This window comes from Oryctolagus cuniculus, chromosome 11 (genome assembly GCF_051225735.1).
Source record: "Oryctolagus cuniculus isolate XC-2025 breed Fujian yellow rabbit chromosome 11, ASM5122573v1, whole genome shotgun sequence".
Taxonomy (NCBI): domain Eukaryota; kingdom Metazoa; phylum Chordata; class Mammalia; order Lagomorpha; family Leporidae; genus Oryctolagus; species Oryctolagus cuniculus.
The window spans coordinates 114,306,624-114,367,571 of NC_142877.1; the positions used below are offsets into that span (position 1 = coordinate 114,306,624).

Genomic DNA, 60,948 nt, shown 5'->3' on the forward strand with positions numbered 1-60,948 from the left:
GGCTCCACACCGGGCCTCCCACCTCCTCCACCCCTCCAGGCCCAGCACACAGGGCCCAGGGAAGCCTTCACCCCAGAGTGGGACGGGGAGGCTGGGAAGAGGGTGCCTGGCCCTGGGGCCAGCTTGTTCTCCAACCAGGAGCTCCTGCACAGGGCTGCCCCACCTTCAGGGGAGTTTCAGACAAGGCTGAAACAAGGGGGGGTGATCCAGGGCCAAGCAGAAACTGCTGGGAGAGTGGGGCCAGAGCCCAGCATCCTCCCCAAGACCCCCCCACCCCGAGCCCCGTGGGGTCAGAGCCCAGCATCCTCCCCAAGACCCCCCCACCCCGAGCCCCGTGGGGTCAGAGCCCAGCATCCTCCCCAAGACCTCCCCCATCCCGAGCCCCTTGACAGGTGGGCAGGGGCCAGGAGGGGGCAGGAGGGGGCATCACCTGGCTGAGACATGGGGCTGCGGCACGCTCCCTCCAGTGCTCTCGGCAGTGGGGGCTGGCGCCATCTCCGGCTCCGGCCCAGGTAGCTGACGACGGCTGGGCCAGCGCAGACTGAAACCCTGGGGCCAGCCCACTTCCTGTGCAGAGGCTGGAGGGGCCAGGCCTGGCTGGGGAGGCGGGGAGACCGGGCGGGTGAGCAAGTCTGAAACTCCTGAAGCACCTATGGGTGATAAAGATCTGCCTCCCATGCTGGGGGCGGCTGCTGTGGGCGTAGTGGCGGCACAGCCCAGCCACTCACAGGTGGGGGCCTACGCACAGGAGCAGGGGCCGCAGCCTCCCCTACCGCCACCCCCATCTCACATAGGCCCCCCTCATCCGGTCAGCCCCGCCGACACCCAGGCCCGCACACACGTCCCCCTCAGCCTCATGCCAGCCTGCGGCACGCCCATCTCTGAGACCCCTTTTCACCCAGCCTTCCGGGAAGCTCCTTAGTTTAACATTCAGAGGCGACTAGTGATGGGGGCTTTGGGAGCAATCCGATGGCCACTCACAGAACATTCTAGAGGCTCCCGCTTTCTCCCCAGCCGTGGTTCCTAGTCTGCCCCAACCCGCTTTGTTTGGGGTCGTGGGGGATAACTCAGGGCTTCTCTCTCTTTCATTGGGGACTTAGAAGGACCTCTCTTTAGAAAAATGCACATCTATTTAGGAGCGGTGTCACAGGTCCAGGGACGCTGGGCGCGTCCAACCCAGGGCCAGGAGGGCAGCAGTGCTGGTCCCCTCTCCCCGCCTCGACAGCTCTGCCTCCTCCCAGAGGGCGAGGAGGAAGGGCAGGCAGGAGCCGGAAGGGCACAGGGATGTGAGGACGCAGGATTAGGCCCCAGGGAATTCTCAACTGCCTTGTGCAAACCCAGGAGGCCAGCAGGGGGGAAGAAGCAGGGGGCATCGTGGCCGCTCAGCAGCTGGGTGACCTTGGGTGACCTTGGCCACCCTGTGCTTTAACTTCCAGACCTGTCAAGCAAGGGGACAGCAGCAGCTGCTTTGATACGTCCGGAGGTGTGTGTACAGGACCCAGTGTGGCCACACATAGTAGGCTCGCAACACAGGACGGTTCCTCTGGACAAGCTCCTGTGTCGGAAACCACACACGCACAGTATTCGGAGGTTCGGACCAGATGAGGTGTGGCATGGGGCGCCCGCACGGCGCTAGTGGCTTCGTGAGAAGAGCAGGGGAGACTGGAGCCGGTGTACCTGCTCTGGCCGTCCACGTGACGCCCTCCGCCAGGTGACGGCGTAGCGAGAGGCCTCCCCAAGGCCGGTGCCGTGTCGTGGACTTCCCAGCCACAGAGCCTCTGATGTCGCTCAGTGGGCCTGCCTGTGGGCCCGGCGCAGCCGCAGCGCAGGGCCCGAGCCCCCGCCTCAGCCCACGCCCCTGCTCCAGGAACGAGGGGGTGCCGAGCACGGCTGTGACAGTGGCGATGACAACAGCCAAGATTCATGCAGCTTGAATATTCCTGGAAGTCTTATGAAACCAGGAATGCTGCCTCCAGGGCCATGGGCAGGGCGGGGCAGGGGGGAGAGAGTGGGAAGGCTGTGTCAGAATCTATTTCCTTCTCCCAAACAAATGAGTTCAATTTAAACTCTTAAAATCATAGGAGAAAAGAGCGCACTCCCAGGCATAGACAGAAGGCAGGGGCCCGGCCAGCAGCAAGTGGCTGCCGTGCGCCGGCCCCATAGTGCTGCCCAGGACCCCTGCTCCTCCATCCTGCTTGCCCTCTCACAGGCCTGCCGCCTGGCACCGGGGAGGGAGCGGCCTCTCCCCTGCAGCCTGTAGAGGCTGCTGGAACCAGGGTGGGGCAGCGGGGTGCGGGGGTGGGGGAGAGAGGTCAAGAGAGGTTATGGCCAAGGGTCCACGTGGGCGCATGCCAACCCGGGGTGGGGGGTAAACCTGTGCACGGTCTCTGCTCCCTCTGCAAGAAACCTCCCCCTGGAGGGGCACATCCACACACACACAGCCCTGAGTGAGGCCAGTGGACGTGGGAGGACGTGACGCTCTATCTCTCGGACTACAAATCCCAAGATTGGGACAGGTATCTGGCCTACCGGTTAAGCGGCCGGCTGGGACACCTCCACCCATTAGAGCGCCTGGGTTTGAGTGCTGACTCCGTTCCTGAGTCCAGCTGCCTGCTACTGCACACCCTGGGAGGCAGCAGGCGACGGCCCCAGTGGTCGGGTCCCTGCCACCCACAGGGGAGACCTGGATCGAGATCCGGGCTCCTGGCCCAGCCCCAGCTGTTGTGGCCATTTGGGGAGTGAGCCGGTGGATGGAAGACCTCTCTCTGTCTCTCAAAGTAAAAGCACCACCTTTGACCCTCCTCTGTCTCTCTCCTCCCCCTACCCTGCCCCCCTGAGCCCCCGTCTGCCCCTTCTTTGGCTGCATCTCTTTCTTTCCACTCCCCTCCCCACTCTCCTGCAAGAATCCAGAACAGGACTTTGAAGCCTGGCGCGAGGGCTGGGGTGGAGGCAATGGAGCAGCTCCCTCCAGCTCGGCCTCCCTGCGCTTGGTCAGACTGCCCTGCCCAGGCGGGGCCTGCTCCTGCCCTCCCATTTCACAGGCAAGGAAACTGAGGCTCCAGGTCACCCTGCCAGGCTGTGGCAGAGCCAGCCTTGGAGTCTGGGTCTGACCCACAGGAAACCCGAGGCCAGGAGGCTGACAGGGCCACGCAGACCTGCCCAGCCCCGCATCTCAGGAGTGCCAGGGGCCAGACGAGCTGCTCCAGCCAGCCCCTCCCCTCCCAGCACCCAAGCCTGAGCCCCTGCACCCTTCACACCGTAGCCTGCCCTCCCACTGCGTCCCCACGCAACCCTGCGGGGAACCAGCCAGCCCTGCACCTCTGGAGATCACAGACATGGTCCCCCAGCTCAGCGGCCACTGACCCTGGCCCCTACCCAACCACCCGCCTTCCACAGTGGCCAAGGGACGAGTGCACCATGAAGTCCCCTGACCCTGATGGCCCTTCCCGGCTGTGACCGGTCCATCCCATGGCTGCCTCTTAGGGGGCCGAGCCAGGCTCAGCCCTGGGAGTCCCAGACTCCACCTGCCTGGCCCCTGCCCGGCCACTTTTCCCCATGTTGTTTCACAATCCCCTCTCCGCTCCTGGGAGATGCCCCGAGCCACACGCAGCCTGTAGATTCCTGTGCTGTCTCCTCCACAGCGAGCCTCTGTCCCCCCTGCACCTGTGCCCACGCTCGGCCCACGCGTGGACCTCGTTGTCACCCTGAGGCGAGTCCTGGGCCCCGGCCACGAGGGCAGTGCCAGATGTCTGACTCCCTGCCGGTGCCCACTTCACAAGGAACGGAGACACAAGGGACAGGCACAGTGGAGGGAGCAGAGCCCGACCAGAGGGAGAACGAGGCCTGGCACCTGCGGCCCTGCAGGACTCCCTCGCCCCCTCTCACCCCCGGCGCCTCTCCGCCCTTCCTTGGGGGCCCCCGCCCGTCCCCCAGCCAGAGGCCCCTTCCTGTCCCTCACTCCTCACCTTGGCGCCCTCCTCATTCTCACCTCTGCTTTGTAGGTCAGTCACCTCCTCGCCAACCGCCCACACCTGAATCCTCCCATGCTCTCCCGTGAGCCTCTGCGAGCCGCCTGCATCTTCGGCCACAGCAAGCACCCGGGCGCTTCCCGTTCGTGCAGACCACGCTGCTCGACGCAGTCATTCCCTGTCCTGCTTCCTCGTCAGGACCACTCCAGGGTCACCAGCTGTGCCACTCTGCCCGGGACCCAGTGGGTTCCCGGGACATGGGATCATCAGGGCTAGGACCAGGACAAAGCGGGTCACCTGCTCCCTACCCGCTCGTCCCCAGACGAACTCAGCCCCCCTCCCCCCGATTGCTCACTAAAGCCAAGGCAGAGTCCAGACACACACTGGCACCTGCATCTCGCGTGCTCACCTTGCTCCTGGGTCTGCAGCAAAGGTTCCTTGAGCAGTTCCCCGACACGGTTCCAGAAATTTAACCTGGCAGAGAAGGAAGTGGAAGGAGAAAGAGGAAGAGCCAAAGCTTCCGAATGTCTAACGCCCCAGCAATTCCCGATAGTGCAACCAACCAACCGCCCTGGGCGCAGCTCACCGGCACCTTCCAAGGCAGTTTGCAGAGGGTGAGTCACCTTGCCGGAGCGGCTTAAACCGGAACCTGCCCTCTGCAAGGCCACCTGATGACACCACCAAGTCTCCGGCCCCGGGGGCAGGTGCAGCCACGCTTAAAGCACATCCGATAGGGAGAGCCACGTAGGGGCTGTGTGTCCAAAGCGACTCGGGAAGCCGTGTCCTGACCCGGGCCAAGTCCCAGGATGTGTGAGTGCGGTGACGGAAGCACAGCTCCGCGCAAGGCGTGTGTCCCCTCCTGTGTGGTAGCGGGAGGTGTGAGCGTGCACTGGGCACATGGGGCAGGAGCCACGAGACACAGCACATGGCCCAGGCCTCCAGGGAGAGGAGCTGGGAGACCCAGGCGGCAGCGGCAGGCATGATCTTTCCTGTCGTCTGAACAGTGCTTCCTGGGAACGTAATCCTACTCGGGAAAGGAAATGCAATTAGAACTGAAGCTGAAATAAAAAATGCGGCGCTTTTGCAAGGAACGGGGCTCCCCTCCACGGTTCCCGAACCTCAGCCCTCCTGCCGCCCCATCACTTTCTTTTTTAAAAGATTTATTTTTGAAAGAGTTACAGACACAGAGAGGGAGAGGCAGAGAGAGTGAGGTCTTCCATCTGCTGGTTCACTCCCCAGATGGCCACAACCACCTGCGCTGGGCCAGGCTGAAGCCAGGAGCTTCCTGCAGGTCTCGCACGTGGGTGCAGGGACCCAAGCACTTGGGCGCATCAGCCGGGAGCTGGATCAGAAGTGGAGCGGCCAGGACACCAACCGGCGCTCATACAGGATGCCCTTGCTGCAGGTGGAGGCTTAACCTGCCAATGCCAAGTACTGGCCCTGCCTCTCCCCGCCCCCTCCAGTCTCGCCTCTCTCCCAAGGAGCATGCCCAGTTCCCAAGGTGTCAGGTCTGCAAGACTCCCGGCCACCCTCCTCACTGCGATGACGGAGCCCAGGGAGGGACACATTTCGTCCACAGTCTCAACCCTGGTCAGCAGCCTGGCCGGCCGCTGCTGCGGGTCTCCTCCCTGCCGGGCAGGGGCCCATGGTGGGGGGGGGGCGCAGTCAGGGGATGCACCAGAGACCGCTGGACAGCGCCCGCCGCGGCCTTCCTCTCCCGTGGGAAACAGCGCGATAAGATCCTGTCCGCCTCTGTCTTTCTCTCACGTACTTCCCACCGAGACGGGTGCTCTTTCTCAGAAGACGCCCTAGGTGTTGCCTCGAGGGAAGAGGGCGTGTGGCGTTTGCAAGGTGACACCGAGCAGTGAGCAGTTCCTCTCCAGAATTCACGCCCGCTGGCCCTGTTTTCTAAGTGTTTTTATTAAAGGAGTCGGAAACAAATTAGAATGTCCCTCTAAGAAGTCGAGCCTGGCTGCCACCGCCGCCGACAGCGTCTGCTTGCTTAGGAGAAGGCAGATAATGGGGTCAGGGACGCCCGCCTCGTCTGCGGGGCACGGGAGCCAGCAACCCGGACGCGCAGAGAACAGGGGGCCCTCGACTCCCGGGAGCAGGCAGGGGCCCACGGCACGCAGGGGCACGGCAGGCCACCCCTGGGTGCCACCCTGCACATCTGCGCATCTGTCAAAAAGGGTTGTGGATCCGCCTCCATGGGCGGAGGTCCGGAGTCGGAGGGGAGCCCGTCTTCGTGCATCGTGTGCCCCCGTCAACAGGCGCAAAGGATACTTTCCCAGCGTCCCTTGCGGCCAGGAGAATGGGCACATGGCTCTCCCAATCGGGAGCCTGCCGGGAAGGGTGCACATGTGACCGGGCTCCCCCAATCCGGAGCCCGCCAGGAGGACATGCACGTGACCGGGCTGCCCAATCGCGGAGCCTCCCGGGAGGGTGCGCACATGGCCGGGCTCCGCCAGTCCAGCGGCTCCGAGCCTAACTCCGCGGGGTCGCTACAGAGACCGCCGGGCGTCCCAGTACCCGCAGTGCCCGTTGCTTTTCGAATGCGGCTAGCCAGGGCGGGTTCTGCAGTTTGGCAACAGAAATTCCCGGCTGACAGGGCCAGGCTCAGGGTTTACGGTGTGTGGGGGCCGCCGAGGTGGGAGGCCCGCGGGGGTGCCCCGGGGCCCCGTGGGAGCCCCGCAGGCGCAGAGCGCGGCGGGGCCGCCGGGGCCACACTGCAGGCGCCCGGCTGCCAGGTGTGCCAGCCCGCGGGGGCCCGAGCCTTCCGGGCAGGCCCGCGGCCCGAGGCCCCTGAGCGCCTTGCGGGCTGCGTCCCACTTCGGGCAGCTGGTTCATAAGGAGACAGGCGGCGAGCGGGGCCCCGTGTTTGGTGGGTGGCTGGTTTCGCTTTCACAGTGACTTGGAGACGCCCGATTGTGAACCCTCCACCTCCCGACTCACAGGCTCCCCCGGCCCGGCTGAGGCAGCTCGGCCATGGGCTGTTTTGCCAGAGCCTCCTTCCCGGGGTGTGTGCTGTGGGGGGGGAGCGCCCCTCACGGCACCCCACCACCTACCGCCCCCAGGCAGGGGGCCGAGGGCAGCCTGGCGGGCGGCCCCCGCGCGCCCCCGCCGGCCCAGCTTCTAGGCACCTCCCCACGCTCTGCCCAGCAGGCAAACCGCGAACACCCCACCCCAACACCAGGCCCAGGACGCTAACACTCATTTCTTCTCTTCCGCTGCACCTCCTTTCAGTCCCGGGGCTGTCCTCATACCGGAAGCACCTCCCAAGGGTCCTAAGCCCCCAACTGGGAGGCTGTGGGGCCGGGATTGCGGTCCCAGCCGTGCGACTCCCGCCCTGGGCGGGCCCACGTGCCTGCCTGCCTGCCTGCGGCCATAGCTGTTCTGGGGCCCCAGACCACAGGAACAGGCTGTGGCTAACTGGAGCCTCACGCAGACAGCTGGAAGGACCTGGGTGGGGGCAGGGAGGGGGTCCCCAGGCCCTGGAGGGTGCTGGCGAGCCAGCCTCAGGAAGGGGACCTCCGGGCCAGCTGCTCAGCACCCGAGATCGCGTCCAGAAGCAAGGGTGGGGGCCGGCGCCGCGACTCACTAGGCTAATCCTCCGCCTTGCGGCGCCGGCACACCGGGTTCTAGTCCCGGTCGGGGCGCCGGATTCTGTCCCGGTTGCCCCTCTTCCAGGCCAGCTCTCTGCTGTGGCCAGGGAGTGCAGTGGAGGATGGCCCAAAGTGCTTGGGCCCTGCACCCCATGGGAGACCAGGAGAAGCACCTGGCTCCTGCCATCGGATCAGCAAGGTGCGCAGGCCGCAGCGCGCCGGCCGTGGCGGCCATTGGAGGGTGAACCAACGGCAAAGGAAGACCTTTCTCTCTGTCTCTCTCACTGTCCACTCTGCCTGTCAAAAAAAAAAAAAAAAAGAAAGAAAAAGAAAGAAAGAAAGAAAGAAAGAAAGAAAGAAAGAAAGAAGCAAGGGCGGAGGGGCCCCTACAGGCGTGCACCGCCCTGGTCCCGAGGCTGTTCCAGGAAGGCCTCTGGTCACACGGATCCTCCGAGGGCAGAAGGCTGTCTCAGCCCTGGGCTGTGGCTGCTGGCGTGAGGATGCCGTCTGAGCGGGAAGGCGGGAAGCTCTTCCCCACCCCACACTTGGGGCTTGAACTCATGACCTTGATCTCCCGGGGCCTCCCGGAACGCATGAGCTAACCTGAAAGCAACAGAAGGCAAGTGCCCCAGGCCTTGTCACCCTCCTGCGGGAGCCCTGCGACCAGCCTCCTCCTGGGGCTGCACCTGTGCCCTGACGCGCAGAGGGGGCCCTGCTGCTCTCAGGACTCTCGTGGGCACCACGTGGGCCCCGTGGAGGCTGGCCTGTCACCTGTGTCACAGAGAAAGGTGCGAGGATGGAGCTGAAACGGACCCTCAGCAACTCAGCCCCCTTAGCTCCAGCTTCTCCTCCACACCCCCGCGCCTCGGCACTTCCACTCCACCCACCCAGCTGCCCACCACCTCCCCCTCCCCCAGCCAGGGCCTGGACCCAAGTCGGGTGCGGCCAGCACAGCGCACTGAGGGCCGGGGGAGGCGGGGGTGCAGGGTGAGGAAGGGGCCGTGAGGCACTTTGATCGGGAGGATGTGGCCAGCGGCTTAGACCCGTGGGTCCGTCCCGGGTGCTGTGGGCGCCCGGCTGAAGTCACCCGTGCCTTTCCTGCGAGGTGTGCGGTTTGGGCTGTGCAGAGGCGTGAGTGTGGACACTGCAGCAGGGGGACTGGCCGGAGCGCCTCTTCCCACCCGGCCCTCTTCCTGTGTCTCAGCTCGTTCCTGAAATGGCCTCCTGCCTGTCCCCAGCACCTGTCCCTCCCCGGGGCCCAGACAGCCGACTCCAGAGGAAGCCTGGAGCAGCTGTTAGCTGTGACAGCATCGAGAAGCTGGGCAGGGCTCAGAGGGCAGAATGCTTCCAGGACAGAATGTTCTAGAAGCCACGATGGTCTCCCCCGGGGAGGTGCCCGCAGCTCACGCTTCCCCAGCTCTTCCTGGGCGCCGGGCTCTGTTCTGAGCGCTTTCATGTCAGCGCCAAGGTGGGTCGAGGTCTGACGGGCGTGGGGCTCTGCCGGGAGCGTGTCACATTCACAGCCACGCGGGCTCCTCTGGCCCTGCAGGGTCGGAACCTGCACCAGAAGCTGAGCCACTGTGGGCCACGTGCGCACAGACGTCTGGGAGCCTGGCCTTGACTCCTGCCCTCCCGACTACAACCCTTTCGGGTTGGGATTTTAATGCTCTTTTGCAGGTGAGGGTGGAGGCACGTGTGGGATGTGTCAGGGCTGGGACTTGAGCCGGGGCCCCCGGGCTCCAGCGCTGACCCTCCTGGCCTGAGAGCCTGCGGGAGCCCCGGGTTCCACTTGCCATGTCTCTGTCCGTCCTGGTCGTGCAGCTCTGGCCTCCCAGAAGTGACCCCGGTCTTCCCAGCACTGCCTGACCCCAACTTCTCCAGGGAGAGTCCATCACGCCTTTCCTTGGTGTAGAGGGTAAACCCCCCACCCCCTGACATCTGCAGGACCCTGAGTCCAATGCACGACTCCCCTCTTATCCCTGGGTGAGGGAAGCAGATTCCCGCGGATCCCTCCGACTCCTCAATAAGGAAATCACGCCCCACCCCCACCAGCCAGGGGAGCAAATGTGAGGCTGTGCACCCAGGTGTGTTCTTTCCAGCACACCTGTGTGCAGGTGCGCTCCGCTGCGAGCTGGGGGGTGAGGCTGACCCACAAGCCCAAGTCCTGTGATGGCCTGGCTCCTTGCGAATGTCACCCCCACCCCACACCACGGGGACCACCATGGAAAGGGACCGCCCCGGCACCTGGGCTCGGCCCTGCACTTCCTGGGTCAGGCGTGAGGCTCATGCGTGCCCCAAGCGTCCTGCCCTTGACCTCCTTGCAGCCAGAGCTGCGCTGTCCGTGTTCCCGCTGCGGAGGCGAGGACCCAGCTCTGAGCACCGTGTGCGGGTTGCCTGCCTTCCCGGGACCTTGCACACGCAGGGTGCTGCCTCCTTGCTGTAGAGTAATTGAGTCGAGGCCCAGAAGTCGCCACCAGAGGGCGATGTGTGCTCCGCCCGGAGCCTGTTCTGCAGGAGCCAGGAGGGGTGAGGCCAGGGCCCGCTGCAGGGCCTGCATCCGCTGCCTCTCTGGTGCCAACCCAGGTGTTTCCTCGACTTCCCCATAGCTGGCACAAATCCGAGACAAGCTCACCTCCCTCTCCTGGGCCTGACTGCCAGGGTCCCCGAGACAGCCCCACCCTCAGCTACACCTGCCCCTCTCCGTGGCCCTGGGTGATGGCACCCATGCCTGCCGCCACCCCCAGCCATAACCTGCCCGGGCGCCAACACTCGAAGCCTCTGACCAGCAGCCTCCGTCCCGCTGCCTCCCAAGGACCTTGGCCATGCCCTTGGTCCCAGCCACTGTCCTCAGATCGTGCCCGAGCCTGCTTCCCACTGCTCCTACACTGCACACGAAAGGCCCAGCCCTGCTCCTCACCGCGGCTTCCTGGGCTGCCCGCCGGTTCCTGGAGGGCTCCCAGCTCTCCCCTTCTCACCCATGCTGGCCCCACCCCGGGGATCACCCTCTCAGGAGAGTGTGGCCCCGCCACACCCCCACCACCTGTCGCTGCCGGCCTGCTGTGTCCCAGCACTGCCCTTTAGCCCAGAGCACCTGCTCCCGCGTCCGATTGGCTGGGCGTTGGTGGGAGGATTTGCCCAGGGTCTGTCTGCCTGGCCGGGCGGTGGCATCTGAAGGTCATGGGTGAAGTTCATGGCACCTACAGCCAGATGTGCCTCAGGGTAGGTGTGAAAGCTGTGTTTGTTGAACGAATGGGCGGGTAGACGGGCGATGGGCTGGACGGGAGGGAGAGAAGGAAAAATAGAAAGGAAAAGAATGATGGTGTCCGGCAAACACGTGGGTTTGAGGTCTGCCGAACCGGAGGCTGAGGACATGGAGAATCGGGAACTAGGACGCTCAGTCGCAGCATGACCGCTTGAATTTTCTGGACAATTCTGAGAGCAAACAGTCAGAGCAAGTGATTTGAGTCTGAATCTTTTAAGACTTTCGCTGAATAAGTTAACACGATGCACAAACATTTTCAGCCTATCTTAGGGTCCTTCGAAAAGTTCACAGAGAAACAGAATTTAAAAATGAGCTTATTTTGGTGCAAACTCGGAGATGCACCCTGTGGCGGCCACGTCTCTCAGATAAGGCCCCTGGGCCTGACAAGGGTGTGGCCAAGGGGAGCCACGCCCCCCGTGAGCAGGGCTGCCGGGGGCAGAGGGATGGGTGCCTGCAGCAGGTGACGTCGGCGTCTGAAAATGAGGTGTGGCTTTTACGGGGTGGACGGTCCGGCACCCAGGCCTCTGTCCTCTGCAGAGGTGCCTGCTGACCACCGCTCGGGCCCAAGAGGGCCACAACTGACCGCCATCGTCGCCTTCTCCCAGCCGTCATCGCTTGATGGGACGCACGGTCTCATCCCCACAGCCTGGCTGTGGACGAGACCCCGCTGCCCCCAGACCCCTGCCCTGCTACCACCCCAGACACAAACGCAGGTTCCTGCACCCGAGGACTTCCCTGCAGGTCCCCAAAGAGAGGAAGCACGACAGAGACAAGCCCACAGCACGGGGGCCACCTTTGGCCACTCTGGGGCTGCTTTGCGAATGACGGCCTTGACTGGCAAGAACCTAACAAGAGCCGTTTTAACCAGAGATCGGCAGACTGTGTGGCCTGCCCATTAAGACGCTGTGAACACCGACACCATGGCCAATTTCACGCTGACGTGGTGACGTCTCTGAAGCCGAAGCTGGGCAGGGACGAACAGACGGACCAACAGACGGGCTCAGGAGCTGCGCAAGCCGCAGCCTCCACGTAGACCCCAATGGGGAGGCCTTTCCCGGGCCAGGCCCCGCCCACAGACCTTGAGCCTGGGTCGCACCCCCAGCCATCCTGACAAACACTGACTCGGCGCGTGCTTCCGGTGGCCTGGAACCCCGCAGGGCGCCCGCTAGGTAGGATGCCCAAGCCCGGGTCTGCTCCGGGTCCTCCTATCACTTCCTCCTTCCCAGTGCTGGGCATCGTCCTGTGGCCTTGACCCGCGCTGACCCTTGCACCTGTGCCTCTGCTAAGACTTGGCTTCAGGTCTCAGCCTCTCCTCCCGCTGGCCCTGCACGGCCCCTACCCCAGGCCTGTGATGCTGCTGGGAGTTTCTGTACGAAGCCCACCTCCCCCCAGCTGCAGCCACGTGTGGGGCTTCGCTCACCCTTTGCCCCGGCCCTAGCACAGTGCTCAGCCCGTACGAGGTACCCACCACCATGACTGGCAGTGGACAGGTGGCTCGTGCGTGAAGGCGATGATCACGCCGCCCGGTACCCCTTGGTCTGCATCGTGAATGTCCCAGCCCTGAGCCTGCCGTGTGCCAGGATTGTCCAGGTCTCACCCCTTTAATCCTTGCCATGTCCCGTGGAATCCGTGCTCACACCCATTTTACAGGTGGGGAGACCGAGGCATGGAGCAGTTAGGGGGCCCGCTCCCATCTCCTCAGTGCCAGCTGAGCCGGGGCCTCCCCCGTAACCACGCACCTCCAGCTCTGCTGCTCGAGAGAGTGGGGGTGGGGTGCGTTAGGGGGTGACATTGGTGCCACCACAGTCCCCGTCCCCATGAGCTTCCTGCAGCTGTGCAGAGCTGATGGCTGATAAGCGCTGACACGGGGGGACACTCCAATCTGGGAAGGCTTCTTAGAACCAGGGCGCCCGGGTGAGTCAGACACCCACAGGTGACAGTGTGGCCAGAGGGTTTCCAGGACATGCGAACCAGATGGACTCTTGATTTTATTTGAGAGAGAGAGAGCGCACCAGTGAGAGCCAGTGCCCTCATTCTCCAGGTGTCTGCACTGGCTAGAGTAATCCCAGGCCAGAGCCCCAGTCCCGCTCACTGTTGTGGGAACTCAATCACTCCAGCCCCCGCCGCCTCCTCCAGGGTCTGCGGTAGCAGGAAGCTGGAGCCAGGAGCCGGAGCCGGGAACAGAACCCAGGCCCTCTAACGTGGGACACAGGGGCCTCCGTCACCGGGCTCAGTGCCCACCCCCAGCTCCTCACTGGCCACCCACCTCTCCGGGGGACTCTAATTTCACTTGAGGCTTGGGGGCAAAACTTACGTCCCATAATCCTATTCTTCCCAGAGGTTGGGTACAGGCGGGTCATGTGACCTATTCTGGCCAATGAGAAGTGAGGAAGGACTGCTGGACCAAAGAATCCCTGATCCTTGACTGGCCCTGCAAATGCCCGGATGGGATGCCCAGACCCAGACCCGCACTCTGTGGCCCCAAGGCGAGCTGGCCTGAGAGCAAAGCATTGTGTTCAGTGTGCACAGCGGAAATACAGGACAAGACAACGCGCAGCCCGGGTGCCCAGCCCAGAGCTCTGGGAGCAGGTGCACCGAGCAGCCCCCACCCGGCCCCTCCCCACACTCTTCCGATGCCCCCCACCCCGGGGCAGCCGCGCGGAGACAAGGAATGTGTCGGCATTGGGGTCCTGTCCCCTCCTCCCCAGGCTGAGCTGGGTGAGGGGACACAGGAAGACCTCCCGCAGGCTTGGGCGTCTGGGATTCACACGGCCACTCCCCTCTCACTGGGCGGACCCCAAGGAGGTGGCTGGGACCCCAGGGAAGAGGTGGCCGCGTGGTGTATCCGGGGGGGGCCGGACTTGGCGGGCCGAGAGCACACGCGTCCCAGGATGGGTGAGCAGGACTGAGCAAGCCTGGAACCCGGACTGGCCATGGGCAAACAGCGCAGATGACACGTGGCCACGTGGCCGCTCCCGGGCCTCAGGGAAGCATGGGGACGGGAAGCCCTGCTGGCCAGAAGCACATTCCTGACTTCAGCTCTGGACATGTCCCTGCCAGTGACGTCTGCACAGAGAAGCGAGTTCTGCTCCATGCACGTCCGTGTTGGGGGCGTCGATTCTTTGCTCCCAGTGGCAATGCGTGGTCAGTGGGACAGAGGCCAGCCCCGGGCGGGAGCTTGGGGTGTGCATCTGCCTCCCCTGCCCCAGCTGCTTGGCCCTGCACTGCTTCCTCCACGCGCCGGCCCCTCTGATGGCCACCACCTCCTCCCCCACGGCTGGCCCTGCTCCCACTGCTGCGACTTCACTGCCCGTCCTGACCCCGCCCGCACCGTAGCCCTGGCCTGGGGCCCGGGCACCCCAGCCTCCCGGCTTCCCCGGCTCGCAGGCCAGCTGCTCCAAAGCCACGCCGGCTTAGCCAGCGCACTCCTAACTCGTGTCCTGGAAATCCCTGCTTCCTCTCTGGCTGCCGCGGCTGCCTGCTGGCCCCACTCCGCACCCCGCCGCCCCGCCGCCCCGTGTCCCTCACAGCTGTTTCTGGTCGTGCTGGGTTTCTGCCCACGCGCTCCTTTTCTGCAGACACACGTGGCAGCCTGTGGCTACCGTGACAGTGCAGGAGGGGGGAGGGGAGGGGGAGCCACCTCCCCCCCAGCCCGAGGTCTCCTGCCCCTTGCTTCCCACCCGCAGCTCTGCAGCCCCAGTGCTCACAAAAGTCACACTTTGAGCACCACTGTTTACACTGCTAACGCCCAGAGACCCCATCATGGTCACACCTTCGTTGGAACAAAACCAAGACTCACAGAGAGGAAGTGACAGGCCCAGGTCGCCCTGTAGGGACAGTGCGGCTCTGTGCTCGGAGCCGGGAGCTGTGCCAGGAAGTGCCCCAGCCGGCTCCAGGGCCCGCCATTCTGGCATCTGAGCACCCGTGGGTTCTCTGAAGCTTACCCCACCCCCGAGGTGTCCCTGGATCTGGGGGGACAGCTGGCTCGAACCTCAGGCTTTCTTCCCACTGCCCCTCCTCCACTGGGTCTCACTGGTGTCCTGAAAACAGTTACCCCGTATAGCCTTGCATCGGAAGCCGATGTCACAGGTAAGGAGCGCAAACGGGTACGTCTCCCCCACCCCGGCAGAACTGGGCTGCAAGACCACCCTGGCCCCCAGGCCTGCCCACTTTCTGCTGGCAGGGAGACTCCATGGGAGACCAGCACCTATAGATCCACTGCCACTAACGCTCTCACCTCCTTCGTGGTCCTGGGGGACACCCGGCCGCCACCCCCAAAACGACACCCACAATGCCCCTGGTGCTGGGTGCACCCTGGGGTGTCCGGACTCCTGGGACCAGAGCCCGGCTGTCCCCTGCCTCCAGCCTCGCCCACTCGTGTCCGCGTCCTCGCCAAGGTGATGGATCTGCTCCTGAAGACGCCCCGGCTCTGAGGAGAGCAGTCAGCCTGCTCCGCCTCCCTCACTGCTTTCCAAACACGACTGTACGATTCTGCTCTCTCCACGGCCTTCCCGCACCGCCCGCCCCGCCACAAGTCTCCGCTCCCTTCCCCGCACACCCACGTGACCGCCAAGCCCGTGCTGACCTTCTGCGAGGTGGGCTGAGGACATCCGACAGGTTCCCCAGGCCCATGCCATGGCTCCCGCCCACCCGACCAGGAGCAGGTCCACGGCCACCCGCACTGGCTCCGCCCCCAGCTTGGGTCACCATCTGATCCCCCGTCTTCTGGCTGTGCCCTGTGTGTGGCCCCAGCCACCTGACGGCAGGACGAGCAGAGGCGAGGCCCCAACTCATGGGCTGCTGTTCTCCTGGTCTTCCCTTCCCCAGTGCCTAGCAACTCAGGGAAGGAAATGTCATTTTCAAAGTCTCCCCTGGATGGGGAGGTGGCCACATGGGCATCAGCCAGCTCACTGGAGTCACCAGGACGAGGCACTGTGGATCCCCTGGGGGGCGCTGTGCCCCGCACACCTGGCAGCGGGCTTGGGGGCTCCAGTTCCCCATGGCCCTTGCTGGGGAGAAAGTCCGTTGTTGAAGGCCAGTGTGTCACGTGCCACCCAGTCTGGGACAGGGGTCCGGCATGTCCCCTGCCACATCTGAGTGACAGCTGCCCAGCCCCGTGCCCTGAGCCAACACGGCCTGGACATGCATGGGGCTTTACCTTCCGTTTGCAGAGCCCGGGCAGGTGCGTGGCTGCCCCAGCCAGCACTCAGCGGCCACCCCGCGATGTGCGGCACCCAGAGCTCCTCTGACGCGGGCCGTGCTCAGTGTGGCCAGGCAGATGACTCTGGAGTGCTGGGACTCCCACAGTGGGCGAGGGGCGGAGCAGGAAGGAGGAGGCGGAGCCGCCGGGGGATGGAGCAGCCTTTAATCACACTGGACAAGCGGGCACATGGGGTCGGGCTGGGCAGCTTACATAGCACCGGGCTTCGTGGCTCGTGGCAGGCCCTGCTGCCGGCCCCGGCCACGTGGCGTGGCTCCCTTGGCTGTGAGCACCAGAGACCCCCCCACTGGGGCCGCCTCTGCCCCAGAGTCTGCGTAAGCACCAAGGGCAGCGGCCACCTTGCTCTGGGGAGGTCAGGACACCTGGGGTGAGGGAGGGGCTGGGGGCCGCCGTTCCCCCAACCCTGGGAGAGGGGGAAGGACGGAAGGTGTGGGGTCCCTGCCTCCCCTCAGCCTCTCCTGGGGCCTCTCTGGGTGGGGAGCCTTGGAGGATGGGGGACACTGCCTGCTGCCGTCCCCCAGACCTGCTGAGGGCCCCACAGGCGGGGCTCCCGCCCGAGCTGGCCCACCACCCACTGGCTTGTGCGAGGGCAGCGCCAGGCCAGGGAGGGCTCTGCGGGCAGAAGCCGCCCGCCCAGGCCTCAGCACCTTGAGGGGAGCCTGGCCAGCGACAGGGCGGGGGCGGGTCGGAGAGCACCTGGAAACAGCACCCATGTGTGACTGTGAGAGGAGGCCCTGGGGAAACTGAGGCTCAGATGCCTTTGGCAGGAGGGGCTGAGCAAGGCCCCGGCAGAGCACCTGGTGGGGGGGAGGAGGAGCAAGGAGGGGGATACGGTGAGGAGGGCAGGAGCCCTTGCAGCCACCAGCGGTGTGAGGAGCAAGGAGTCTGGGCTCTGTAACTTTAGCCTGAATGCCCGAAAACTCCTGGGCCCGCTCCTTACAGACCCTTGACCTGGCCAATGCCACTGCAGGGCTTCCTTTAAAGAGGACAAGGAACATGAAGTGACACCACTCATCACGGGGACCGGCTCTGGGGGGTGGTGGTGCACAGCGACGGGCCTCTCAGGATGAGGGCGCCCCGTGCACTCTCTGGGTCTGGTTCCTAATCTTCCCATGTGTTTCCCCAGCCCAGGCTGGACTGCGCACCCCCCAAGGGCAGGGGCAGGTCTGATTCCTCCCCACCCTCCCAGGCCCTGGCACCATCGGGGACTGTTTGGTAAATGAAAGCATGGATGGGGGCTGCAGAGGGGAGGGCGGGAGAGGAGGGGGAGGAGAATCCTAGAATGTCTGGAAGATTCCAGAATGTTCAGAGACGCAGGTGTTGGGAACGTTCTAGAACCTGGTTACGGCAGCGTGAGCGTCACCCAGGCCCCGCCCCAACCTGCTGGGTCAGAGCCCGCCGCTGCACATCGGCAAGCCGGAGAGGCCCGGGCTGTAAGGTGGAGAACATTCTAGAATCCGTAGGGCAGAAAGACGGAAATAGGCAGGGAAGGGAGAGCGGGGACAGGGACAGAGGCAGGGGCGTGGCGGGGTCAGGAGGGAGGAGCCCAGCCCGGCCACCAGCACCCGCGCTGCCCCGCGGCGCTCAGTCGTCCTCGGGCTTGATGAGGTGGCCGCTGAAGGTGATGTAGGTGTCCACGTCGTCGCTGTAGACGGCGTTCTCGCGCTCGCGTTTGAAGAGCCGCACCCACACGCGGTCGCCGGGCGCCAGGGCCAGCATCACGCTCTGGCTCTGCATGATGCTGCGGTCGCTGGGCTGCGCGTACAGGATCACGGCGGCCGCCTCGTTGTGCACCACGTGCACGTAGGTCTCCTTGAAGTTCCAGCTGTGCACGTTGAGGCTGAAGAAGTAGAGGCCCCCCAGGGGCGCGGCGAAGTGGCCGGCCTCCATGTCGAAGTGCCCGTCGGGGTTCACGAAGACCGTGTCGAAGAGCAGCGGCTGGAAGCCCTCGCTGCTGTGCAGGGCCGTCTTGCGGCCCACCGAGAAGGCAGAGAAGCGCCGCTGGCACGGCGCCCCGGGGCTGCCCGCCTGCCCCTTGGCGCCCTTGGTGCCCTGCGGGCCACGGTCCCCCCGGGGACCCTCCTTGCCCAGTTTCCCCGGGGCGCCCAGCGGGCCTCGGTCCCCTTTGTCACCTGCGGGGACAAGAAGGGGAGATGTCAGGGAGACAGCCGGCCGCACCTGTCTGTGGGAGGCTCCGCCCCGCCCAGCTCCAGGGAAGGGGCTCGCGTTTAGTGAGCACCTACTGTGTGCCACTCATTGGCCTCCCCAAGCCTCCCCCTGAAGAAGACTCCATGTTGGGGCTGGCGGGTTAAGCCACCAGCATCACGCATGACAATCCGGGTTTGAGTCCCCGATACTGCACACTTCTGATACGGCTTCCTGCTGATGCGCACGGGAGGCAGCAGAGGGCGCTCAAGTGCCAGGTCCCTGCCATCCACCTGGGAGACCTGGATGGAGTTTCTGGCTCCAGGCTTTGGCCTGGCCCAACCCTAGCTGTTGCAGGCCTTGGGGAAATAAACCAGGGGGTGGAAGATTCTCCCTCTCTCTCTCTCTCTTTCTCTCTCTCTCTCTCCCATCTCCCCCTCTCCTTGCTCTGTACTTCAAATAAATAAATCTTTTTAAAAACAAAACAAAAAGAAGACACCACCCACAGGACTCAACCCAGCCTGGTCTCTGCACGCCAGGAGGGGCGTGGGCCCAGGTGGGAGGTGGGGCCTGGGTCCCCACCTGGAGCCACTGCCACAGCCCAGGGCCATGGGGATGCCCCCTGCGCTTCCGCCCCACATGGAGACGTCGGGCGAGGAGCCAGACCATGGCTGGGTTCCCGCCCCAGGAGCACGGTGGGGGCTCGGCGTGCTCTCCTGCTTCCTGCAGAGAATCGCAGGGCTGGGGGAGCACTTGGCTGCCCAGGGCTCCCCAGGCAGACCCACTGGGCAAGGACCTCCCGGTGCGCACGGCTCCTCACAGAGCGCACTCACCTGCCCACACCCGAGGGAGGAAGTGGAGGCGGTCGGAAGTGGGGGGCTGCCTTCCTCTTATACGGGAGGCAGCAAGGCAGGGAGGGAGGGAGACCCGCCTGGTCCAACCGGGCAAGGGAGCAGAGGAGCCGGGCTGGGGCCCAGGACTCCTGAGGGCAGCCCAGGTCCTCAGCAGGGACAGCACAGCTGGGGGGAAGCAGACAGGGCCCAGGCCAAGTCGGCCCAGGAGGCTGCGATGTGCAGGCATAGGGGTGGGGGCGGGGGGAGTCTCAGGTGCCAGTTGACCCCTGGCCGTGGGGTGGGCAGGCCCCGCAGACACCTCAGGTGGCCCCTTGGAGACTCAGTTTCCCCATGAGCAAAGCGGGAGGAATGACGGAGGCCGAGGGCGGCCAGGGCCTGGCCACAGCCGCCAGCGCTGACAGCTCAGCCACGGGAGAAATTTCCACTTCGTCTGGTTTCACAGGCAGGCCTCAGGGCACAGCCACAGAGACCCCACAGGGCTCCCCGCGTCTGCCCTGGCCCCCACCGTCTGTCCCACACGCGACACTGCAGGGTGCACTTGGAACGTCACCCGGATGGGGCGCCCCTTGGAGGCCAGGGGGGACCCGATGCTGTGATCTGACCCCCGCCTTCTCTGGGCTCCCCTGCCCATCTCCCGCGAGTCTCGGCTGCAGTGCTGCCTGCTCGGTGCACCCACGCTGCCCCCCACCCCTCTGCAGCCTGCGCCCCAGCCAGGCCCCTGTGTCCTTCCCCAGGGCACTCTGGGTAATCTGCTGTTGTCCTCGCCTGCCTGCCCCACTGGGACAGAGGCTGTTTTCAGGACAGTCCACGTAGCAGGTGCTCGGTGAACTCGTGAGTGCCAGGACGGGGCTGCTGCCCGCCCCCTGCCCAGCCGCCCTGACCGCTGCCGGCCAGGCCGGTCCCGCCCCGCCCTGTGCTCTCACCCTTCAGGATTGTGATGTTGATGTAGGGCCGGACCTCGGGCAGCACATACGGGAGGGCCGACGGAGAGGCGGGGGCCACGTCGGCGGCATCGGCCTGGGGGCCCTGGGGGTCACAGCACTGCCGGCAGCCCCCGGCAGGGGTGGAGATCACAGCTCCCGTAGGTGTGGGCTCCTCGGTGGGGACCCCGCACACCATGAGAGGGAGCAGCAGCACCATCCAGAGGGGACCCAGGGCAGCTGTCCCCATGGTGACCTGGAACGAGGAACCACCTGTCAGCGGCAGCAGCAGGCCACGGCCCCCACAGCGAGCCCGCTCTGGGCATCCCCCGGGGAGGGGGTGTTAGTGCCCCCACTCAACAGTCAGGAAGACGGAGGCCACACAGGGCAGCAAGTGCCCCGAGGTCGCCAAGAGGCTGGGGGCAGGGCCTGGATGTGCAGTCTCTCCTCTGAGGCGACCACGAGGGCCAGGGTCCCGGGAGACCCTTGCTGGGGTGAGGAAGATGCCCCGGCTGCCCCGGGCCTGTTGCCCCGCCACCCCCAGCAGGTGCGTGCCACCTGGCCGCACACACCCAGGACACACAGAGGCCCCTGCAGCCTTGCTCCCGGGGGAGTGCGCAGGTGGCTGAGTGTGAACTCCGGCGCCCCCGCGAGGTGTGTGTGTGTTGGGGGGCGCTGATGCTAGCAGACAGCAGCCACAGCCATGAGAGAACCCCGCGGGTTACACGTGCCGAGGCCCAGGGCGCAGGCCATCGCTGGCTGCCAGCGGGCCTTTGCACCAAGCAGGAGGCAGCCTCTGGGTGGACAGATTAGAGACACACGGAAGGTCCCCTGGGCGGAAGGCAACGCTTAGGGTGGACAGCCTGCCCAGGTGCGTGCGCCGCCTCTGCGCAGTCAACACCTTAACCCTGCAGCCCAGTGGAAAGGCTCCCCAGAAGGAGTCAACCCATTGGAGGGCGATCCGGTCAATCAACACAGACCCACCAATCAGCTGCCGAGGTGGCAAATTGGAACTCAAGGGGGCGGGCCAAGGAGGTCTGGGAAACTCGGAAGAGTGGAGATGTAGAGATGCCTCTGACCTTGGCCGAGACGGGTCCGGAGCGCCCGAGAAGGGCAGGAAGTAGCCGGGACGCCACGGCGGGGCCAGGCCGGGCTGGGGGCAGGGAGGCCGGCGGGAGCCTCGGTGGCAGGCTCCGGGGGCTGGCGCCGAGTTATCACACGATCAGAAACTCGGCTTCTGAAACCAGACTGGTTTTACACTTCTGGCGTTCTCTGTTTATTTCCTTTTTGTTCCCCTTTAACATTTAGTACAATTCAAAAATATTTTTCTGCGGTTAATACGTGCAGAGAAGGTAAAATGATTACCTTTTCAAATGCCATCCAACCTCCGCTGAGCCGAGGCGAGAGCTAGGTTTAATATTATTTTTTGAATTGTTCTTTTTTATTTGAAGGGCAGAACAACACAGAGAGAGACAGACAGACAGACAGACAGACATAGACAGAGTTGCCCCCTGCTGGTTCCTCAGATGCCCACAGCAGCCAGGGCCTGGCCAGGCTGAAGCCAGGCGCCCAGATCACCATGCAGGTCTCCCATGTGGGTGGCAGGGACCCCAGCACTTGGGCCACCACTGCTGCCTCCCAGGGTGCAGTCAGGACTCAGACCCAGGCCCGCGGCCACGGGACGCGGGTGTCACAGGCTGGGCTGACCTGCTGCACCCAGGGCCCACCCCAGGGGCTAAGTTTTAGGGAGGGAGGAGTGCTACACCCTGTCCCCCCCACCCCCAGGGGGTGCTGGGTGGCTGCAGCAGAAGGGGGCGGGGCAGGCAGTCTCCAGGGCCACCCGCCTGGAGCTGAGTCCTCCCCAGGCCGGCTCTGTCCACCCAGGTGAGGCTTCCGGCTCTGTCCACCTGTGAACCTGCACCCTCACCTTCTGTTTGCCAACTCCAAAGCCCCGTGGTTTAGAGATGAGTGAAATCCTGCCCCCACCTTTCTCTGGATGGGACCTCACTGGTCAAGCGGAGGCCTTGGGGCGGGAGCTGACATCGAGGGTGGCGCGGGAGCTGTGGGGCCTCAGGCTGCTGACCTGGCCTCTCTGGACTTCCGGCTCCACTTCTTGACCCTCACAGAGCGACAACAGCAGCACCTCCCCCCACCCCGCCACCCTGGACACAGACAGAGCTCACTCCCCACCACTCACCCACCACCCAGTGCTGCTCCCAGGGGGGCAGCGCAGTCTGGGGACATTCCTGCTTCCTATTGGCCACGGCCAGCCGGGAGTCGAAAGCTGGGAGTCGGGGAACAGTGGCATGGGAAGCAGGAAGCAGGGAGCAGCAAGAGAAGTAACAACCACAGCTGGCCGGGACGGCCGCCTGGCCTGGGGGGGCTGCCGGGCACCGACCACGCCTCGGGACTTGGCGCTGGGGGAGCCTGCGCGGGCCCCTGCTGCCCGCACCCGGGAGCTGAGACTTCTCGCACAGCGGGAGGTGGCAACAAGGCGCCCCTTCTCGGAGCTGGAAGGCAGGGCTGGCTGCATTGTGCGCGCGGGGCCGGCAGGACGGAGCTGAAGTCCAGGGCAGCTGAGGGCAAGGGGGTGGGGAGAGGCCGGAGCGGCAGCCGGGTCAGAGGGAGACAGCAGGGCCCCAGATGTGTCCAAGCAAAGAGGAGGGGTCTCGGCTCTGACCACAGCCCCCTCGGCCCTGGGGAGTCAGCGGCTGAGGGTCCCTGCCACTCACCCCGTGTCCTGCAGCCTCGCAGGTGGCTCACTGACCCTGGCTCTCCGGGTGGCCCCCGGCTCCTTGGCCCATGTCCGTGATAAGAACTTGTTGCTGGCCCGGACCCCCAACCCTGCTGAGGAAGGCGGGAGGGCGGCGCGAGGGAGGCAGAGGGAGGCGGAGGGAGGCGGAGGGAGCGGCTGAGCTGGCTTCCCATTCCCCCTCCTCCCTGTCCCTCCCCACAGCCCAGCCACTGGGCTCTTCGGAGAGCCAGAGAGCCGAGCCGGGAGCCCAGCGCCAGGATTTCCTTGGCTTAACTCTTTGGTGCTCCAGTGGGGTCCGGGCGATTCAAAGGCCTAGAAAGTCAGAGTGGGAAACAGTCCAAAGCCCCTTGCTGTGCAGACTGGGAAACTGAGGCAGGGAGGGGCGAGCCCGCAAGCCTGACTCCCCCATCCAGCCTGAACCCGCAGGGCCACCGGCCGGCTGAGTCACAGAGGCACGGCACGGGCCCGAACTGGTGGGTCACTTCACCCTTAGCCCCGGGGGTCCCGGGCCTACGGTCCCCACCTCCATGTGGGCCACGCTCGTGGGGGGGCTCGGGACAGGCTGCAGGAGTGGTCTCCTCAGGCCCCACACACAGCGCCTAGGGCTCAGCCACTCGGCATGATTCCTCCTCCGCGGAAGCGACCCCCAGCAAGTCCCCAGGGCTGGGCAGGGCCCAGGGGTCCCTCCTGGCTCTCCTTCCAGCCAGGCAGCCCCGACTCCCTGCCCCGGCGCTCTGGGCCCAGAGACGGCCGGGCAGACGCTGCCTCTGAGGTCCCTCGGCCGCCACAGCCCGCACAGCCACCTGTGCCGGGTACCGGCTACCCCGGCTGGACCTCGTCTCTGGGGAGGGGCCGCTCCCCAAAGGGTGTCTATTTCCATGACTGCAAGCAGCGTGACCCCAGCCTTAGCAGAGGGGACAAGTCTCAAGCTGAAGTGACCCCACCCCCACTCCCAGGCCCCCACCGCGGCACAGCAGCACGGGCCACAGGTCAGGGTCTGCCCCCACTCCCACGCCGGGAGGAGGAAGGTGGTGGGCCCGTCACCCTCAGGAGTCGCAGGCGCGCAGGGACCCCAGGGCACGTATTTAGGTCTGGGGCTTTGCGTGCTAAGTCCCAGTGCCCAGATGGGCAAAGTGTGGAAGACCCAAGAGCACCCCCGCGGCTGGGTGTCCTTGAGCGGGCTGGTCTCTGGGCCTCCGACTTCCTGTTTGTTTGGGGGAATAAACAGCAGAGGAACGGGGCTGGAATCCCACTCCTTAATCTCCCCGGCAGGGCCGCCATGGCCCAGGGTCAAGGTCACGGAGCAGCGGCCAGGCTGGGCTGCGAGCCAGGCTTCTGACTTCCAGCCACCGCTGCTCCCCCACCCCCAGGTCCCACTTGGATCCCCCCAGGGCTCTTCGGATGCCTAAGGGGGCCCAAAGAAAGCAGAGAGGACTACAGCTGGGGGGCCGGGGCAGACCGGTGCTGGCCGTGCCCGCAACGTGGCTCTGGCCCAGGCTGCGCTCCCAGGGCACAGGGCCAGGCTGCAGAGGGCGGAAGCCATCCTCCCACATGCCACCACGGAGGGAAAAGGGCTGACTCAGCAGCACTCCGAGGAAGGGGGATGGAGAGACAGGGCTGGGGGTGGGGAGAAGCAGGCTGGGGACCCAGGAAGGGCCCAGTGGAGGGCCGACTTCGAGCTGGGCACCGGGCACCGTGGCACACTCAGCACCAGCTCTGCATCCCGCTGGGGTCTGGAGCCGTTCCAGAGCTGGCTCTTGTGGCTCCCAGACAAGCGATGAACCCGAGAGGGCGCTCGCTCACCAGGGCCCAGGGCAGCCAGCTGGGGGCAGAGCCGCGAGCAGCAGGACTCAGAACCTTCCCGCTCTCCTTCGCCATACCCCCAGATTCCTCCATTCGTGCGTCATCCCTTGGCCTCCCAGCCATGGGATCTCAGCAGGTCAAGTGGCTTGGAGACACAGCTGCAGCCCTGTGCCAGACAAACCTGTCCCAGCTCTGCAGCCTGGGGCCTGGGTGTCCCAGGGTGGGATGGTCCATCTGCACACCTAGTGGAATCCCCCACAGGGGTGCTCCCAGCTGGCCCCATCAGTGCCCCTCCCTGGTTAAACCCTGAATACAGAGAAGGGGCATGCCACTCTGCAAATGCACACCCTTGCCTGGGAGCCCTGGGGCCCGGGATGCCCGCATGGCCAGGGGGAGAGGCAGGCCCAGGGTGCCCCTCATCACCCCGCCATGGCCCCTGTTAGCACAGGCGACCCCAAGGCAGAAGCCCTGGGTTTCTCCACTCAGAGCCGCCCCCTCCCCGCTCCCAGGACACAGCACTGTAGCAAGATCCCCATAGTCAGCTTTTAAGTTGTGAATGACAAGTCACAGGGCTCATTGTTCAAGGTCAGTAGCGCGAGCGCCACCTGCTGGGCAGAGCGGCCCCTGCCGCCGCCCAGCCCACGGAGCACCACCCCTCCCCCTTCTCAGGGAACTCAGGGGGGCAGGAGAGGGGAGGGAGGGGAAGAAGCCGCGCCAGACGGGACACCCCCGGCCTCCCCAGACCCCTCCCCAACCACATTCGCTCCTGGAGACCCAGCATGCCCTGCGAATTGAGCAGAGGGCCCACAGGGACCGACCCCTCCCAAGCAGCTCCCCGCTTCCTCCCGGCGACGGGGGTGCCCCGGGGTCCGCGTCCCGCGCTCTCGGCAAACCCACGTGTGATCTCCAGGGGGCTAATCCGCGTTGGCTGCCTCGAATCCCATCGAACAGAGGGGGAACGGAGAGGCGTAGACTGGGCGGGCCAGCACCTTCCCCGCCCCTGCACACCCCGGAGGCCCTATTCCCTGCTGCGGGGAGGCCGAGGCCCGTGCCACCTCCCTCGCCTCCCTGGAAAAGTACGGGAGCGGCGCCCCGCCTCCTGGCTCGGGGAGCCCCTTCCAAGTCCTCCGGCTTAGGCTTCAAACGCGACCCCGGCCGCGGGGAGCCACCAGCCGGAGGTCCCACGGGCAGCTCGGTCCCCGCCCCCCAGGCCTGTACCCGAGATGGCCATCGCCAGGAGGGAGGGAGGTGTCGCTGCTGAGGTCCCTGGGCCTCGGGCGGAGCCGAACGGATCCGAACAAGGCCGAGCAGAGCCGAGTCCGGCCGAGCAGAGCCGAGCCTGACGAGTAGATCCGGATGTGGCCGAATAGAGCCGAGGCCGGCCGAGCCGAGCGCCGCACGGCGAGAGCGGGCGGAGCCTGAGGTCCCGCGGCGCCCCCTGCCGGACACAGAGAGCATCGACTGACCTTATGGGGCCGCTGCGTCCCGGGCTTCTCTGGGAGAGTCCAGGGAGATGGGGAAGTGGAGCCCCCGTTTGAGAGAGGAGGCCTAGAACTCACCGGCCACTGCCGCCTCTGCGACTCTGTGTGTGCGTGTGTGTTCTGGCTAATGGTGGCCAGAGGCGCCCCATAAGCAGGCGGAAGTCCCGGCTGGAGCTCAGAGGCAGGCATGGCCTCACTGATGCCGAGGCAAAGCGCGCCCGGCGCTCCTGACCCGCTGTGAGGTGCCAGCGGGTTCCTGAGGTCTGCAGGCCGCCGAGGCCGCGCCGTCCCTTCCCCCGCAGAGCGCTCGTCTTCTACCTGAACAACAAGGAGGCTGAGGATGGGTTCCGGGGGCCTGGCCTCACCCTCTGCCCCCATGAGCGTGGGTGTGCCACGGCCATGGGGCTTGCTGGGGCGTAGCTGGAGCCCTGGGAGGCGACCAGTTTCCCCGCAGGACCTGGGCTGTCCCTCTGTCCACAGGTCTTCCCGGGAGCTCACCCCAATGGCCTCAGAGCCGTCCCCACTGCCAGCCTCGCACCTGTCCCTCAGCACGCATGTTCATAGTCGTCACAACCTATCAGCACTGATAACAGGTGGGGAAAGGGGGGCGTGGTCTTGCTCCTGGTGCTGTGACCTTGGGCAAGTCCTTGGACCACCGCCGGCCTCACTGTCCCTGGCTGTAAGACAGGTACGGATGGGAGGCGTCATCTCCCCGCGCCTCCTGGGTGGGCAGGCGGGTTCCTCTGGGTCGGGGACTGTTCCGTTCTCCGGTCTGCTTCCTGCTTGCGCCGCCCGTGCAGTGTGCGAGGCCCTGCCGTAGCTGCTTACCCGATACCAGCTCACGGAGACCTAACAACGGGGACGCCTGCTCCCCTCCCAGAGCAGGCGATCAAAGCACAGGGAAGTTAGTGAACCAGTGGGTGAACCAAGACGCAAACCCAGGCGGGCGCGGGCACGGCCCTCTCGGCTGCACGGTGACCTCGCGGCTCCTGAGCCCTCACCGAACAAACGAACACACGCAGTGTCCCGGTGGCTCCTCCAGCAGCCGGGCGGACAGGGGCCGTCGGCTCCGGCTGGCGGCCGGGCGCTGAGTCTGCCCAGCCTGCCTCAGCAAAGCGCCACACCGGCAGTGGGGTCAGCACCGTAAGCGTCCTGTCTCACAGCTGTGCGGGCCGCCCCGGCCGCCTCTGCCGCACGGCCCTGCCTTCACCTAGACCCGCCGCTGGCGTCCTCCCTGCTTCAACCTCACCCAAGGACTTCCCTCCGCAGCCCCCTAGTGCCACACAAGGCCACGTCCCGAGTACAAGGGCTGGGACTTGAACGTAGCGGTTTGCAGGGGCACGGTTCAGCCCCTCCCAGGAAGGAACCCCCTAAAGGGCCTGTCCCTAAACTGGGCCTCGCCTCTCCCTCCCCCCCCCCCCCGCCTTCGCTCACTGCATCCCTCCAACCTCAGGGCCCCAACACGTGCAGGTCCCGCTGCCTGGCACGCTGCTTGTGAGCGTGAGGGGCGGGGCCACACCTCTCCGGCCCTCCTGGGTCCCCCACCCGGTCAGGCCCTCGTGTCCAGTCCGGGCTCAGGAATGCTTTTGCTGACTTAATGCCCTGTGCCCAGGGAGGTGACCCACGGCGGATTTGTGGCAGAGTGGGGCCTGGGACCCAGGCCTCCTGACTGTGGGTCCCGTGACTAGTAGACAGACGGACATCATCTGGGCTGCCCGTGACAGAGGGCGGGGGGAGAGGGGGGCTGGCCTGGGCTTCTCTGTGTCTTTTTCTTTCTTTTTTTTTTTCTCTCTGTGTCTTGACAGTGTTTTCTTCAATGCGCGGAGTCCCATGGAGCCAGGCTGCCCGATGGCTCCCCCCACGCCCCCACCCCAGGTCCTGGAGACTGGCCCTCCTCCCTGGTGCTGACACTGACGCACAGAGCCTGCTGGCCATGGGCTGTTGCCTAGCAACTGCCTCCGAGAGACAAGTTCAAGGTAAGGCCCTGGGTCGGAACTCCCATTGCAGGAGGAGAGGAGTCGGGCAAGGTGGCTATCACACCCCTCCCTCCCTGCTCAGGCCCGCAGCCCCACGTGGAGCCTCCCGCACCGTGCCCCTGACGCTCCCTTACCCCACGATTCCAGGCTCCTAAAGTCCACAGCCCGGGGCTGCCAAGCACGTGGCACGGTTCAGAGGCACCTGGGAACGCGGCGTGCACGGTGCCCCCTAGAGTCGTGGGATGTCGGGGCTCCGCTCACTGACTCACTCTGGGGACACAGATGCAGCAGGCCCAGCCCCCGCCCCTGGGGACCAGCTGTCAGACTGCGTGGGTGGCCGACTAGGACACCGACACACGTGCGTGCGAGGGAGTATGCGCAGGCAGCGACACCCAGTGGGGGGGTGAAGGAGGGACCTTGGCCCAGGCGGCCACTCTCATAGAACGCTGGCCCCAACAGCCACTCCACTCACACCCACCGCGTGTCATTGCACTTTACCTGGTACGCATCCACCCATGGACACGGCTGTGGTGTTCCAAGCACCAGCCACGTGCCCTGCACTGTGCCCACACAAACATCCATGCACAGGGAGCCTACACCCACCCAGACTGAGTTGTAGCCACTAAGCCCGCCTCCCCTTGCTATTGGTTGTCTGACACTGACCCACCCCCTACTCCATTGGCCAGGCCAAACTATCCATCACAGTGCCCCACCTTCTCTCTGGCTGGAAGGGGAGGCCCATGACTCACACCTGGCCAATCATGGCACTTTATCACCTTCTTTGTGGTGATTGGCCCAAGCGGGCCATCATGTGACTCGGTTGGAGCCAATCAGCTTTCTTCCATGAGATTTGCTATTTGGATAATAGGAAAAAAGGATACCTATTGCTTTTAAGATGGGTGAGGCTGTGGCCCCAGGCCTGTCAGGAGCATCTCCATGTCGCTGTGAATGACAGGGACTCCAGGAAGCCAGGCAAGGAGGGGCCAGGACGCACAGCCCACGCACACCTGCACGCTCATCCACCTCTGGACATGGGACCCACAGAGGAATTGCCCGGGCCTCAGATGCTGTCACACGTCACTGCCTTTATTGATGAGAGCCAGGGGCAGAAGTGGCAACGGACTTCCTGCCCAGCCTCCCAGCTCCCCCTGCAGGGCACCGCTCGCCCGCCTCTCCCCTCCTCCCCCCCCCCGAGGCAGGAAGCCAGAGAGCCCCTCTCGCTAGTACCCTCAGATCCTCCTGGGGGAACCCAGGGCACACTGCGGGGCAGGGCCTCTGGCCACCAGTCTCCATACAGGTCTGGTTCTGGGACCATCTTTCCCCTCTGAGGGGCCCACACTCTCCCGAGCCCTCCCTGCCCCTTGGTCTCTGACCCTGAACTCCCCACTTCTCACAGCCTGGGTAACCTCACCCGACACCCAGGCACAGAGACCACGCTGAGCGTGGGGGTGGGGAGGGCACCTCCGCCTTCCAATCCGCCCCGCCCCCCACCCCGCAGTTCGCCTAGTGGGACTCGTTTTTCTTGGCAAATCCCAGCCGGCAGGCAGGCAAGCTAGGGCAAGCACCTCCATCCCTATGTGGGGGGACCAAGGCCCAGAGGGGTCCCCGCTCACCAGGGGAGCTGAGGTCAGCTGAAGGCCCAGGTCTCCAAGCTTGGGCTCCTTGTGCATTCCTGGAGGGCCCCCTCCCCAGGGCCACCCTCATGTCGGCTCTAAGGGGTCACTCTGGGGTGTGCCCAGGCCCAGCCTTGTGTGATGGCTACACCCCAGGGTCGCATGCTTGCCTCCTCTTGTCTTCCCTGGGGCCCCCAAGTCTGTAGCCCCCAGGAGTATATAGAGGGGGCCTGCTCCCCACCCACCAGGGGTTCCCCAACCCTCCACCAGCCTGCAGCTGGGCCTGAGCACTGTGCGGGGTAGGGGGGCTCCCAGGGGCCTCTGTACCAACAGGGCACTTGCCCTTCCACCCTGACCACCTCCTTCCCTGGGCACCAGGGGCCAGGCTCCCACCACGCCCTTTTCATAGAAGCTGCAACTGACCTCTGCCCAGAGCGGCCAAGGACAGGGCCAAGGTCACGACTAGATCTGCCTCCCTTCCTTCCCCCTCCTCTTCCTCTCTTGCTCTTCCGTTTCCTCCTGGTGCTGTTAGATACCACCTCCCCTCAGCAGCCTTTGTGTGTGGGCTTCCTGCCTGGGTCCCCCAAAGGGTCGCAAGGACAGGAGCAGGACTGGTCCCCGCCACCCCAAGAGGAGGCTCCTGGAGCCCTCGGGGACCTGGAGAGCCATCTCTGCCACCCCAGGACCCTTGGGGATTGGGGGCCCCAATAGAGACCGAGCTGGCTTTTGGGTGGCCTAAGCCTGTGCCATTTGGGGTCCCTCTTTACAAAAAATAATACAAAATTACAAAAGTAGATGCAGGGCCTCAAAAGGGGCCCAACCATAAGGGACCCTGAACTTGGGCTGTATCGGCTTCCCAGAGAAGTCACCTCTCCTCACAGGCAGGCGCCCGGGAGTTCCAGCTCTGATCAGCTAATTGGGCTGTCCAGCAGGTGCAGTCCGGGGCCCAAGGAGAGGCAGAGCTGGCCAGTGGGGAGAGCTGAGCTGGGGCCTGGCCAGCGCCCCTCCTCCCTGCTGCCTGGGGCTCAGTGCAGCCCCCCACATCTCCCTTGGCCCTGCGCCAAAAGCCAGAATTTAGGCTGCTCCCCATGGGCACTCCACATCCCAGGGCGAGGCCAGGCTGTGTGTGGCTCCTTAGCCTGGGCCCCGCTCACAGGGATGCCTTCCACACCAGAGTGCACCCAGGCTGATTCCTCCCATCCCTGAGTCACAGAGGAGACAAAGAGGCCCAGAGAGGGTAAGCGAACTCCCTCCCGGCCAAGGTCACACAGCAAGTCCTGGCAACAATGGCACCGGAGCCCAAGCCTCTGAACTTCCAAACTTCCCCTTGTCATGGGCCACGCCCCAGGCACCCCACCACCTCTACAGGTAGCTGCTGTGCCGCGGGCTGGACTTCTCCCCGGCCAGGGGCTCCTGGGGGAGGAACTGCTGCTCCTTGCTCGTCCCTGCACTGAGCGGTCGCCCCTGTCCGCTGGGGCCAGGCTGCGTGACCTGACTGAGCCGGCCGTTCTGGGCCTTCCCCTTCAGCGCCTCCCGGTCCTCCTCCTCCTCCTCCTCCTCCTCCTCTGTCTTCTCCGGAGGCCTCGCCGTGGGCTCCTGGCTGCGCACGCGCCGGGACGGCCGCAGCAGGACCCTGCGGAAGCCCTGCTTGAAGCGGTAGGAGAGGAAGCCATAGAGGATGGGGTTGGCACAGCTGTTGGCGTAGGGCAGCGCCACCACCAGGAAGTAGAGGCCGAAGAAGGCGGGCTCCTCGGGCAGCGGCCACAGCTCGTTGACGATGTTGAGCACGTAGAAGGGCATCCAGCACAGGACGAACAGCGCCACCACGGCCACCACCATGCGCGTGACCCTGCGCTCGGAGCGCCGGCGCCGCGGGCACGAGGCCGCCAGCACCTGCGGGCAGGAGGGCGCCCGCACCCGCCGCCCGGCCGAGCGCACCTTGACCACGATGAGCAGGTAGCACAGGCAGATGACGAGCAGCGGCCCGAAGAAGCCCAGCGCCGCCGTGTAGATGATGAAGCCGGCTCGCCAGGCCGCCACCGGCTCCGGCCACTGCATGTGGCAGGTGCTCATGCCGCGGGGCACGCCAGAGAAGACCACCACGGGCAGCACCACCACGGCCGAGGCCACCCAGACGGCCGCGCTGACCGTGCGCGCCACGGGCGCCGTGCGCCAGCGGGCCGAGCGCGTGGGGTGCACCACGGCCAGGTAGCGGTCCACGCTCATGACCGTGAGACAGAAGATGCTGGTGAACTGGTTGATGCCGTCCACGGCCATGACCAGGCGGCACATGAGCGAGCCGAAGGGCCAGTAGGACAGGGCGTTCTGGGCGGCCAGGAATGGGAGTCCCAACATGAAGAGCTCGTCGGCCAGCGCCAGGTTGAGGATGTAGACGTTGGTGACCGAGGGGCTGGCCGTGTGCCGCAGGCCCACGTAGATGACCAGGGAGTTGCCCAGCAACCCCACCACGCACACCACCAGGTACACCAGTGGGATCAGAACGCCGCTGACGGCCAGCCCTGCCAGGCTTGGGCCCGCCGATGCGTTCCCCGGGGCAGCAGCCGGGGGCCAAACTGAAGAGGTGTTGCCAGGCTCCGAGGTGGCGGGCGCTGACGAGGGAGAGCCCAAGGCATCCATGGCTTCGGGCAGAGTGGTCAGCAGTCGGCTATCGGCCTGCGGGAGGGAGCACACAGCCTGGTCAAGGCGGAGGCTGGCTTTGTCCGTGCTGCCTCTCACCCATGACACTGAACTCGGAGACCTACTGCGCGCGCCAGGGCACAGCTGGACACACACCAGCTCCATCTCACTGAGCAGCCCTCAAGGTTAGGACGGGGCCTCTCCCACGCCTCGAGGGAGAAGCTGTCTTGGGGTGCAGGGGGGTGGCTCTGGGATGCCGTGGGGTGGGGGCCGTCTCGTCTCATGGGCAGTCTTGCCCTTTCTTTACACAATGTCCACTCACCCGCCTCAGCCCTCCTGGATGGAAGACACAGCTGCATGTCCCAGGTCCCCAGATGAACCCAGCCGACAACTGCAGGTGGGTGAGCCCCAGGCTCTCCCATCAGACTCCTGGGAGCTGACAGGAGTGAGGATGCCCAGGCTCAGGAGCCCTCTGGTACCCCCTCGGCCCAGCCCAGCCCACCAGGCCCCTCCCAGAGACCCCGCCCAGAATGGCTGCCCCTGAACCTGGGTGGTGGCGGGAGCAGGTGACAGAGGCTGCACTTGATACGTGCTGTATGGGGGCAGACTGCACAGAGAGAGCGCATTTTGGGGGGTCTTGGAGCCTGCCCGACAGCACAGGGGACCAGCGTGAACGTGGACTGCATCTAAAACAACAGGAACTCCTGTGGGCTCCCGGCCAGATGTGTGGGGACCGCTCCTGTCCAGCTGGGGGCGCTCCCAGCCGGCTCCCACCCTCACAGTGCGTGCCTGTGTTTGAAGCATCGTGTGACTGCGAGGGAGCTGAGAGACAACCCTGACCGCCCAGGGCAGTGGGTTGTTGAGTGCAGATCGCACCCCAGGGAAGGCTCACGGGTCCCTCAGCGGGACTCCCCGGCTCTCAGGAGGCCCTGGCTGTGAGCAGGAGCCCCCACCCAGCCCCGCCACCACGGTCGGGCGCTGCCCCTGCTCCCCTTGTCCCTTCTTCCGGCCCCTTGGCGCCTGGCTCCCTCCTCATCCTCCCCTGCACAAAACCTGGAGAGGGGAAGAAAAGACAGCGTGGAAGCCCTTCCTCTCGATCCCTCGGCCGGCCCAGCGCTGGCCCTGCTGCGGCTGCCGCGAGTCCTGCTGGGCACCACCCAGCAAAGCTCCGCAGGGGAGAAGGCACTCGGCTGCGAGCAGGTGCACCTGGCTGCCCTCCCCCGGGGGGCCCCCACCCCCTACCCCGGCCAGGGCTCCTCCCAGCTCCACCCCAGGCTGGCTGCTCTCAGGGCAGCCCCTTGCTACTGCTGGAGCCGAGAGAGGACTTGGACTCCTAACCTGGGGGGAGCCCCTGACTTGTCCTCAACACACCCCGCGCCCCAAGCCCTCGTCCGCTCTCCCATGCCTAGGACAGCAGCACTCAGGGAGGGGGTGTCTGGAAGCTGGTTCCGGGGCCCCAGCAGTGCTGTTGGCCCTGGTTACGGAGCCCCCACTGTGCAGGACTGCAGGCGAGGCCACAGACTCTGGTCATACAGCCAGGAGGAGCAAATGTGAGGGACTCGATGAGCACTCCCCCACGTCCATTTCACAGGCCGGCAGACTGAGACCAGGCAGACCGAGACGGCACTGGCCTCAGTGTCCCGGCTGGCCCCGCTCTCCTGCTGGCTGGTGCTCGCCTCACTGTTCCTCCTGCCCTTGAACTATTAGGAGTGCGGATCCAAAGCTTTAGGCGCTTAGAGGCCTGAAAATAGAATTTTAAATTCTCAGACCTGAGTCACGGAATCTTGGAGTCAAGGCAGATTGGCCTTGGTGTCCTTGAATCACAGAGTGCTAGAACATTCCAGAGAGCTGGGATGAGCCCTTCCTGGAAGTGTGTGCCCTGAGACCTTGCTCGGTGGGGGGAGGGCCCTGGCCCCATCCACCTGTCCCCCTGTGCTGTGCACTCATCCTGTCCAATCACAGCCCGGGCCTGGACAGGGGCGGGCAGCGCCAGGCCCTGAGAGGAGCAGGGAGCTGAGCAGCCCAGTTTCCAGGCAGCAGGGACAGATGCCCTCGGGGAAGCCTGGGGGTGCGCTCTGAACACAGCCCTGCCCGGCAGCACACGCGTGCGCACCGCCCGCTCAGCACACGTGCTCAGGCACAACACGTGGCCCTGGCAGGAGCACAGAGAGCCCAGCCAGACCTTCTTGGTAGCGGGGGATCAAACAGCCCCTCCCAGGACCCCTGGAACTCTCAGAAGAGCCTCTGCCAGCTCCCCCCCCCACCCCGTCATCTCAGGTTCAAGCTGAATGGGCCGGGCGCCAGGTGTGGGAAGATGATGGCTTTGCGTGAGCGTAAGGCAGGCCCGCAATTTCCCTGCCGCCGTCGCCTTCGGGAGCTGGGATCCTGAGCATGATCTAGTTCATCCCCGGGAAGGAGGCGCTTCTCCCGGGCTCCTGGTTTATCTTTGGCACAAGCTTTCGCCTGAAAGCCGGGGGCGGACTCCCCGGAGGACTGCTTGCAGGAGGGAGAGCGCACAGAGAGGGTGAGTGGCTGCCCGGAGCGCCACAGCGACCAGAGAGGCAGACAGCCGGCCACTGTATGCCCTCCCCGCCCCTCCAGAATGCTGGCTGGCTCTTGGGCGCAGGGACCCCGAGTGATTCATTCAAGCCCTGCACTTGGCCCAGCCCCTGCAGCATCAGTGGGTGCAAACAGAGCCGAGCAAGCAAGGGCACCCGGGGGGCCGTGGTCCCTGGAGAGAGACCTCAGAGGCACAGGAGGAAACCTCAGGAGGCCCCGGGGGCTGGAGGCTAGAGAGGACGGAGTGGAGGCTCCGAGAGGCTCAGCAGCTTGCACGAGGCCACCCAGCTGGCGGGAAGGAAGCCACAGCTCGAACCCAGTTCTGTCGACTCCCAAACCATAGGTCCCTTCTCTAAAGGCCTCGGCACACAAGCAGTCGGCAGCTGGGCCGTCCCTGGGCAGCACAGGCTGGTGGCCCCTGGCTGTCTGCATCCTGCTCGACCCCTGCACATCTGGACCTGCCCTCCAGACTCACTCCCACCCCGGGCCTGGAATCCCACCCCCAGGAACACGCACTGTAAGCCCCGGGTTAGAGGCCAAGGCTGGGCCCCCGAGTGATGACACCAAGTTGCTGTGTGACCTTGCCCAAGCCGCTTGTCTTCTCTGGACCCATCCAAGACGAGCACACCCACCTCCCAGGGCTGCTGCAAAGATCAAGCTGGAGTGCCCAGCATGGAGGGGAGCTGCGGCGTGAGCCGAGGAGGCCGCACGCCAGGGTGCACCTGCTCGCTTCCGGCTCCGCCGCTCTGTGACCCCGACATGCTAGAATCATGGCACAGGTGCTGAGATGCATCCCCCTCCCCACCCTGCAGCCCAGCGGCAGGTCCCAGGGAGACCCCACTCCCCACCAGCCCCCAGCCGCAGCCCTCCCAGGCTCATCCTGGCCAGGGGACGGGCTCCGGCACCCCAGCCCCAGGCAGCCCACCCTCTGCAGCCCACGCCAGGGCCCCAGCCTCCTTACCTGTCTGCGGGCTCTGGGCTCTCCTCGCTGCCTCCCAGCTGGCACTCATTCTGCTGCCCCTTCTTGCTGCCCAGTCCCCAGGGAGCCCCCCCCAGCACCCCCAGTCAGTGTCCCCCAAACAGCACCCACTTCTGGACCACCAGCAGGTGCGGGTCCCTTCCTAGGCTCCAGGCGGCCAGAGCCACCCCCGGAGCCACTCCTGTCCAGTCTCTGGCCCTGACTTCCCACCCGTGCCTGGTGCGTCAGCCCCCCATCTCCAGGACACATGGGGGGGACAGAGGGGGGTCTGCAGGTAAGGGAGCCGGGTGGGGGTGGAAGGACAAGCCTCCAAGGTGAGCAAGATCAAAAGGAACGGGAGCTGCAGGGAGCCAATAGAAATGGAGGGGGGGCTGGAGGTAGGGAGAGAGAGAGGCAGAGAAAGAGAGAGGGAGAGGAAGAGAAAGAGAGAGAGCAAGGGAGAGGGAGACAGTGAGTGGGTGGAGAGCCGGAATGAGGGGGCTGAGGGGAGATGCGTGACAGCGAGAAGGGAGGAGGAGAGAGAGGGAGAAGTGCAGGAGGCAGGGCCGGAGAGGAGGAAGGAGAGCGAGGGGGTGGCCAGGAGAGTGACAGAGAAGGATGGTGCCACAGATGGTGACACGGAGCTGGCGAAGGAGGGCGGGGGAGGGGCGGGGGCCGGAGAGCAGGTGGGGGGGTATTGCGGCAGGTTAAGGGAGGAGACAGGGGGCTGGGGGAGGCAGGCGCGGGGGGCAGACCCTGTTACCCGGGAGATTCCAGCCACCCACGCTGGCCTTGGCTCCTGCAGGGAGTTGGAGACGGTGGTGCTGAGGGGAGCTGGTGCCGCCCAGACCACCGTGGCACATGTCCCCCAAGGCGACAGCTGCGTCCCGAGGAGGCTGGGCAGTGCGATGGGGAGGGCGGCGGTGGAGGGGGAGCCCTGGGCTGGGACTCTGTCCACCCACCCCCACCCCCCGCCCCGTGCTGCAGCCAGGGTTACTGGCTGCGGGCTGGACTCCAGCCACCGGCCACCGGCACCGGCACCGGCATGGAGAAGGTGGGTGGGGGTCATCAGCCTCTGGGATTGGCTGAAGCCGGGCGGGCGCCTTGGGCAGGGGGGTGGAAGGGCAGGGGAGAGAACGGCTGTGTTACGCTTTGAAAGCCAGAAGGCAAAGCCAAAGGCATCCCGCGGTGAGAAAACCAATTCCCTCTGAATTCCAATGACAAATTTCCAAGTAGAAGGGCACCAAGGTGAGGGCGATTTTCTCCGGTCCAGCGCGACTCCCGGAGAAGAGGCGCGTGCTCCGGAGGGGTCCGGTTCTGCTTCACTGGACTCAGAATCAGCAGCGGCTGCGAGCGATCGCCCGGAGCACCGCTGCTCGGAGCCCAGGCTGCGCACAGCCGGGCCTCGGGGGCGCAGGGCGAGCCACGGCCAGAGAAGGGGAGAGCAGCACCAGGGGCTTGGCTGAGCACCTACTGTGCGCCAAGCCCCTTCCACAGTGGGCTCTCCCTTGGGACTTTGTCACTAGGTCCCCGGGGCTGGCACACAGGAGGTCCCCAGGGAACTGGGTTTTGACTTCTTCTTCCAGAGGGGCTGCTCTGGCTGCAGCAGCACACAGTAGGTCCCGGGACACTGGGCCCCGCCAGCACTCACCTGCCCTGTGCCCTGCGGGGGACTTCCTCCCCCACCCTGGTCTGTCTCCTGCTCCTACAGGGGGTTGGGGCGCAGGAGGGCTCAGGAAATGCTCCTGAGACATGGAGCTCTGTCACTGCCCCCAGCCCCCACCCAGGGCTGCTCACCGACCTCAGACTAAAGCCCCCACCCCCTGCAGCCTCCAGCCTCCCCGCCCCCCGCCGCTGCCTGTCCTGGCCTCCTCCCTGCTCTCCCCTCCCTGTTCCCAAGGCACACCCAGCGTCACCCATTCATTCATTCACTGCATACATTCATCCCCCATACTTGTCGCCAGTGTGGTGTCAGATCTGGGGACAACACAGGGAACAAGACGAGAGTCTGCGCTGGAACTCACGCTGGGGGAGAGAGGCAGCCAACAGTCACAGGACACAGGCGTAGTCCCATGGGGTGGGAGGGAGGCCCGGAGGCTGGGGAGGAGTTGGGGAGGTGACCCTGTCACCTGTCACCATTCTGTGGCTGCCCGGATGGCCACGTACGGGACAAGGGCAGAGGCAGTGAGGCCAGGTGGGGACAGGGGGCTGAGGAGCATGGGGGCTCCCTGGGGCTGGTGCACACACTGTACCCCAATGCAGGTGCCGTCCTCACTCACCCCATCCTCATGTGCAGGAGGGGGTCTCTTGCAGGGACCTCCTCCTGGGAGCCCTCCTTGCCCAGAATTCGTAGACACTGTCCCTAAACCTCCCAGAGCCCCCTGCTCAGCTCCAATCTGAACACATCCAGACTGCTTGGTGCTTGGAGCGCCTGCATCCCACGTCAGAGTGCCTGCTGCTTCCAGCCCGGGCTGCTCCGCTTCTGATCCAGCTCCCTGCTGATGCGCACCTGGGGGCAGCCGCAGCCGGCCCAGATGCGTGGGCCCCTGCATCCATGTGGGAGGCCCGGATGGAGTCCCAGGCTCCTGGCTTCAGCCCCAGCCATTGCAGCCATTTGGGGGAGAGAACCTGCGATGGAGGATTTCTCTTCTCCGCCCCCCACTCCCGGCCCTTTGAAAACTACGTTTGTGTGAAAAGACTCAGGAGGCCTCGCCTGCCTGCTTTGCCTGGCTCAGTTCTCAAGGCAGGCTCCGCACGGGCTCCCTGGCGCCCCCAGGCCTGGCACTGGCCTGGCACCGGCCTGGCACACCGGCGCATCCGTGCCTGTTGAATGTGGAGAGGATGCTGGAGGCTGTGCGGGCACAGGGACGCCGGTCCCTGGAGGATGAGCTGCGGGCTGGGAGGCCTCCCCGAGGCAAACCCCCACCCTCCACCAGGGGGCTCCCCACTGCGGTGGGGGCGCCTGCTAGGCCCCTCCCCCCAGGCGTGGCAGGGCAGAGAGGAAGTGCAACTTTGCACCGTGTGCTCTGGGGAGCAGGGGACGACGGGATCCGGAAGCTGGCGTCCTGCGGCGGGCACCTGCTCTCAGGCCTGGCCTGGCTTCTCAGGCTGTCACAGCTGCCTGGTGTCCCAGGTGGGAGGGGGGCCTGCCTGTCTTCCCCAGAGGGAGGAAGGGGCTGTGCCTCCCCCCTCAGACTGTGGCCTCCCCAAAACTAGGTCTACGTGTCCCCTCAGACTGGAGGGCTCCCCAAGGCACACGACTATGCCTCTGCTAGCAGACCAGTGATCTAGAGCCTGGTCCTCCCTCCTCTCGGCCATGGCACCCAGTCCAGAGTGGACACGCTGCAGGGCGGGGCCCCAGCTAGGGACAGCGGGATCCAAGAGATCTGTCTTCCCAAACAAGGGCGCCAAGCCCACCCCCGGGGCCTGCCCCCTGCTCCACCAGCTCCTGTGGGGGCTGCAGCTCCACTCTGGCACTGATCAGCTGTGTGACCTCGGGTATGTGTCTCACCCTCTCTGAGCCTCCATCCCTCCCCTTCAACACCTGCTGTGCAGGGCTGCGGTGTCGCCTATGAAATCACGTCAGCCGCTGACACCACAGCAGTTCCCAAGGACACGGACAAGCTGTGTTGGCATCCAGAGCCACCCAGGCAACTCCTCGGGGGAGGGGAGGGGAGTGCCTGCCGTGTGGGATTGTGGGACTAGAGAGAGGGCCATCGTGGAGGGAGCTGGAGACAGAACGTGTTGGAGTGGGGGGAAACAGCTTGAGCAAAGGCCCTGCGGCAGGAAGGGTTTGGGGGCAAAGCAGCTGCTAGAAGCGGCCCTGGTGGCTGGCGCTCTGCCAGGGCGCAAGCTGAGCTCCGCGGGGGCCCTGGCGGCGGCTCGCAGGGCCTTGTGGGTAAGCTGGGGCTTCGTCGCATCCTGAAGCCGCTGGATTCGGTTGCAAGGGAGTGCTTCCGTCTCCTTGTATGGGGGGTAAATTCCATCGACTGTTGAGAGGCGGGGGGGGGGAGTTCTCCCACCCACTAGTTCGCCCCCCCCCCAAATGCCTGCAACAGCTGGATCTGGCCCAGGCTGAAGCCAGGAGCCCGAAACCCAATCCGGTCTCCTTGGGGGTGGCAGGAACCCCGGTACTTCATCACCTGCCGCCTCCAGGGAGCTTTCCAGGAGGCTGGAGCTGGCCATGGAGCCAGGACTCGAACCCAGGCCCTCCAACATGGGCGCCTGGACAGCTGCACCAAGCCCCGCCCCTGACTTGGGTTTCACGAAGCCGCTCTGGCTACTCCTTGGCCAAAGGCAAGAGCCAGACGAGGCGCCCGCATTGGCATCCAGCAAACACCCCCAGCCCACCTCCAGGGGACTCACGGCCCAGTCCCGTGGGCTCCGCCACGCCATGCCGTGTGGGCACCTGCACGGGAGCCACAGGCCGCGGTCTGCCTCTGGGCGTGGGACCGTGGGGGGGCTGGGGCACCGCCGAGTTGCATAGGAAAAGCACCAGGCGAACAGGCGCCGAGAATGGCACTGGGAGGTTGAGTCTGAGTGTCCGGGGTCGGTGCGCAAGGCTGAGGCGCGTGCTGGAGAGCCGGAGAGACAGGCAGGGCTCGCAGGGGATCGAGTTCCCGGGAGCAGGCCCATGCTGACTCCCCCCCACCCCCGCCGTCTCTCAGGCACCCTGTCTCCCATGTGGGCGCAGGGGCCTAAGGACTTGGGCTATCCTCCGCTGCTTTCCCAGGCCATAGCAGGGAGCTGGATAGGAAGTGGTGCAGCCGGGATCCGAACTGGCGCCCGTATGGGACGCAGGCGTCACAGGCGGCGGCTGCACCTGCTGTGCCACAGCGCCGGCCCCTCCGAACTTTGAGTTTTGAAGATGCCCTCATCTGCACAGGTTTCTCGTCTTCTCACTCCATTTTCCGCACTTTCTGAAGTCCCTTCGTCCGAGCCTCCTGGGTGGCACAATTTTGATGGCAAAAGAGGGCAGGTTCCCCGGGGCTGCCCGGTGGAGGCGGCGCGGGAGGGGCTGAGAGGAGAGCTGGCCACTGCCCCAGGCCCAGGTCAGGGAACCGCAGTGGGCCTGGGGCACCAGGACCAGTGACCAGCGGGGCGAAAGGATGAGTGACGGGGCCGGGGCTCTGCAGGGGACAGCCAGGTTGAGCCGGCTGCAGGTGCAGGGTCCCCGCTCGCCAGGCCATGCCAAGTCTGACGCCTGCAGCCCCTAGTGCTAGGCGGGCGCCCGGGAGCCATTGTCGTGGGACAGGGCCAGCGTTCGCCGATGGTCAGCGCCTGCCTGCACCCAGTGGTTTTTCCTGTTTCCAAGCAGGGGCTCACTGACTTCCCTCACGGTCTCCCTTTTCCTGTCCGAGGGGCCGCGCCTCCTCTGCCCATCTGCAGAGCAAACGGGAGTGGCTCATCTGATACCCAGGGGCTGCTGGGCACAACCGTGTGATGGGAGGAGCACTGGGCCAGGAGTCCCAAGGCCTCGGTGACAAATGCTGCCCGCTAGCAGTGACCAAACAAATTAGGTGGTTTCCTTTTCATTCGTCCCAGAGCAAGGTGTCCGTTGTCACTCATACGGCTGCCGCCTGGTGCCACCGGGCTGGGGCACCCCCCACACACGGGGGGCAGCTCCCGGCTCAGAGGAGGTGGCCGCAAACCCGAGTGTGTGGGGGATGAATGGACGCAGTGTGCGGAGGGCAGAGCAGCCGTGGGCTAACGCGGAGGCGGAGCTCACCCCAGCAGGCCCCGCCTCTCCTTCTAGCACCTGCCCTCCGCTTGGGGCCTGCTGGCGCCAGCCCTGCTGCCCTGCACCTGCTGGGACAGACGCTCTCCCGTGGCCCTCGGTGGCAGCGGGGGCTGGGTCCTGGCTGCCTGAACCCCCTCTCGGCCGCCACCCAGCACCTGTGGTTTGCCTGGGCTTACTGCCACCCTGGCTGAGGAAGCGGTCTGGCGCGGGGTCCAATCAGAACATGGCCTCCCCGAGACAGACACAGTTGGTGGGAGGAAGGTCTAAGACCTAAGCTGGGCCAATCGGAGTAAACCTCCATCAGAACTTTGCCTGGAACAGCCGCTCGCTCTCTGTGCCTGAACTTGGACCAGGAGGGGCGAAACCTTGCGAGCCGCTTGCCACAGCCGGCAGGAGACAGAGGCGAGAGACACTGGGAAAACCAACCCTGATGACGTCCACGGAGTCCCCTGGATCAAGCCGCACCTGAAACCACGTTTCCAAACTCTAATCCCTAAGTTTATTTTCTGCTTAAGCAGCTTGAATTTGGTACTAGCCAAAGTCCTGCCTGGGAGGGCGTGAACGCTGAAGACTCTCACAGGCGCAGGCCGCTGGGGGTCGTCGGGGGCGAGGGCAGAGGTCCGCTGAAGCCCGACTCCCAACACGTGGGGTTGGTGGGCGACACCTCTGGGGGCTGGGAGAACTCGATTTGCCTTGTGTTGTCCAAAAACAGGGAGAACTAAGACGGGGGCAGCAGGCTTGGGAGACACTCGCTTTCGCTCGGTAGAGAAAGGCCAGGCGAGGGAGCTCATTGGCATCAGAGCGGACCGCGCAGGGGACAGCAAGTGCCTGGTCCCTCGAGGGGACAAGTGGAGGCCAGCAGCCAGGGCCCCAGGTGTCCAGGCGTTGGGAATGGCGGAAGTGCGCAGGTGCTGCCCTGTGTGGCAGCTGGCTCTGACCGCAGTGACACGGGGGGCGGCTGCGCAGGCCTGGGGCTCCCTCCGGCCCCTGGGAAGGAGGGAGCACGGCGGGACGGGGACGCAGAGCCCCAGGGAGCGTCTGGCGAGAGAGGACGGTCAGGTCGGCCAAGCTCTGCAGCCATCTGCTAAGACGCCCGAGGAGCGGACGGCAGGGCCAGGCTTCGCTGGGGGCCCTGGGAGGGTCAGGACCAGCTGGGGCGGGGCTGGGCGCAGTCTGGAAGGGAGACGGCAGGCGCTGAGAAGCAGGGGGCGGGCAAAACCCACAGCGCCCTGCAGCCCCGGGGCCTGTGTGCAAAGTGCAGGCTCGCTGCTCCTCCCCCTGCAACCACACCCACCGCCCCCTCTCATGGCCCCCCCCCCAACCACGCCTGGGGCCCATGGGGTTCCTGACTGTCCTCCTGTCCTCCCTACCGTCCCCTGCAGGACTGGGGGGCCAGGCGACAGGACACTGCTGACCCCTGGCTCCGGCAGGGGACAAGAAAGCTGGGGAAACTGAGGCTCACTCAATACTGGCCCTCGGCTGTGCCCGCTGGGATGCGCAGCCACCTGAGCCTGCCAGGTGTTGGGAGGGGGGCAGGGCGCAGGCGCAGGGTGGGGGTCTTACCCTACAGGATGCTGCAGGGGCGCTTCTGCTGCCGTGTGGGCTGGGGGCACAGCACGGCCCGGATGGCCTCGTCGAAGACGGTTTTGAGGCCCCTCTGGGTGAGGGCTGAGCACTCCAGGTATTTCACCGAGTCTGGGGGCGGAAGCGTAGGTTGGGGGTGGGGCTCTGGGCAGATCCCCCGCCACACCACCCCTAGGACTGTGGGGGCTGCCGTCGGGGTTCCAGTCCCCACAGGGTCTCCTGGGAGCTGTGTCACCCTGAGCAAGGAACGGAGCGGCCTGCGTCTCAGTCTCCCCACGTCTGAAATCGGGAGCCTGGATTCAGCGGGAGAGGCGCAGGCCCCCAGAGCAGGGCTGTGTTTCTGGGGCTCCTCCACTCGCCTCCGATGGGGACCCTGCCCCAGTCTCTCCGCCCAGCCTCAGCTGCTCTGGGAAGAGTGGCCCAGGCGTTCAGCCAGGGGCAGCCCAGGGCCAAGGCCCTGAACACCAAAGGTTCAGATGCCCCCGGGGTTAGGACCCCGGTGCCAGCCCCCACACCCAGGGCTGTGCGGGAGCTCATAGGCTCTGATCTAACAAAGCAGGCCCCTGCCCCAGACCCGGACAGACCCCAGCCCACTCTCCCAGAAAGATACAAGCTGGTACTCGTCACCGACCAATCAGAGGAAGGCCACACGCTCTGTGGACCAATCTGATCTGACCACACCCTGCTCAGCACCCCCACACACACACACGCTGTGGGAGTCCCCACCCCGATCCTGCCCCTGGCTCTGTGCAGTGCAGATCAACTCCTGCCCCACGTCTGTCTTCCCCGGCAGGAGGGGCGGTGAGCAGAGCCAGCACGCCCATTGTACAGATGAGGAAATCGAGGCCGTCAGAGGACATTACCCAAGCCCTCACAGCACACTTCCCCTCCACCTGAGGGGCAGGAGTTGGAGGGCGGGGGCTCCTCCACACATGGCATCGCTCTCACGACTGCGCAGGGCTGGAGCCCGGGGCCGACCGCGGGCAGGGCAGGGCAGTGCTCCACGGCCTTCTGGAAGGAGCCTGTGTGACTTCCCCGCCCGCTGTAGCTCAACAGTTCCCCGAAGTGAGGAAGCACAAAGCCTCTGCAGAGGACCCAGAGGAAGCGGAGGGGAGGGGCGGGGCGGGGAGGGGAGAGCAGGGGAGTGCAGGGGAGGGGCGGGGAGGGGAGAACAAGAGGGGAGGGGAGAACAAGAGGGGAGGGGAGAGCAGGGGAGGGGAACTTTGCCCCCCAGAGAAGCCCACAGGCACAGGGGACAGAGCAGGGTCGGCACCAGCTCTATGTCCAGATGCACACAGCTAGGAGGGGGGAGTTGGGATGACAAGGGGGAGCCCCCATCCCCAGGCCTGGGCTGGGGAGAAAGAAAGGGTGGGGCCGCTCGTCCAAGTCTCACACTGGAGGGAGCCGGTGCCCCCCCCACCCCGGACTCCTGTCTGGCAAGGACAGCCAGCCCTCAGGTCCCCTTGTCATCACCCCCCAGGCTTAGAGGGGCCACCGGCACTTGGCCACGTGTTCCTGTAGGGGCCTGTAGCAGTTCCGCGCCTCCCACACCCACCAGCAGCTGCCTCTTCCCTCACATCCACCCCCACTGCTTGCCCGGCCTGGCTCAGCTGGGCCAACACCAGGGTCCTGAGCTGGGGGCCTGGCTGCCCACGGCTCTGCCTGTGACCTGTGCCCGTGCTGGGTCACCGGCCACCACCACCCGCCCGGCCTCAGTCTCCGTCTCCAGGACTCTTGATGGGCGATGGCCCCCCTCCACCGGGCGGCCCCAGTGTTTGGTCCCCAGGGCTGGGATGTGCACCCTGCCACCTCCTAGGTGTGCGGCCGGAAGCCAGCGCCTTCCCCGCCCTTTCCAGTAAAGTGGGGGTGCTAACAGTCCCCCCCGCCGCGTCACTGCTGCAGGAATGGAGTAGGAGAACCTTCTGCCCAGCTCCCAGGAACAGCCATATTCAGCCATGATCAGCAGCAGGGAGCAGAGCCGCCCCCAGAATTCGTCATCCCGGGGCTGGGGAGCCCCGGGGGAGGGGACAGAGGCAGCCGCTGCCTCCTGGTTAGTCCTGCAGGGCCCCGCCCTCCCCCAGGCCCAAGGTGCCCAGGTCACAGCATGGCCATAGCCCTGCCCTGCCCCACCCAGGGCCAGCTCCAGGAGAGAAGCACCCCCAAGTCCTGTCCCCGTGAGGGGAGACGGAGGCCCAGTGAGGGCAAACCACTACCCCAGGGTCACACAGCCAGCAAGGCCCAGGCTGAGAGCCGCCGTCTGGGACACACACAGGCTGGCCAGGAAGGAGGAAAGGTGGGGCCGCACCCCCCAGCCCCCGCGGGGCCTAGGACGGGGCAGGGGACCCAGGGTTGGGGCGTCGGGGTTGGGGGGGGCTGGAAAGATGGCCGCGTCCCAGGCCGGTCACGGGGAAGGCGGGCGGCACTGCGGTTTCTCTTCCTGTGAAGGGATCGAGGCCCTGCCAGTTCCGGCCTGAGGCCACGATGGGGCCCAGGCAGGGAGGGGTGGGGGTGGGGAGCCCTGGGGGACCCTGTGGGGAGGCTGAGGGCGCAGTGCCCAGGGGCCCAGGTGGCCCCGGGCTCCAGGCACCACAGGAGAGGCCGGCCCCACAGTGGTCACCTCCCTGGCGCAGCGGGAGCCACTCTGAGGAGCGCCCCACCCCTCCCCCACCCCTGCAGTAATTCGCTGCCCCTCCTCCAAACCACAGAGCAGCCACCTACTCGCTGTGTGACCTGGGATGTCACTTCCCCTCTGCCATCTGCGGGCAGGAGCAGCTGGGCTGAAAAGGGGGAGGTGGGGTGGGGGTAGGGCAGACGCCGTGCGTCACCTTTCCAATCTCAGACAGCGACACCTCCTCCAGGGAGCCTTCCCAGAAAAACCCAAGCTTGCCTTGGCTCCACGCAACCCCAGAACAGCCTATGCCATCCCTGCCTCTCTCTGCCCTTGTCTTCCAGTGCCACGGCCACTAACCACCACCGTGCACTGCCCGCCAGGCACCTCGTGTGTATGGGCTCAGTCCTCCTGCCGAGGTAGGCACTGTCACCATCGCCTGCTCTCTGAGCCAGGAAACACAGGAGCAGAGGGTCTCGGCAGTGGGCACACGGTCATGGAGCAGAGGTATGGCACAGCCTGGGGCTGACCGCCGGAGCCTGGCCCGGGGCGAGGCTGAGCCCCCGCGCCCCACTCCAGCCCCAAGCCTGAGCCCCTACCGATCTCCTTGGCCAGCGCCAGCCCCTGCGGGTAGGTGATGGGCGCCAGCTTCTTCTCCTTCAGCTTCTCGATCGTGTCCTTGTCGTCCCGCAGGTCCAGCTTGGTGCCCACCAGGATGATGGGCGTGCTGGGGCAGTGGTGCCGCACCTCGGGGTACCACTGGGTGGCGCCGTGCGGACCCCGGAGACAGCGGTTGGGGAGAAGATGGGAAGGAGAGGCGCGAGGAGGGGGTGCGTGGTTGGAGGATGCAGGTGCAAGGGGAGGAGAGAGACAGGGTTAGAGGAGGCAGCTGGCCAAGTTCCCGGCCCAGCCGCCCTCGGAGACGTCCAGTCACGGGGCCCCCTGAGCCCCCACACCAGCCCTGGGATCCCCGCCTCCCGTCCCGGGTCCCCGCCAGACCATCGCTCTGCGGCCCTCACCTTGGCACGGACGTTCTCATAGGAGGCTGGGCTGACAAGGGAGAAGCAGATGAGGAAGACATCCTGGGGACAGAGCGGGCAAGGGGGCTCGTGAGGGGGCACCCACAGGTGTCTCCCCAGCCTCTCCCCCGCCCCCAGCAGCCACTGGAGCAGCCCAGGGGACATGAGGGCCCCGTGACGCCGGAGCCCCTGAGGCCGAGGCCGGGAAGAGTGGGCTGTGGTCACAGAGCTGGGGGGGACACGAGCGGGGTTCCCTGGCTCTGCCTGGGAGGGACAAGGCCAACTCCTCCGGTGGGGCCTGCAGGAGGCCAGGCTGGCTGGAAGGGCATCCCAAGCAGAAGGGACAGAGCGCGGAGGCCGGGCATGCGAGGAGGTGGGGGCCGCACACCGTCTGGGGGTAGGAGAGCGGCCGCAGGCGGTCGTAGTCCTCCTGGCCAGCTGTATCCCACAGCCCCAGGTTCACGGGCTTGCTGTCCACCATCACATTGGCTGAGTAGTTGTCAAACCTGCAGGGAGGGGCAAGACAGACGGCAAGGTCAGCCCCGCGCTGTCCCATTCAGAGGCCGAGACCCAGAGAGGGGCTGTGACCGGCCCCAAGTCACACAGCGCGAGGCACTGGGGTGGTCCTCGTTCTTTCGGGGCTGACCGTTCTATCAAACAGGGATTAATCCTAGGTGACAAAAGGGGTCATTCATCGGCCCCTAACTGTCCTGAGAAGGCTGCGTACTGTCCCCCCAAGGCCACGCCCATGTTGTCACCCGGGACAGGGAGGAAGAGCAGCCGGCCGAGGGTGCAGTGCTGGGGACCAGGGAGGGCGCAGCGACCCCGCCCAGGCCTCCCCAGAGCAGCAGGACACAGGTGTTGAGCCGTGGGCAGAGGGCCGTCTGGGGGCCTGGCAGCCCACCCCAGAGCACGGGGGGACAGCCGTCAGCCCGGGGCCGGCACCTCCAAGTGGGCCCTGTGACACTGGCACCAGCGCCCCTGCCGGCACCCGCGCGGCTTCCGGATTTCCTGGCGTCAGGCAGCGTGCCAGTGCGGGGGACGCCCGGGGCCCGAGCCTGCTACAGTCCTCGCTGACGTTCCCCGAGACGCAGGTGCTGGGGCCTCCTGCTCTGGACGGTGAACCTGGCATCAGAGAGGGCGAGGGCCTTCCCGTGGCCACACAGCCCTGAGCGGCCGAGCCACTGCTGTGCCTGCAGGCACGCCCCCCCCCCCGCCCTGAGGCCCCAGGCCCTGCTCCTCAACCCCCCAGCTGGCCACTGAGACCTCTAAGACCTCCGCCTCCTCCTCTTCCCCCCGCCATAGCACCCAAGCCCACGCCCCCTGCCTCCCTGCACATCCCAGCCGCGCCCTGCCCACGGCGCCTGGCCCCTTGGCTGTCCACACGCTTCCACCGGCCTCCGCCAGCTCCCCTCCCCAGCCCTGGCCGCCAGCCACTGGCCATCACTGCCCCCTGCGCCTTCCTGCCCGTCTTCACCCAGACTCCTATTCAGGCTTCAAAACCCTGCCCAGCTAACTCCTCCTGGGGGGATGGGGAACTCCCCTGTCCCCTAGACACAGACAGCCCTTTGTTCCCAGCTTTGGGGGACTGTTTCACCTTGACCAGGGGCAAACATGTGAAGTGTCCCTCCCCCACCCCCACCCTGAGGCGCGGGCTCCGAGTGGGCGGGGCTCCCACCGCTTCATCTCCACACCCGTGAATGCAGGCGGAAGGCAATTAAACCACTGTTCACTGCCCCCTCGGATGCCACCTCCTCCAAGAAGCCCTCACTGGGAGGCAGCAGAAAGACAACTTCTCCTGGGAAATCCCCGGCCCCTCCCCCACACAAGCTGGTGGCCTGACCCCTTTTTTTTCATACTTGGTACTTCCTGGAGAGAGTTCCCAGGCCTCTCTCAGTTCCTCAAACTGCCTCCTCCCTCCTGCCTGGAAAGCTCCTGCCATCATGCCCTCGCTGCCCGCTGGCCTTCCTCCCTGCCTCCTCTTCCCCCCAGGGCCAACCTCTTACTCATCCCTCCGGCCCCAGCTCAACCTCACCTCCTCCAGGAAGCCCCTCCTGGCCCCAGCAGGTGGAGGCCTAGCCCAGCCCCCCAGGCCAGCGCTGGGTGAGTGCCACTGTGTAAGCACCAGGAGGGGCCTGGGGAGGAAGGCGCTGCCCTGGGAGATAGCACTGGGCATGCCGGGAAAAGACGCACCTGTGTCACTTTCGGCTTTGGGTTTGGGTCAACCTTGGGGTGGCACCGCCTGAAGTTCTGGAGCGGAGCCGGGTCTCCTATGGTGCTCAGGGCCCCGGCAGCAGAGAGCTGGGACTGCAGCAGCACCCAGGAGGGGCCTTTGGTGTTGAAGTGACCCGAGACACAGGTGCCTTACAGCACGGGGGGCCCAAAGGCTGAGCCACCCGTCCAGGGGCTGCCGGCTCCCAGGCAGAGGACCCGGAATCCCAGCCCTGCTCCGTGGTGACAGCGGTCAGGGGGTGAGCACAGGAGCCACCCAGGGCGGGGAGGGACAGGGTTCCTGGGAAGCCGCGTCCTGCTGTGTGACCTTGGGCAGGCAACCAGCCTCTCTGAACCTCGCTGTATTCACTGCAAGAACATGCATCTCTCTCTCTCTCTCTCTCCCTCCCTCCCTCTCTCGGCCTTTAGGGGGACTCGCACACACAGAGAACACCCTAGCCGCCCCTCTGGGACACACTGAGAAGCAGAGAAATCTCAATTTCCATGTCCCCAAAAGTCCCGCCCACCCCACCCAGGACCAGCTGCCGGCGCAGGGGGCACCCATGGCGGGGCCTCCTGGGGGTCTCCATTCCTTAGGGGAGCTCAGGCTGCCAGGACCAAAGGAGCCTCGCCCCACCCACCACCTCGCCCCCTTTCCCGAGGCGCACAGTCAGGTCGGTGGGGGCACAGTGGGAGCTGCACCCTGCCGCCCAGACAGGGCAGGCTGTGTGGTCAGCGGGGCCACTTCTCCCAGCGGTGAGGACCCCGCCAGGCCCCCGAGGAGAAAGGATGGCGCATCCTGACACCAGGGGCCCCGTGTGGCTGGAGACGGGGACAAGGGTGGCCTGAGGTTGGGCTCAGGGCTCTGGCAGCCAGGCAGGGCCTGGGACAGGATCGGGGCGGAGATGAGACTTGCCCTGAAGGACCCAGGCCCCTCCCAGCCGAGGGGAAGCTGGAGACCAGCGGGGAGCGGCCCTTTGAGACCCAAGGGTGGCAGGGAGTGTCACGGCGGGGCAGGAGGGCCAGCCCGGATCAGAGAGGATCCTCCCTGTGGCAGGAGGCCAGGCGGCCAGGAAGCCAGGCAGGCAAGCACGGCGGGGCCCCGGGCCAGCCGGCCAGGCAGGCTGGACGCCGTCCTGCCTGTGGGAATTCCTGCCTGGTTTGCCAGCGCATGGAGAGCGTGATGAGGGGAGGTGACAACGAGGTACCCTCCGCTGGCGCGGCGTGGACATCGTGTGTCCTGCGCATTGCTGCACCTGCCCAGGGCCTGCCCGCGTGGGCCGGTCATCGCTGGCACCTGCGATGCGCTCAGCTCTGCTCTAGAAACAGGTGTGACAGTGGCCACCCCCACAGGGACAGCCAGGTGGGGCAGGGCGCTTTGGGACCCAGTGATGGGGAGGGGCAGGGTTCTGTGGATCAGGAATGGAGACGCAGAGGCTGGGCTGGGGCTGTGGGCGTGAGGGGGGGGCAGGGAGGCAGGAGCCTGGGGAGCCTGGGGGTGCGGCGGGGGTGGGGGTTCAAGGCTTCTGAGCCAGGATGGGAGAGGTGCTGGGTCTTAGGGAAGGGGAGCAATCAGACAGATCCGGGCCAAGGTGTGGCGCTCGCGTTAGCATCTGAGAGCTCAGCTAAGTTCCCTTTGATCAGGGGGATAAGGATAAGGTGGAGGGGGAGACCTCCTCCCATCACAGGATGCATCCCCGCCCCCAGGGCAGCCTCTGTCTCTCCGTCTGTGAACCCGGGCCCCAGGCTCCAACCACGGGTCTGGGACGGAGATCTGCAGGCCATCAACGCCAGGGCCGCGGGGTGGGGTGGGTAAATCGCGTTTCCTCTGCGCTCCCAAGCTGGCTACAGCGTCTCTAACCCGATGAAGAGCTGAGTGTGCAGGGCTGGAGGGAGGAGGGGTGGAGGGGGCCAGCAAGAGCCAATCAGGGGGCAGCCTCACGGGTCCCGGTGCCTGATTGGCTGGCCAGAAGCGCAGCCTGCTGGGCTGGGGAAGGTGCGGGCTCCCAGGGCCGTAGGTTCAGGTCCGCCCCCCAGCAGTTAAGCCCCAACCGCTGGCCCCAAGCAGAGCTGGGCTCCGGCTTATCTGATTTTGTGCAGCAGGCAGCTCATGCCTCCTCTCTCCCCCAGCCCCACAAGGGCAGGAGCTGCCTGCTGTCCCCAGCCCGTCCTCTCCCCCTCTCCCACCTCCAACATCAAGGGACCGGTCCCCGCACAGGCATTGGCTGTGGCAGCAGCCCCCAGATCCGGGGGCTTGTGCAGGCCACGGCAACTGTGCAAGAAGGGAGGAATGCAAGACCCACTGCAGAACAGAAAAGCAGGGATCTTGTCCCAAGATCACGCGGAATTTCAAGACGAGAACATCAGAGCCCCGCCCCAGCCCTGTGCCTGGGCGAGGGCGTAGGTGGCACCCCCCCAGCCACCAGACCCAGTGGGCGCTGTGGCCCCGCCTTCTCAAACAAGGGGGCCCTTGTCCGTTCTGCCGCCGCTCAGAGATTGCCCAGGAAAACCACTAAGCCATTAACGGCTACCAGAGACCGGGGGCCTCCGCACTGCTGACCGGAACTGACCCTGGCCTCGGCCCGGGGCAGTGCCTGGGCAAGGAACTCGGGATCGCCCAGCCCAGCCCCCACCTCTTACAGAAAGGGCACCTGAGACTCAAAGACAGGAAGTGTTTGGTGCAAGGGACTTGAGCAAGCGGGGCTCCCACCCCAGCCAGGACAGGCAGAGTGAGGATGGGGTCTCGAGCCAGCGCCCGGAGACTCCGGGCACAGGCGGGGTGACAGCACGCGCCTGGTGACAACGGCCTACCCCAGTTCTGCACCTGCCTCCCTCCCGCTCAGGTGTGGAGCCCGCCGGCTCTCAGCACTTGGCAGGGACTCGTGGGGAACCGGCAGGAGTCCACATATCTGGGTTACAGATGAGCACAGATGGGGGGGGCGCTCCCTGGCCACACATCTCAGCTGGGGCGGAAGCTGGCTTCCCAGGCTCCCTGCCCGGTTTCTCTGCTCGCTGTTGGCTGCCTGCTTCCTCCCAGCTGGGCCCGGCTGAGGCAGCTGAGCCACCGTCCCCGGGAGGGAGCCCAGGCCACCTGCCGCGGACCAAGAGGCCAGGGCTGTTGTGCTGGGAGTGGAGTCTGAGGCTGACGGGGACCCCCGACATCACGGGGTGGGTGGGGCCTCTTGGCCCTGGCCCTGTCCTCCCTTCCCCTGGTCCTAAAAGGGAGCCCCATTACCATCACCAAATGAACATCCGATGGGCCTGGACTCAAGTCTGTTGGGGGGTGTCCTGGGAGAGATCAAAGTCACTCTAGGGAGTGAGCGACCCCTTCGGGCTACAACAGGAAGGCTTCCTGGAGGAGGGGGCACCGGAGCTGGGCCTGGAGGCTTTAGACACTTGGATGTGGGAAGGAGAGCCCTGTAGCAGGGGGAGCAGCTGGAGCAACAGCCTCGAGGAATGTGCACTGAGCTGCAGGGGCTGGGGCAACCACGGAGGCTGGAGCAGACCACAAAGGCCTTGAACGCCGTGCTCAGGGGCTGGGAGGTGTCCGTCAGGCAAGGCTTCCCTCTGAGTCTGACCCCCTCCCACTCCCCACTCCTCAGGTGCAGCCCTGCCCGCACAGCCAACCAGAGGCCGGGGCCTGGAGGGCGGGGGGCACAGAGGGCACTGCGGACACCCTGGCACCCCTGTCCCTTGGTGTCTGGGTCCTCTGGGTTCCTCCGCTCTCCCTCCCCGACCTGCTGCTCCCCCGCCCAGTCCTCTCCATCTCCCTCTCCCTCTCCCTAGAGGCGCAAGTTCAAAGCCAGCTCTCCCCCCTGACTTTCCCTCTCCGTTCTAGAAGCCTCCCTGGGTGGCTGGTAGACTGGGACCCTAACTGCCCCCACCCCGGAAGTGCCGGCAGGGGGCGGGCTGGCCCTGCCCCCCGCCCCCAAGCTGCCCCCTCCCCCAGCTCCGGGCAGCCCGCCCCGCACTCACACGGTGGGGATGTACTCTCCCGGGAAGGCGTTGGTGGTGTAGCTGATGAGAAGGCAAGTCTTCCCCACGGCTCTGCAAGATGGAAGGTGAGGGGGCGTGGTCACCGGCGGCCCCTGGGGAGACCCAGTGCAGCCGGCCACGCCTCCGGGCCGGGGTCTCCCGCTCCCAGGTGTCCCATGTGGCTTTTCTGCACCCTGAGTCTGTAGAAGTCCCCGGGGGTGTGGGAAAGTGCCGACTTCGGGGTCCCGTCCCCCGGGTGCCTGACCCACGCCCGGCAGAGCCGTGAATCCGCGTTCGTAACAGAAGCTTCCCCGGGCGCAGGTGACACGGGACAGGCCGGGCAGAGCAGAGGGGGCCGGGGGGCTGGGCCCTCACCTTGTGCTCCAAATCCCAGCTCCACCCCCTACCCAGTGGCACGACCTTCGGTCAGCGCCCTCTGCCTGTTTCCCCACAGCGGGGACAGGGATGTGTCCATCTTCCAGGCAGCGTGCTGAGACGTGAAACAGACGATGCCCATGGCCGCCACCGACTGCTGGGAGAGCCGGGGGCCCCTCCCCACACCTCCTGCAGCCTTGCGGTGAAGGGGCCCGCAGGTTTGGGACCCAGAGACGCCTGCGTTCAAATGCTGGGCGGTCCCGGGCAGAATACGGAACTTCTCTGAGCTTCAAGTTTCCCCCGTCAAATGAGCCTAAACATTAGAGCTGGCGAGAGACCAAGCTAGGGGAAGTTGACTAAGTCTGGTGCCCGGTATACAGTAGGGGGTAAATAGATGGTGAGCCTCGTTATCACACTGTCTCCCCCTTAGCCTGCGGGGCTGCGGGCAGGGGCACAGCAGCTGAGCGCAAGGCCCAGAGGCCAAAGGGGCGGCCACGGGCTTTCCCCTGCCTGCTTGGTTTGTCACTTCCCGTTCCTTGCGCGGGCTGCTGGCCCCATCCCCCCTGCCACCTCCGCCGTCCCCAGGGCCACCAAGGTAACTCCGAATGGCTGAAAGTTTCCCCTTGACTTCTGCCCTCCCCCTGTCGCCTCAGACCCAAAGCAGAAGTGAGCAGGACAGGCGGGCTGACATGACCTGGCCGTGCACCAGATGCACCAGAGGCAGCCCGAGCCACGGGCGGGGCAGAACCTGGGCCGGGGCGGCTGCAATCCAGGTCAGAGAAGACCCTCGTCTCCAAGGCCTCCAGCTGCCGCTCTGCAGAGGGGAGAGCTGGACAGAGGCCCCGCCCAGCTCCAGGCGGCTGGGACAGATTGACAGGGAACCCAAGACCTGCCTGAGGGTGGGGCCAAGGGCTGGCGACTGACCACCCATCTCACAGATGGGGACATTGAGGCCCACCGGGGCCACGGAGTTCTGACAACCGACAGGGGCCCTCAGTCCAGCCTGCCATGCAGGCCAGCCCCCAGCAACCCTGGGGGCAGAGGCCTCCCTCCGATCACCAAACGTGAGCTTCAGAGAGGTGCAGTGAACCGCCCGAGGCCACACAGCACGCCCCGCCAGTGCCTCCAGCCCAGGTCACCGCCAACGTTTTGCTTCCTCCCCTCTGACCTGCACCCCCTAGGGGTGAGGACTGAGGCCCACCACCCCCAGGAGACCTGCCCCCAGCTCAGGGGGGCAGGGAGGAGCCGCAGACACCCCCACCTGCCATCCTGTACCCTCCACCCAGGCGGCTTCCGGGGTGCGGTGGGGAGGGCTGAGTTCAGCTTCTCTCTCCCCGGCCCACCCTAGGGGGCTCCCTCTGGGCCCTGGGAAAAGAAGGAAGCAACTCCCGATGGCTGTCACCCAGCGATGCCCGCGTCGGCAGGGCAGGGGCTCCCCCAGCGTGCCCCAGGGCGGGAGGGTCTCAGGGTGGCCCAACGGGGGCTGTAGGAGGCAGGCCAGGTACCTACCCATCGCCCACCACCACACACTTGATGGCCTGCATCCTGTCCGGGGCCTGGGGGGCGGCAGCAGAGACAGCTGAGGGCCGGTGGGGGCTCCTGCAGGCACCGGAGCTGTGGAGAGCCTGGGAGGCACCGGCCGAGCAGCAACGGCGACGGCGGCGGTGAGACGCGAGGCAGGAGGAAGCGGAAGCAGAACTTAGCCAAGCCGCTGTCCCACGGCCGTTTGCAGAAGGCGGGGCATGCGGTCTGGCGGAGCAGCTGGGGGCACCGCAGGTGCCGGGCCGGGCCCTGGCCACCCCTCCCACACACACACACAGGCGCCCTGTCCCGGGGCTCCCGCAGGAGACATGGGGGCCCGAGGGGCAGCGCCAGAAGTTGCCCTCTAAGGACCTGAGGCTTCCAAGCATACAGTTGACCCCATTTCTGAGCACGTAATGAGTGCCTTCTGTATGCCAGGCACAGTGCCAAGCGCTGGTGGTGAGGCCAAAGCGCAAGGGGCCCAGCCCCTCCCTGGGGCTCACACTCCTCGTGGAAGGAAAGAGTCGGCCTCATTACAGGTGTCCGTCAACCCAGACAGGAAGTGATGGAGCCCAAGGGATCTGCGGAGAGCAGTTACCCCCAGAGAGCTGGGGCCTGCGGGCCGGCATTGCAGCCGGTGTCCAGAAGAGGGCGCTCTAGCAGGAGCCCTGCTTTAGCCAGGACTCAGAGCGGGGGGCTCCCCGAGCAAGGGCCTCTGTAGGAGTCCCTGGGGAGGAGGATGGAAAATGTAGGGGAGGGAGGTGAGGCGGGGTCAGCTGACGGAGAAGGGAAGCAGCAGGCAACTCCCTACACGGGCCAGCCCCGGGGACTTGCGCCCCAAGGCCAGGCACCACGGCCCATTTTGTGGGTGCAGAAACTGAGGGTCTGAGAAGCCAGGCGGCTCCTGGGTCATCTGCAGCCCAGCTGCTGCTTGGAGGGGGAGGGGCAGAGCCGGAGTCCTCCAGCCCAGGGGTGGGGATGGAGAGTGAGTGCTCCCCTTGTCACGAGGGTGCTCCAGGGAGATTAGGGAAGCGCGGGACCTCCCAGCTGGCTCCAAGTGCGGGGTTCATGGCTGCTGCTCCCACCCCCAGCACCTTTCCAGCCCCCGGGGCGGGGGGGGGAGAGGACAAATGTTTGGGCCCCCGCGCCCACGTGGGAGACCTGGGTGGAGTCCTTGGCTCCTGGCTTCAGCCTTGGCTGTTACAACCATTTGGGGAGCAAACCAGCAGATAGAAGATCTCTCTCTCTCTCTCTCTCTCTGTAACTCTGCCTTTCAAATAAATACATCTTTTTTTAGAGAGAGAGACATGTGGTGAATGCAAAGCGGCGTCCTGAACTGCAGACGGAACAGAAAAAGTGGCCGAGCCGCCCGCCGTGTGGCTGCGATGGCTGCGCCGGAACACGCCTCGGCTCGGGCAGGCGCCCGTGGCCGCGGAACAGGCGTCAGCACGGACACAGACGGGTGAGCTCTTCCACCGTCTGCAGCCTTTCTCTACATTGAAAATGGTCCCGTGGATGTGGCCGCCGCCTTCCCCCTCCTCTCACTCCCCCGACATCCGCGCCTCCTCTGCCAGCCTGCCCAACCCCTCACGGCTGTAGACAGAAGCTCCAACTGTCCCCCTGCTCCAGGAAGCCCAAGCAACACGTGTCCCTGACCCAAAGCCACCGACGCCGTCCCTCATTCAGAACCCATCAGTCCCATGCCGCGTGCATGCCCAGCTCTGGGCTTGGTGCCACCATGATACCAGACACGGGCGATAAGGAAACTCCCCCAGGACGTACAACCTGCCCTGAGGGCAACACAGCACCCGGGACTGCTTCCGCCGGATGTTCCGGATCTGCAGGTGCACCTGGGCCTGTGTGGACCGGCCACCGCGGGCAGGACGGGGAGGGAGGCAGCTGGGATGACGGCAGTGACGTGGCTGCAGGGCTCAGTGCTCTGGTGCGCTTCCAGTGTGGCAAACATCGCTCTGAGCACCACGGCGGGCGGGGTGGGGGGGGGCTCCTGAGCCCATGTTACAGATGCAGAAACTGAAGCGCTAATGGGGGCTCACTCGCCTGCCCGGGGTGCCACACTGGAGCCAGTGCCCAGGGGTGAGCCTAGGTCTCCTGCAGCAACACATGTGGGGAAACTGAGGCCAGGAAGCAGCAGCCCGGACGCTGGTCCAGGATTCAGCCCTTCAATTTCTTTTCCAAGTGTGGAGCTATGGCCTGTGCACAATGAATCATCACCATTTGAATACTGGGCCCCATGAAACGCCCACAACCAAGATACGGAACAGTGGAGATGGTGCTGTGGCGTAGCGGGTTAAGCTACCACCTGTGACGTCAGCATCCCATATGGGCGCCGGTTTGAGTCCCAGCTGCTCCACTCTCTGCTGTGGCCTGGGAAAGCAGTGGAGGATGGCCCAGGTGCTTGGGCCACTGCACCCATGTGGGAGACCAGGATGAAGGTCCTGGCTACTGGCTTTGGTCTGGTCCAGCCCTGGTTGTCCATATGGGAGGCCGGCGCCGCAGGTGGAGGCTTGACCTACTCTGCCACAGCGCCGGTCCCCCAAATAATAAGTAAATCTTTAAGGCCAGCACCGCGGCTCACTAGGCTAATCCTCTGCCTTGCGGCACCGTCACACCGGGTTCTAGTCCCGGTCGGGGCGCCGGATTCTGTCCCAGTTGCCCCTCTTCCAGGCCAGCTCTCTGCTGTGGCCCGGGAAGGCAGTGGAGGATGGCCCAAGTACTTGGGCCCTGCACCCCATGGGAGACCAGGAGAAGCACCTGGCTCCTGCCTTCGGATCAGCGCGGCACACCAGCCCGCAGCGCGCAGGCCGCGGCGGCCATTGGAGGGTGAACCAACGGCAAAGGAAGACCTTTCTCTCTGTCTCTCTCTCTCACTGTCCACTCTGCCTGTCAAAAAAAAAAAATGATGATAATAAGTAAGTCTTTAAAAAAATATGCAGGACGTTGCCATCCCTTGGATCGTTCCCGGGCGTCCCTGCACCGCCCCCCCAGCCCGCACACACGTGCACGCGCACGCCCACGCGCACTCGGACTTGCTGCCGCCCTTGATCGCTTCGTGGTCTGCGGGAATTCGCATCAGCGTGGCCCCACAGCCCATGGCTTCTCCCGCATGGCTCTGGCTGCGCGCGCTCCGAGACCCATCCGTGTGGTGGCCTGGCCGTGCGGTGGCCTGGGCTGCCTCTTTAATCAGTGGGCGGCGGCCCTGGCGTGGCTGCCCCTCCCCCCACCCCCCTGGGAGCTCAGAGAGCCCCCAGGCTGCTGACCACATCTGCCAATCACCGAATCGCAGAACCCCAGGGCCTCGGGTCGTGCTGAGAACGGGCCTAAGGCACTCGCTCCCACCCTGGCCCTTGTTCTTCTGATCCACAGCCCGCGAAGCCTCTGCAAGTCCCGGCTCACATGCGCCCCCTGCCGGGGAGCTCGTACCCTGCAGGGCGGACTCTCCCCGAGGTTGTGGGAAACCCTTCCCCAGGGCGGGCGCTCCGCACAGCCAGGATGCCGTCGCCAGGGGGCGCCTGCGTCCTGTATCAGGGTGCCTGGTTCAAGTCCCCACTACTCTGCTTCCCACTAAGGCCCACCCTGGGAGGCTGAAGCACTTGGGGCCCTGCGACCCTGGGAGGAGACCTGGGTGGAGCTCTTGGCTCCTGGCTTCAGCCTGGCCCAGGCCTAGCAGTTGTGGGCATTTGGGGGTTGAGTCAGTGGACAGAAGCACTCTCCCTCTCCCTCCCTCTCTGTCTTTTGAATAAAGAAGAAGGGAGGGGGGAGAAAGAGGAGAGGAAGAGGAAGAAAACCTTCCTCATTCTCAGCCCACACCCCCTGGCTCCTAGCTCCCCCACGGAGGTCCTGCCTCCTACCCTGGGCCCACGCGGGCTCAGCAGCTCCCATCCCTACCCTGCACTGGGAGCTTGGGTTTCAGTTTAGTCGTTCGTTTTTTCTGGGGTGTAATGCTCCATTTATACGAACATGTCCACATGCATTGACCCAGTGTCCTGTTGGGGACATGTAAATGACCCGCAGTGTTTGCAGCGGGCTCAGGGAGCTGGCTGCCAGCCTTGGCCAGCAGGTGGCGGCAGAGTGGCGGGCGCCTCCGCCTTCCACCAAAGCAGCCGGCTGGGTTTCCATCCCCGCCGCCAGCCTCGGGGTGAGCACTGGTGTCTTCAACCACTGACCCTGAGCATCTCTGTAAGTTTTATTGGGCACAGGGGTTTCCTGTTCCAAAAATCATCTTTTCACATGTTTTTGCTTCTTTTTCTGTTGGTGTATTATGTAAAGGGGTTTTTGCTCTCTCTCTTTTTTTTTTTTTTTTTTTTTTGTTTTTTTGTTTTTGTTTTGACAGGCAGAGTGGACAGTGAGAGAGAGACAGAGAGAGAAAGGTCTTCCTTTGCCGTTGGTTCACCCTCCAATGGCCGCCGCTGCAGCCGGCGCACCGCGCTGATCCGATGGCAGGAGCCAGGATCCAGGTGCTTTTCCTGGTCTCCCATGGGGTGCAGGGCCCAAGCACCTGGGCCATCCTCCACTGCACTCCCTGGCCATAGCAGAGAGCTGGCCTGGAAGAGGGGCAACCGGGACAGAATCCGGCGCCCCGACCGGGACTAGAACCCGGTGTGCCGGCGCCGCAAGGTGGAGGATTAGCCTATTGAGCCACGGCGCCGGCCTACTCTCTCTTTTATTAAATATTTATTTATTTGAAAGGCAGAGCGGCCGAGAGAGAAGGAGGAGATAGACACAGAGAGAGAGGGGTCTTCCATCCTCTGGCTCACTCCTCCAGATGGCCACAACAGCCAGGGCTAAACCAGGACGAAGCCGGGAGCCAGGAGCCCCATCTGGGTCCCCCATGCGGGGGGCGGGGCCCAGGTACTTGAACCATCACTGTTCGCAGGGTGTGTGGCGGCAGCAGGGCAGCAGGAAGCTGAACCCAGGGGCCACGCTGGGCCTGAAACCCAGGCACTCTGGGAAGGCACGCAGGCGTCTCAAGTGGCATCGTACGCCCCGCTCCAAACAGCCGCCCCGAGAAGCTGGGCCGGCAGCCGGCAAGGGTGCCCCGAGTGCTCGCCCCCTGCTGCCCGGGCCGGTTCCCTTCCCAATCCAGGCCATGACGTAGCCAGGGGACACCCTGGCCAGGCATGGCTTAGGACCACGCTGTGTCAGCTCCCCAGGCCCTACAACACGGACCAAAGGAACTGCTCTTCTTTATGAAGTACCCAGCCTAGGGGCTGGCGCCGGGCACTGCAGGGTAAGCTCAGCCTGCAACTCGGGCCTCCTGGCTCGCCGCGCCGCTCGGAGTCCATCGGCTGCTTCCGCTCCTGCTCCCTGCTAATGCACCTGGGGAGCAGCAGGGGGCGCCCGAGTCCCTGGGCCCCTGTGCCCCCTGGGAGAGCCGGGAGCTCCTGGCTTTAGCCTGGCCCAGTCCCAGCTGTCCCAGCCACTTGGGGAGTGAACCAGCAGATGGAAGATCTCTCTCTCTCCCTCCTTCTCTCTCTCCCTCCTCCTCCTCCTCCTTCTTCTTCTCTCTCTCTCTCCCTCCTTCTCTCTCTCTCCCTCCTTCTTTCTCTCTCTCTCTCCCTCCCTTCCCTCTCTCTCTCTCTCTCTCTCTCTCCCTCTGCCTTTCAAATATACGTTTACTACCAGCCACCAGTATCTTCCCACAGCAACACACAACGCACTCCAGCAGTGGTGGGACCACCTTCCCTCCCCCTGCCCGGGGCTCCTGGGCGAGTCTTGCCAAGAGTTCCTCCCCTCCCTTGCCTGTGTCCTGTGTCTCCCCCAAAGGCTGTGAGGGGCTGCTTCTCCACGCAGCTCTTGTACACTCAGGATGGGTTTTGGCATGTGGCGAGATGCGGGCTGCTTCGGGTTTGTCAGAGCCGTGGGTTGGAGGCTACCAGGGACTCCAGGCCCCTGCTGGGTGGAGAGGGTCCGACTCACCGCGTCGTGGTCCCGCGCCCGCTGGGCCTGAGTGCCGGCTTCACCCCCCGAGCCAGCACAGAGCTGTCCCCCTCTCTGGAGTTTTTGCAGAATTGCAAGCGCTGTCATTGATAGCTTTAAAATCAGCCCGTCGAGTTCCAAGAAAACCCGTGCCAGGCTTCTGATTCAGCCTGTCCTGACATCTCTAGGCTGTCTCGGGTCTTCGCACCCAAGGACAGCAGCCA

General features: G+C 65.5%; 4 protein-coding genes across 10 annotated transcripts in view; all 4 read right to left on the reverse strand.

Moving 5' to 3' along the window:
- Positions 1 to 4,496, reverse strand: part of IL2RB (interleukin 2 receptor subunit beta) — a 19,660-nt gene extending 15,164 nt beyond the window's left edge. The window contains exon 1 of one of the 2 annotated variants that reach the window (XM_051842364.3): positions 4,378 to 4,496. The gene's annotated coding sequence lies outside the window, so the exon portion shown is untranslated. Of the gene's footprint in view, positions 1 to 430; positions 633 to 4,377 lie in introns of those variants that run through there. The other variant, XM_051842363.3, reaches the window with a different exon arrangement.
- Positions 4,497 to 16,180: 11,684 nt separating this feature from the next.
- On the reverse strand, positions 16,181 to 25,864 carry C1QTNF6 (C1q and TNF related 6). 5 transcript variants are annotated; one of them, XM_008252024.5, is made up of 3 exons: positions 25,749 to 25,864; positions 19,976 to 20,228; positions 16,181 to 18,185 (listed from the first exon to the last, which is right to left on the reverse strand). In XM_008252024.5, exons 2-3 carry the CDS (start codon positions 20,220 to 20,222, stop codon positions 17,638 to 17,640), a joined length of 795 nt encoding a protein of 264 aa, XP_008250246.5. In that variant the 5' UTR covers positions 20,223 to 20,228; positions 25,749 to 25,864; the 3' UTR covers positions 16,181 to 17,637. The 5 variants fall into 5 exon arrangements, with proteins under 5 accessions (XP_008250246.5, XP_051698340.3, XP_051698338.3 ...); XM_051842380.3 differs by lacking the exon at positions 25,749 to 25,864 and adding an exon at positions 25,428 to 25,729; XM_051842378.3 differs by lacking the exon at positions 25,749 to 25,864 and adding an exon at positions 22,705 to 22,842.
- A 1,658-nt stretch (positions 25,865 to 27,522) lies between these two features.
- SSTR3 (somatostatin receptor 3) lies at positions 27,523 to 35,896 on the reverse strand. Of its 2 annotated transcripts, none has more exons than XM_051842377.3 (2): positions 32,560 to 35,629; positions 27,523 to 32,273 (listed from the first exon to the last, which is right to left on the reverse strand). In XM_051842377.3, exon 2 carries the CDS (start codon positions 32,235 to 32,237, stop codon positions 30,963 to 30,965), a length of 1,275 nt encoding a protein of 424 aa, XP_051698337.3. In that variant the 5' UTR covers positions 32,238 to 32,273; positions 32,560 to 35,629; the 3' UTR covers positions 27,523 to 30,962. The 2 variants fall into 2 exon arrangements, with proteins under 2 accessions (XP_051698337.3, XP_008250247.4); XM_008252025.4 differs by lacking the exon at positions 32,560 to 35,629 and adding an exon at positions 35,758 to 35,896 and having other exon boundaries at positions 27,524 to 32,273.
- A 6,074-nt stretch (positions 35,897 to 41,970) lies between these two features.
- On the reverse strand, positions 41,971 to 54,939 carry RAC2 (Rac family small GTPase 2). The gene is made up of 7 exons (XM_002723538.6): positions 54,776 to 54,939; positions 52,892 to 52,963; positions 47,094 to 47,211; positions 46,706 to 46,768; positions 46,286 to 46,445; positions 43,058 to 43,189; positions 41,971 to 42,667 (listed from the first exon to the last, which is right to left on the reverse strand). The coding sequence occupies exons 1-6, from the start codon at positions 54,808 to 54,810 to the stop codon at positions 43,059 to 43,061; spliced, it is 579 nt and encodes a 192-aa protein (XP_002723584.1). The 5' UTR covers positions 54,811 to 54,939; the 3' UTR covers positions 41,971 to 42,667; position 43,058.
- Positions 54,940 to 60,948: the final 6,009 nt, after the last annotated feature.

What these genes read in the sequence shown, in the direction of transcription:
- C1QTNF6 (XM_008252024.5), bottom strand. Translation starts at nt 20,222, where the DNA reads ATGGGGACAGCTGCCCTGGGTCCCCTCTGGATGGTGCTGCTGCTCCCT. An exon ending in CAACATCACAATCCTGAAGG is followed by an intron (nt 18,186 to 19,975) that starts GTGAGAGCACAG and finishes TTGTCCCCGCAG; the next exon opens with GTGACAAAGGGGACCGAGGC.
- SSTR3 (XM_051842377.3), bottom strand. Translation starts at nt 32,237, where the DNA reads ATGGATGCCTTGGGCTCTCCCTCGTCAGCGCCCGCCACCTCGGAGCCT.
- RAC2 (XM_002723538.6), bottom strand. Translation starts at nt 54,810, where the DNA reads ATGCAGGCCATCAAGTGTGTGGTGGTGGGCGATGG. An exon ending in TGTGTGGTGGTGGGCGATGG is followed by an intron (nt 52,964 to 54,775) that starts GTAGGTACCTGG and finishes TCCATCTTGCAG; the next exon opens with AGCCGTGGGGAAGACTTGCC. An exon ending in CGCTCTCCTACCCCCAGACG is followed by an intron (nt 46,769 to 47,093) that starts GTGTGCGGCCCC and finishes CTCTGTCCCCAG; the next exon opens with GATGTCTTCCTCATCTGCTT.